The sequence below is a fragment of the Lemur catta genome, chromosome 19, assembly GCF_020740605.2.
Source record: "Lemur catta isolate mLemCat1 chromosome 19, mLemCat1.pri, whole genome shotgun sequence".
Taxonomy (NCBI): domain Eukaryota; kingdom Metazoa; phylum Chordata; class Mammalia; order Primates; family Lemuridae; genus Lemur; species Lemur catta.
In genome coordinates this window covers 20,832,898-20,904,197 of record NC_059146.1, presented here as the reverse complement: position 1 = coordinate 20,904,197, position 71,300 = coordinate 20,832,898, and the positions used below count along the sequence as shown (strand labels likewise).

Sequence of the window (71,300 nt, the reverse complement as noted above, 5' to 3'; positions counted from 1 at the left end):
GACAACACATTACATGTCATCATTGTATCTCCTTACTTTCTTCTTGGCTGTGACAGTTTCTTAGTCTTTCCTTGTTTTTAACGATCTTTGACAGTTTTGAGGAGCACTCAGTCAGGCATTTTGCAGAATGTGCCTCATCTGCGATTGTTTTGATGTTCTTCCTTTTTTATTTAATGTAAAATTTTTTTTTTTTTTTATTTTTCCACCCAAAATTCATGTTGACAGATGTTCTTCCCATGACTAGACTGTGGCTATGGGTGTCTGGGAAGAAGAACACAAAGGAAGAGCATTGTTTTCATGGCAAGATTTCGGAAGCCGAGGCGGGATGATTGCTCGAGGTCAAGAGTTCGAGACCAGCCTGAGCAAGACCAGCCAGCCGTCTCTACTGAAAAAAAAAAAAAAAAAAAAGGAAAGAAATTATCTGGACAACTAAAACTATATAGAAAAAATTAGCCGGGCATGGTGGTGCATGCCTGTAGTCCCAGCTGCTTGGGAGGCTGAGGCAGTAGGATCGCTTGAACCCAGGAGTTTGAGGTTGCTGTAAGCTAGGCTGATGGACGGCAATCTAGCCAGGGCAAAAGAGTGAGACTCTGTCTCAAAAAAAAAAAAAAGATTTCAGAATTACAGACTGACAAAGACCAGACTGTGGTCTTTTGACCCACATGACTAGGCTGTGACCTTGACTTTGGCCTTCATCTGGTCTTTGGTCTGCCCAGCCCAGTCTGCACAAAGAGTCCTACTAAATCCTTCCCACCCTGGATATCTGATCAAGTTCTCCCCACCCTTTTTTTTTTTTTTTTACCTACTATATGATTTTATTTCAATGATGTTCAAGAACAGGTAAAACTAGTAGAGGAGATAGAAACCAAAACATGGTTACCTAGGGGGGCAGGCAGGTGAGGGGCTGAGACAATGAGATGCGTGGGATGGATCCACTGGGAAGGGCATGGAGGCTTCCAGCAGAAGGAACAGGGTCTATATCTTGACCTTAAGCTGGCTGGTCATTACACGGGTTTATACACTTGTAAAAATTCATTAAGCTGTATACTGAAGAACTGTACATGTTAGGAAAGTCAAACCCCAACTAAAAATTTTTTTCAAAAAGGAATCCAAGGCCGGGCGCGGTGGCTCACGCTTGTAATCCTAGCACTCTGGGAGGCCGAGGCCGGTGGATTGCTCGAGGCCAGGAGTTCGAGACCAGCCTCAGCAAGAGCGAGACCCCGTCTCTACTAAAAATAGAAAGAAATTATCTAGACAACTAAAATATATATATATAGAAAAAAATTAGCCGGGCATGGTGGCGCATGCCTGTAGTCTTAGCTACCCGGGAGGCTGAGGCAGAAGGATCGCTTAAGCCCAGGAGTTTGAGGTTGCTGTGAGCTAGGCGGATGCCACGGCACTCACTCTAGCCCGGGCAACACAGCGAGACTCTGTCTCAAAAAAGAAAAAAAAAAAAGGAATCCATGAATCCATAGTAATACTGAAAAACCTGCCAGGAGGTGGAGTGGGGAAGCTATTTTCAAAAGAATGCCAGCTACTAAATGTAGAAAGAATAACAGAATTTTAAAGACACCATTTTTGGTTTTGTTTTATTATGGATAGCATCTTTATTATGTTGCTGGGTTTTGCCTCGCTGTTCCAATACTGCTTTAACCACCTCTTGTTGTCTCAGCTAAGAACACCTGTCTCAGTTCAGCCTGGAATCTGCCACAGGGGCTTGCTGCTGCTGAGAACGCCTCGGGTACGACTGACACTAGCTTGCTCCTGCGTTTGACTGGGACTTCCACCTCTGGCACGCTGTTCTGTAGTCGTCTCTGGTGTCAGGGATCCCTGGCTGGCTCCGAGGCGTCACTGATTGCTCCTCAGGCAGAAGCGTCTCGCATCTCTGACTGCCACCCTGGTCTGCCCAGGCTGCCCCCCCTCCGCCCGCCCTTGATGTCTCTCTTGTAGTTTTCCACCCACTGACCCCCTCACTCTGACTGTTGGCTACAAATCCCCTGGCTGGCTTTGCTGTACTCAGCGTTGAGCGTGATTTCTGCCCTGTATTGCAATAATTGTGAAGATTTTCCTTGCTGTTTTAACAAGTGGTTGCAATACTTTTCTTTCATGGTATACTGTCTTACGTCATACAGAAAAGGAGATCATGTTCCACCCTTTTCCCCTTAGGGTTTCCACTTAGGAGATTTCATCATTGTTAACTGTCCTTTTTCATTAAAAATCTTTGTACCAAAGTCACCAGAGCTTATTCATTGAAATGAATGGACAACTGAAATGTATGTATCCATCTGTATATTTGTATATGTAGATATAGATATATAGCATTTTGGTATGAAATTTGTCTATATCTATACTATACATATCTTTAACACACACACACACACACACACTTTTATTTAACAAATATTTATTGAGCTGGGTATGCACCTGTAGTCTCAGCTACTCTGGAGGCTGGAGGATCACTTGAGTCTAGGAGTCTGAGTCCAGCCTAGACAACATAGTGAGACTCCATCTCTAAAAACAACAACAACAAAAAATATATGTATATAGGCCGGGCGCGGTGGCTCACACCTGTAATCCTAGCCCTCTGGGAGGCCGAGGCAGGTGGATTGCTCGAGGTCAGGAGTTCGAGACCAGCCTGAGCGAGACCCCGTCTCTACTAAAAATAGAAATAAAAAATTATCTGGACAACTAAAAATATATATAGAAAAAACTAGCCGGGCATGGTGGTGCATGCCTGTAGTCCCAGCTACTCGGGAGGCTGAGGCAGTAGGATCGTTTAAGCCCAGGAGTTTGAGGTTGCTGTGAGCTAGGCTGATGCCACGGCACTCACTCTAGCCCGGGCAACAGAGCAAGACTCTGTCTCAAAAAAAAAAAAAAAAATATATATATATATATATGTATGTAAAGAAAGAGACAGAGAATATACTAGATGCCAGGTCCTTCAAGGGCACTGGAGATAGTAAGAGAAGCACTCTTACTGCCTTCCGCAGCCTTTAAGAGAAAGCTTCTTAAAATATCAAAAAATATGTTCTGATGCTGTGAACAAAAAAAATAAATAAAAAGAAAAAAGAAAGAAAAAAGAAAAAGAGAAAAAAAATCAAAAAAAAGCAATAAAGAAAAAAATAGTACTAAATTTGACTTAAACTTTATAACTTAAATGCTTACCAAGAGATACTATCAAAAGCATCAAAAGACAAGTCACTGACCAGAAGATGACATTTGCAACATGTAGAACTGGCAAAGGACTTGTGTCCAACCCGTATGAAGAATGCCTACAGAGCTCTGCATGGGAGCGCAGGGAGGGAAGGCAGGGAAGGAAGCCCGCAGGCTCGCTGAGTGCTGCTGGCCGCCGGCCAAGCCCTGTGCTCTCCGTTCACCAGCTAGCGTACTTCTGACAGCAGTTCTGGGCGACAGGGACAGGTATTGTACCCCTCTTCACAGACGAAGAAATTTGTTTCAAAAAGTTATTACCTGTTCACAGAAACAGTGCTGATAAATGGCTGCACTGGAGTTCTAACCAGACCTCCTAGACTGTTAGCATGATCTCCAACTGTCTTCTAACCAAGAGGGGAACTGAAGGGAACAGTAAAGAGAAATCATTTTCCAGGAATAGTGGGTAACCTAAGAGGTAAAGATGGTTTTTCAGGGGAGGTGGTGGGGGAGAGGGGGGAGGGGATGGAGGTATGACTACAAGGTGAATGCCAGGCGCACTGTATGGAGAGTGGACACGCTTGAGGCTCTGACTCAGGGGGATGGGCGGGACACGGACAATGTATATAACCTGAGCTTTTGTACCCCCATGAAGAGCTGAAATAAAAAAATAAAAAATAATAAAAATAAAATAAAATAAAATAAAATAAAATTAAGCAAAAAAAAAAAATAAAGATGGTTTTTCAGAAGTAGTCTTTTGGTCAGGGTCCCCAACTATAACTCAACTGGACAATGCTTGTTTACAGAAGCTTCCTCATCTCAGGACCTTTTCTGTAATCCTATTAAAACTTACATGACCTCTGGCACGCTTTATAGACCACTACCTTGCCACTAAATTATCAAAAAATAAATTTGATGGGAAAATTGCTAGGAAAGAACAGTTGACACAAGTGGAATATGGACTGTAGATTTAAAGTATTATCACAATGTTAAATCTTGATTTTGATAACTTGTGTTGTATAACAGAATATCCTTTTTCTTAAGGAATAAACACTTAAGCCTTAAGTGAAGGGTATAATACGTGCTAACTACCTTTAATTGGTTAGCAAATCACATGTTTTTGTGCCAGGCCAGAAAAATAGATTTTGATGTGCTTGGTGCAAGAAAGATTTTTTTATTTTTTATTTTCCAGAGTCCTCTTTTACTGATATTCCAAAAGTTACCTTTGTGAAGAACTTCGTTGTTCAGCAAGTGTTTGTTAAAATCTACTTTTTTCCAGGCCAGGCCCAGTGGCTCACGCCTGTAATCCTAGCACTCTGGGAGGCCAAGCTGGGAGGATCCCTTGAGCTCAGGAGTTCTAGACCAGCTGAGCAAGAGCGAGATCCTGTTTCTACTAAAAACAGAAAAAATTAGCCGGGCATGGTGGCACATGCCTGTAGTCCCAGCTACTTGGGAGGTTGAGGCAGGAGGCTTGCTTGAGCCCAGGAGTTTGAGGTTGCAGTGAACTAGGCTGATGCCACGGCACTGTAGACCAGGCAACAGAGCGAGACTCTGTCTCAAAAAAAATATATATTCTTTTCCAGATCCTAATTAAACAATAAGAAAGGGCGACATAATTCCTTTGTACTTACTTGTACTGGAAACAAGTAGGAACTATGGCAGGGTGGTGGAGGGGCCTTACATGGGGTAACTCGCCAGGATTTGGGACATGATGGAAGGCATTCTGAACAAAGTATTAGGAAGAGAAGCTTTTCCTCTTTTTGCTCGGGTCCTATAGGTGGGGACCTGAGAATTAACTGATAATAGACTGATCTATAGTAGAAAAAGGCAGGTTTACTCACTGGTGCCAGACGGAGCCCCCAGGAAGTGAAAACTTCAGGCATATCCTGAAGTAAAGGTTTACATACATCAGTTTAACAAAAGGGAGGGTTTGGGGCTCCAATGGGAAAATATGGAAGGTCCTATTGGGCTTTTGTTGCTACCGGTAGGTGGTCTGTCTTCTAGGCAGCTGAATTGGGAGGAAACCCAGAGGGGGGCTAATGGCAGCTCTATTCTTGAGAGGCTCAGGTTTATTCAAATAAGAGAAATTCATATAAGATTTCTTCTTGCATTTTCTGTCACCCAGGCTGGAGTGCAGTGGTGTCATCATTGCTCACTGCAGCCTCGAACTCCTGGGCTCAAGCAATCCTCCTGCCTCAGACACCGAGTAGCTGGGACTACAGGCTTGTGCCGCTGCGCCCCTGCTCAAATGTTTTCACTTTAAAATTATTTTATACCAACTCCGGGGGTCCCCACAAAAGTCATGTCTGTCACGAGGCCCAAGGAGGCTGGGCGTGGTGGCTCACGCCTGTAATCCTAGCACTCTGGGAGGCTGAGGCAGAAGGGTTGCTTGAGCTCAGGAGTTTGAGGTTGCAATGATGAGGCCACTGCAGTCTAGCCTAGGTGACAGAGGGAGTCTCTGTCTTTAAAAAAAAAGGCCCAAAGGGTGGTAAGCAGACAGCCAGGTGTTGTGGGGGTGGGGGAGTGTGCAGGAAGGTGCTGGAAGCGATTCAATTAACAGGACAAAGGACTTCAACTGAAAGGCTCTGGAATGCTTTTTTTTTTTTTTTTTTTTTTTTTTTTTTTAGACAGTCTCGCTCTGTTGCCCGGGCTAGAGTGCCCTGGTATCAACCTAGCTCACAGTGACCTCAAACTCCTGGGCTCAAGCGATCCTCCTGCCTCAACCTCCCAAGTAGCTGGGACTACAGGCATGCACTCCCATGCCCGGCTAACTTTTTCTATATATTTTTAGTTGTCCAGCTAATTTCCTTCTATTTTTAGTAGAGACAGGGTCTCGCTCTTGCTCAGGCTGGTCTCAAACTCCTGAGCTCAAATGAACCGCCCGCCTCTGCCTCCCAAGTGCTAGGTCTGGAATGCTTTTGAGAGACCTTAATGAAGCTGAAGGATGGAATAACTGGGCCCAAGTGGAGGATTTCAGCTTCATAGCCCAGAACTTGGTCACTGATGCAGAAGCTACGTGAGTGACAGAAGCTCCATCGCTCCATCAGAGTAGAGAACGTGATCACTGCTTTCTCGAACGATCGTACAGCATGGGGTGGGGGTGTCTGTCTGTGCTCAATATTTTACGAATCACTAAATGAATAGTGTCTTGTTAAGAGACTTGATTTTTTTTTTATCTTGGCTAAATTAGGAGTCAATAAAATATTTTAGGTTGGAGAGTGAGCACAAAGTCTCTGTCACCGCCCCATTTCACAGATGGGCACACTGAGATCCAGAGAGGGGATGTGATCTTCCCGACAGAGCCGGAAGCCCCAGCTCCCAGCTTGGCTAGCAGGACTGAGGGACAATTTTGCCTGAATGTGAAGAAGAAAAGGGACCAAGTAGACTAGGGTTAAACTGACTGTGAGAAAGAGGTGTAAATCCCAGACAAATGTCACCACCACAGCCGTGGCTGCCTTCCTCTTCAGACTGGGAGCTCCTCGAGGGCAGGGGCAGAACATGAGTCAGGCACGTCTCTGGTATCCTTTGGCTGAGTCGCTGGCAGCAGAAAGCTTGTGGAATGGGTGGACAAGCTAATGACCTCTGGTATGACAGACCTGGGGCAGGAACCACAAGCCGTAAGGAGAAGCCCAGGTAGCTTGGGGAATCACAGCTCACATTTACTGGACGTGGACTATTGGCTAAGCAGCACACCAAGCACTTGATGAACATCCTTTCATTTATTCATCTCAGCAATAGGAAGCGTCACAGCCACTGCTGTTCTCCTTATTGTGCATTTGAAAGCCCAGAGATGCCAAGCCATTTGCTCAAGGTCACACAGCTGGCACAAGCTGGGACTCACATGCAGGCAATCTGAGTTAGAGTCCTTTTCTCAGTTATTCTGAAACCCGCCCTTTGAAGCCTTCTGTAATTCATGGTCAAGAGTGTGGCTTGTAGCCGGGCGCGTTGGCTCACGCCTGTAATCCTAGCGCTCTGGGAGGTGGAGGTGGGACAATCGCTTGAGCTCAGGAGTTCGAGACCAGCCTGAGCAAGAGCGAGACCCCATCTCTACTAAAAATAGAAAGAAATTAGCCAAACAACTAAAAATAGAAAAAATTAGCCGGGCATGGTGGCACATGCCTGTAGTCCCAGCTACTCAGGAGGCTGAGGCAGGAGGATCACTTGAGCCCAGGAGTTTGAGGTTGCTGTGAGCTAGGCTGATGCCATGGCACTCTAGCCCGGGCGACAGAGTGAGACTCTATCTCAAAAGAAAAAAAAAAAAGAGTGTGGCTTGTATCTCAAAGGATGTAGTCAAGGAAAATCCAGGCAAAGCTCCATTCCTGCCAAGATCAGAACCAAGGGCTGCGGAGTTTTTGCCTACGTACTGTCCTCCCCGAGAGAAGATAGGCAGGGTAGGGGACCAGGTACAGCAGCGGCTCTGAAGCCTGGAGTTCAGAGAATAGTAGTGATATATATTGTAAATAATAACAGAATTAATAGTGATAATAATAGTACTTTTTACAAGTAATAGTAGTTGTATAGTACTTATAATAACAATGATAATAGTGATGCTAGTAATATTTATTACTAGGAAAAATAGTAATAGTGTTATCTCCCAATAAGCACTTATCACAGGTGAGACACCACAGGTCATACTTTGCATGGATGATTTTCCCCCAAGCCCAGCCTTATTTTGCTCATCTCTTAGATGCGGATAACTAAAAATCCCTACTTATGGTGTCATCGTAGGGGTGAATGAGAGTGACATAAGTTAAGTCAGGTCTCAAATCATTCTAGCACTCTGAATTCTAATAATAATAATAAAAAAGTTCTCAAATCAGTGTCCTGGGAACAGAGATGAATGGGGTGCACCTCAAAGCAGGTTGTCAAAGATCTTTGGGCATTTATGTCTCCAAATGGGCAAAAGATATGAACAAATGTTTTATAGGAATAAAATCACAAACGGCCTTTCAAAGTATGAAAAGATGCTGAGACCAATGCAAAATCAAACTTCCTTGAGATATAATTTTTACCTACCAAGATGAAAATTTCCAAGAGGGTGAAAAACTCACCCTGTTGAAAACTGGTAGAGACACAGGTGTGCTTAGACAGGATGTTGGGAGTCCAAGTTGGTAAGACCATGAATTGGCAATTAAAATCACAAAAGCGATTGCCCTTTTACCATGTCTGGTTATTTATCCTACACGTATAACTGCATGTGGGCAGGATTAAATAAAATATTATTTGTAGCACTGTCTGTAGTAGCAACATACAGGAAAAAAAATCAATAAGGGACTAAATAAATAACTGGGCTATATACACACACATTGGAATTTTGTGCAACTGTACAAAAGAAAAATGAGGGAATTCTGTGTCCTGACTTGGGAAGGTCTCCAGGATACACTGTTTTTGTTTTTTTTTTTTCTTCCGAGACAGAGTCTCACTCTGTTGCCCAAGCTAGAGTGCCGAGACGTCAGCCTCGCTCCCAGCAAACTCAAACTCTTGGGCTCAAGCAATCCTCCTGCCTCAGCCTCCTGAGTAGCTGGGACTACAGGCATGCGCCACCATGCCTGGCTAATTTTATATATATATATTTTTTAGTTGTCCATATAATTTCTTTCTATTTTTAGTAGACACGAGGTCTCACTCTTGCTCAGGCTGGTCTCAAACTCCTGAGCTCAAACGATCCACCTGCCTTGGCCTCCCAAGACTGCTAGGATTACTGGCGTGAGCCACCGTGCCCAGCCTAAGGATACACTGTTGAATGAAAACAAAAAAGAAATGAAGATGCAAGACAGTGCATATAGTAGGGAGAAAATAATTTTTAAAATCAAAGCAGCACAAGACACTAAGTGGTTACCCACAGGGCCTGTTTGTATGGGTCCTGGGGAAAACATAATTTGAGATAAGAGAGACAGGGGTGGCAGTAAACCTTTTGAATCTTTTTCTTTTTTAATAAATTGCTCACAAACTTGTTGATATTTTATTTAATTTTTTATTTAATTTTTTTTAGAGACAGGGTCTTACTCCATTGCCTGGGCAGGATGATCGCTTGAACCCCGGAGTTCGAGGCTACAGTGAGCTGTCATGATGCCACTGCACTGCAGCCCAGGCAACAGAGTGACAGGGTGAGATGAGACTGTCGCAAAAAAAAAAAAAAAAAAAAGCGGAAGATATAAGAAAACAAACTTGGGAAATGCTGGATCCTGCATTCTCCCTCTTGGAAATCCACAATGCTGCATTTTAGTGTCCTAGAGTCTGAGAAGAGAAAAAAAAAAAAAAGAAAGAAAGAAATCTGTGACTGCATTTTCCAAATTCTTTTTAGGAACACTTTTGTTTTTGTGTTTCTCGAAGGTCATCCTGCAGATATTGTTTGGGGACAGTAGTTTCATGGACAATAGTTTGCTTAGCACAGGCCATCTGGTCACCTTGGAGCCAGGACATGGGGCTAATTTTAAGCTCGATGGCGTTTAGTGTCAAAATGCCAGTATTTACCCAGCAGTGACCAGTGTTTTATTGGCCCTATTTTATAAAATGAGAAAATGAAGCATAGAGATAGATATTAAGGCATCCTGTAGCTGGCACGTGGTGGAGCCCGGTTTTGAACCCCTAACTCTGGCACTAAAAACTTTCTCATCTGTTCCATGACAGAGCCCTCGCCACCTGTTTTCAGCCCTGTCCCTCTACTGGCCAGAAAGGGAAGTGTTTGTCGAGGCGGACTCCCCGCTTGGTCTGAGAGGGCCTCGCCCGGCGCGCCCCCCGGCGGCCGGGTTTGAAAAGGGCATCTCTGGCTAATGCCATTTATTGAGTTTGGGAAGCTGCTTGCAGCGCTTGGGAGGGAAGTCCCGTTTGGATTTAGGTCAAATTTGGTTTCCTGATCTGCGTCTATTATATATTTTGCATATACACCCGCTACTACCCAACTCATCTCCCCTACCATCCCAAGTCTGTTTCAACTCAAAGTCCTTAGAAAAAATTAGCGGGTCTCCCTTACACATTCAGTGGGGGAAAAAAGAGAGAGAGAGAGAAAGAAAAAATTAGCTGGGTATGGCAGCACATATCTATAGTCCCAGCTACTGAGGAGGCTGAGGCAAGAGGATCGCTAGAGCCCAGGAGTTTGAGGTTGCTGTGAGCTAGGCTGATGCCACTGCACTCTAGCCCAGGCAATAGAGTGAGACTGTCTGAAAAAACAAACTAACAAAAAAACACTCAGAGTCCTTCCTCATATACTGGTTAAGAGTGTTTAATTTTTTTATGTATTTAAACTTTTATATATATGTAATTTTTATTTATTTATTTATTTATTTTTTGAGACAGTCTCACTTTGTTGCCCAGGCTAGAGTGCCATGGCGTCAGCCTAGCTCACAGCAACCTCAAACTCCTGAGCTTAAGCGATCCTCCTGCCTCAGTCTCCCGAGTAGCTGGGACTACAGGCATGCACCACCATGCCCGGCTAATTTTTTCTATATATATTTTTAGTTGTCCAGATAATTTTTATTTCTATTTTTAGTAGAGACGGGGTCTCTCTCAGGCTGGTCTCAAACTCCTGACCTCGAGCGATCCACCCGCCTCGGCCTCCCAGAGGGCTAGGATTACAGGCGTGAGCCACCGCGCCCGGCCTATATATGTAATTTTTAATAATCAGATAGAATGTCCACAGTGCAAACATTTTGCTACACCCCACTGCTTCTACCTTGGTGGCCACCATGTCTCCCCTGAATGATTGACTCATTAGCATTTTATCCGCTCACCCTGTGTACCCTCTGACCTCTTTGGGCACATCCTGGAGTGTTCTTTTCAAAACACCGTTGATTCTCCTGATATATATGCAGTTAAGAACCTAGTCATCTCCAGTGTCCTTGGAAAACCAAATTCTTACCGGGCTTGCAGGTACCTCCATGTGATAGAGAAAAGGAAAATTCCACTAAGCACAACTCCTCCCTGTGAAACTCCTAAACTGCTGCCTATCTTGCTTCTGTAAACTGCTTGCAGCAACTTCTGCCGTGGTAAGGTAAGACAGGAAGAAATTCCATAGAAACTCTATACCAGGAACTGGGGTCGCTGGAGACCCTGCCCCACTACAGATAACCACCTTGTAACTGTGCCCTACACCCTCCCTAAAACGAAATGTATGAGCGAGTGCCACACTCTGCTACGTTCCGGGCTCAGAATTCGGTGGCAAGCCCCCTCTGAGCTCACCAGCGTAAATAAACCTGGTTCTCTCCACCCTTTTCGTGCCGTTTGGTTTGCTCTCGGTCAGCTCCGCTGTAAAATTTCCTTCCCTGGCCGGGAAGCCGGATTGCGCTGGCCCTTGGGCGCCACCGGCTCGGGACGCGACGCCGGCAGCCCCCAACGACCGAGGGAGCCAGGCGCGCCAAATCCCCTTTGCGGATATTTCTCCTCTTCGCTCGGAGGGGCTACGCCGCCGGCTGCCGAGCCCCGAACCCGCCCGGACGCCGTGAGGGTGTAGACGATCGGCCAGAAGCCAACCGACAAGGTAAGGTCCCGGGACCCCACCCCCAGCCCAGGCACGTCCCGGCCACAGAAGAGGAGCCTGATCACATCCTACAGGTAGAGGTTTCCCGGGAGGGACTGTAATAAACTCTTTCGTGCGACTGCTTGCGTGCATGTGAAAGCTTCCACAGCCTGTGGCTACAGAACTTGAACGGATCCTCACCTGCGTGGCTGGGGCAGTGTCGCAAGGCGTAACGGTGACTCACTCCCCAGCAGGGGAGTGACCTGGCCCGGGACTTACACGGGGAGCGCCTTAGCCAAGACGTGCCTAAATCCCCGGAGGGGGGCAGCCAGTGGGACACCTGAAAGCCCCCCACCCTCGCGCGACACCGCTCACGAGCTCACGGGAGGGAAAGAGGCCAAACCCACAGTCCTGAGGTGCATGCTAAAGAATTTTAAGAAAGGCTTCTTGGGCGATTATGGAGTTAAAATGACTCCTAATCGCCTCCGTATACTCTGTGAAGTTGAATGGCTCTCCTTTGGAGTCAGGTGGCCTGACCCTGGTATACTTGACGTCCCGACAGTTCAGGCAGTTTGGAAAATGGTCACAGGTACTCCAGAGCACCCAGACCAGTTCCCATATATGGATTCTTGGCTGGAAACAGCCTGGACTCTGCCTCTTTGGGTTCGGTTCTGCGGAGAGAAGGGTCAGAGTAAGGTTCTCTTCGCTCAGGCGCCCAGGGAAGCTAAATGTGAAACAAGTCCCAAGAGCTCAGGTGTTAAGACTATCCACTAGGGACCCCCCCCCCAGAAGACGACCTAGTCCTGCCTCTACCATACAATCCCACTAACCCAACCCCAAGGCCACCACCACCCACAGCCCCGGACACACCACTGCCATGAGTCTCACCACCCCAAATGCCAGAAACACCCGCTGAAGGGATCCTGGTAGCCGCCCCCCCCCTCCCCCCAGCCCAGAATCGGATTTGGGCCCTCCAGCTGCCAGTCTGCAAGGTTTGAGGCCAGCCCCACATTGCAGATGACAGAACCGACCAGCCCGGGCAGCCAGTCCTCTACTACCAAACTTTCTCCACCACAAACCTTCTAAATTGGAAACAACATACTCCCTCCTATTCTGAAAAGCTGCAGGCCATGATAGACCTCCTGGAGAGCATTTTCCAGACCCATCAACCAACCTGGGAGGACTGCCCACAGCTACCCCTGACACTTTTCAACACGGAAGAGCGGGCCGGGCGCGGTGGCTCACACCTATAATCCTAGCACTCTGGGAGGCCGAGGTGGGAGGATAGCTCAAGGTCAGGAGTTCGAGACCAGTCTGAGCAAGGGCGAGACCTTTGTCTCTACTAAAAATAGAAAGAAATGATCTGGACAACTAAAAATATATATAGAAAAAAATTAGCCAGGCATAGTGGCACATGCCTGTAGTTCTAAGCTGCTTGGGAGGCTGAGGCAGGAGGATTGCTTGAGCCCAGGAGTTTGAGGTTGCTGTGAGCTAGGCTGACGCCACAACACTCTAGCCTGGGCAGCAGAGTGAGACTCTGTCTCCAAAAAAAAAAAAAAAAAAAGATGTAGAGATTGACTTTACTAAAGTAAAGCTGTGCAGGGGATTCAAGTACCTGCTGGTGATGGTGTACACCTTTTCAGGCTGGGTCGAAGTCATCCCCACACAGACTGAAAAAGCCAGAGAGGTAGTAAAAATCCTCCTAGAAGAAATCATCCCATGGTGTGGACTGCCACTCTCATTCAGTAGTGACAACAGGCCCAGCTTTGTGGCAGAAATTCCACAATCTCTTGCTAAAATGTTAGGAATCAAGTGGAAACTCCATACTGCCTATAGACCACAAAGTTCAGGGAAAGTAGAACGCATGAACCGAACCCTCAAGACTGCCCTCGCAATGTTGTGTCGGGAAACACAACTGCCCTGGACAGATGTACTCAGTTTAGCACTCCTGAAAGTCAGATGTACCCCAGGACCAACAGGGTACTCACCCTTTGAGATTTTTTTTTTTTTTAAATTTGAGACAGAGTCTCATTCTGTTGCCCTGGCTAGAGTGCCATCCATCAGCCTAGCTCACAGCAACCTCACACTCCGGGGCTCAAGCAATTCTTCTGCCTCAGCCTCCCAAGCAGCTGGGACTACAGGCATGTGCCACCATGCCCAGCTAATTTTTTCTATATATATATTTAGTTGTCCAGCTAATTTCTTTCTATTTTTAGTAGACACAGGGTCTCGCTCTTGCTCAGGCTGGTCTGGAACTCCTGACCTCGAGCGATCCTCCCACCTTGGCCCTCCCAGAGTGCTACGATTACAGGCGTGAGCCACTGCGCCCGGCCCTGAAATTCTATATGAAAGACCCCCACCCATAATTAAGAGGATCAAAGGAGATATTAGGCAGATGGGGAAAAAGTCTATGCACACAACTTGTTTCCCTACCCAAAGTCCTAAACCAGATTAATCACACTGTCTTAGAAAGGACTCTCAGCCTCAGGACTCCCAGTCCATCTCCACCAACCTGGAGACTCAGTCTGGGTTAAGGACTGGAAAAGGACACCCTTAGAACCCACTTGGACAGGCCCTCACACTGTTGTTCTAGTCACCCCTACTGCTGTTAAAGTTACAGGTATAATACCTTGGATCCACCATTTAAGAGTAAAGAGGGCTGTGCCTGATGACTGCCTGGACTCCTGGACAGCACAGTGGGACCCAGAAAACCCACTGAAGGTTCACCTACGTGGGAAACCCACCCAGACTACACCACCCTGCTACCGGACTCTTCGTACTTCTGGCCATACTCTTGGGCATCGGACTCTATACAGGGACCCCTAAAGACTGGACAGTGGGGGGAAAATAACCTTTACTATACTGTATTGGGCCACAACAGGATCTTTCTTCTACTTTTGGCACTAGCTCTAACCCCCTTAGCAGAGGGAGGGTCCCCTCCACATGCCCGTGCATATCGGAGGGGAAGACCTGCTTCCGGCTACCATCCGGACTCAGGTGGTGCACAGGAGCCAGATCCCACTTTACCTCTTCAACCTACATGCCAGGTGATTGCTATTCGAAAGCCACCCCCTGTATCTATAAGGGCTCAACCTACTAGACCGGGCAAATCTCTATCCCGGATCCCCATTGTGGGCAATCAGTGGGAAAGATGGTGCGCTGGACCTACTACACACATGCAGGAATGTCAGATGAAGGGGGAGTGCAAGACCAGGAAAAAGAAAAACTTGACCAAAAAGTTAAAACAGAACTCATCCGAATTGGTCAAGCTACCCCACCCTGATACAGACACCCCAACCTCAGTGGAATTCAAAAATTTACATTGAAACATCCCCATTAATTGTAAAATTCTTTTTTTTTTTTTTTTTGAGACAGAGTTTCACTCTGTTGCCCAGGCTAGAGTGTCCTGGCATCAGCCTAGCTCACAGCAATCTCAACCTCCTGGGTTCAAGCAATCCTTCTGCCTCAGCCTCCCGAGTAGCTGGGACTACAGGCATGCGCCACCATGTCTGGCTAATTTTTTTCTATATATATTTTTAGCTGTCCAGATCATTTCTTTCTATTTTCAGTAGAGACGGGGTCTCGCTCTTGCTCAGGCTGGTCTCGAATTCCTGACCTTGAGCGATCCTCCAGCCTCAGCCTCCCAGAGTGCTAGGAATACAGGAGTGAGCCACCGCGCCTGGCCAATTGTCAAATTCTTAAATATTACTTTATGAGCCCTGCCCAACTATACTTCCTGCTGGGTTTGCCTCCCACTACAAAAGCAGCTTTTTTTTTTTTTATTTCTTTTTATTCATCTGGGACTACATAAAGCCAAAAAGCAGGTCTTTATAGGAGTTCCACTGCCCTCTGGGTGGAATGAAACTATCATCCCCACTGCCCAAACTAATTCCACTGCTATTCTGGGGCCAGTAGCCAGCAATGTTAAACAGGCCATCCTCCCAAAGTCAAACATGTCTCCATAAGATGCAAGGGAATCTCTCAGTAGGGTAAGTCCCTCGAAGTATATGTACACAGAATGAAACTGAGTCTGGGAAAGAAATGACCTGCTCCCCAAAAGGTATCTTTTTCCTCTGGGGAACTCAGGCATATTCCTACCTTCCAGCAAACTGGTCTGGTAGCTGTGTACAAATATTCCTCACACCTGATATCTCTATTTTTAAAGACAATGGGCTGGTTGTGGTGGCTCATGCCTGTAATCCTAGCACTCTGGGAGGCCAAGGCCGGAGGATCGCTCAAGGTCAGGAGTTCGAGACCAGCCTGAGCAAGAGTGAGACCCCCGTCTGTACCAAAAATAGAAAGAAATGATTTGGACAGCTAAAAATCTATATAGAAAAAATTAGTCGGCATGATGGCGCATGCCTGTAGTCCCAGCTACTCGGAAGGCTGAGGCAGTAGGATTGCTTGAGCCCAGGGGTTGAGGTTGCTGTGAGCTGGGCTGACGCCACGGCACTCACTCTAGCCTGGGCAACAGAGCGAGACTCTGTCTCAAAAAAATAAAATGAAATAAAATAAAATAAAGACAATGAATTAGAAGCAGCTCTGAGCCCACACATAAACATTCGGCAGAAGCAGGCTCTCTTGGCTAGTCTCCTAATAGGAGAAGGAATTGCCACCGGAATAGGAACCGGATTAGATGGCCTAGGAACTTCATTAAACACATACTATAAATTATCTCAAGAATTAAATGAAGACATGGGAAGAGTAGCAGACTCTCTCCCATCTCTACAAGCCCAAATAAATTCACTAGCTGCAGTGGCCTTATGAAACCGCCGGGCCCTAGACGTCCTTACTGCAGAAAAGGGGGGAACTTTCGTCTTTCTGGGGGGAAGAATGTTGTTATTATGTGAATCAATCAGGGAGAGTAACCACAAAAGTTAAAGAATTAAAAGAAAGAATAAAAAGGAGAAATCAAGATTTAGAACAGTCATGGGGCTCCAACCTCGGGCCATGGGCTACATGGTTACTGCCACTAGCAGGAACCATCATAACTATACTTCTCCTAATAACCTTGGGCCCCCTCGTCTTTAACTCAATCACCAGGTTCATAGAAAACACCATTTCACAGAAAATGGTCCGACTCATGGTTTTACAGGGATATCATCCCTTACATGATGCATTATAGAAAGAATTTTGTAATAAGCATCAAAGGGGGGAAATGATAGAGAAAAGGAAAATTCCACTAAGCAAAACCCCTCCCCATGAAACTGCTAAACTGCTGCCGATCTTGCTTCCATAAACTGCTTGCAGCAACTTCTTCCATAGACAGGAAGAAATTGCACAGAAACTCTATACCAGGAACTGGGGTCGCTCGAGACCCTGCCCCACTACAGATAACCACTGTGCCCTACAGCCTCCCTAAAACGAAATACATAAAAGACTGCTGCCCCCTCTGTTCCAGGGCTCGGAATTTGGTGGCTAGCCCCCTCTGAGCCCGCCGGTGTAAATAACCGTTCGGTTTGTTCTTGGTCAGCTCCGCTGTAACACATGAACTTAATCTGTTATTTTCTGCATCATAATTAACGAATCTATTCCTTCCTTCCTTCTTTTCTCCCTCCCTCAATCACATTTCAGCCACTGTGGCTGGTTTCTGTTCTTCATTTTTGTCTTCGGACCCGCTTAGGTTCTGTGGCTGGGCCCAAGAATTAAATTGACATAAGGCAGGGTAACAAGAGACAACTATACATGTTTTTGCATGTACATGACAGTCTTCGGAGGAAAACGAAGACCAGAGGAAGCCCGTAAGCCTAACAGCTTTTACATGTTTTACCCCAAGAATGGTAAATTGTGAGGATGTGACAAGACAAGGGGGCTTGGGCAGGAAACTGTGGGATAGTGACTGGGAAATATACGGAGGGAACTAAGGGAGGATCGGGGTTAGGTAGGGTTGTTTGGGCAGGTCCCTTTGACATCAACTTCCAGTCTCTGGTGACAGGAATATTTTTCTTTCTGGCACAGGGAGGGCATCTTTCCCAAGAGAAATTTTATGACTGACTTATAGTTAGAAAATCAGGTGGGAGTGGGTAGAAGGGGATGGGTAAAATCACACCTAACAGGTAACAATTCATATTATCTGGGGGATGGGCACAGTACAAAAGCAATTTTTGCAACCAAACAATTTGTACCCCTGTAATATTCTGAAATAAATAAAAAAAAAAGGTCACATGCATCTGCCATTTTTTCAACTGCCTTCAGCTCAAAATAATATGCCAAAGCTGTGTATTTTGGGATGGCATGTCCACAACCCCTCCAATATACATTAATTGCTTTCTGAGTCAGAGTTGAAAACATACCATTCTCTGCCTGGAATGCTTTCTTGCTGACTAATCCATCTGGCCAACTGCTGTGCATCCTTGCAAATGTAAATGCTATTTTCTTAGAGGAATCATTCCTGACAAGACCAAATTCCCCCATTCTCTTTTGCACATCAGATCACAGAGTGTATTTTCACACTTAGAACCTGCCCTTACAGCAGTGCTTTTTTAACAGGGAATCAAATGTCACTAAGTGAACAAGAACGTATGTACAGGGTACACTGAGTCTGGCCCAGTCCCAGAATACTGCGGTCAAACAGCAAGAAATTTCAGGGGACAGGAGGAACAAAGCAGTGAGATACACCAAGAATGTGCAGCCAGCAAAACCCAAAGAGGAGGGCACTGAACCAGTCTATGGGCCCAGGTTCAACATAGATCAGCGAAAAGAAGACATTTAGAGGATGGTAAGGGAGATAGAGTGGCATCAGATATTTCTACATTTCTGTATTGGATGTTCATCGGTCTCTATTTTAATGATCCTTTGCTTTTTTTTTTTTTTTTTTTGGGACATGGTCTTGCTCTGCCCTCTGGGCTGAAATGCAATGGTGCACAGGCACGGCTAATATAAAAAAATTTGCGGGGGGGGCGTAGAAGCGGAGTCTCACTATGTTGCCCAGGCTGGTCTCGAACTTCTGTCCTCAAAGGATCCACCTGCCTTGGCCTCTCAGAGTGCTGAGAGGATAGGCATCAACCACCGCACCCAGCCTGCAACCCTTTTGTTTTTGTTTTTTTTTTGAGACAGAGTCTCACTCTGTCACCTGGGCTAGAGTGCTGTGGGGGTGTGGGGTCAGCCTACCTCACTGCAACCTCAAATTTCTGGGCTCAAGCAATTCTCCTGCCCCAGTCTCCCAAGTAACTGGGACTATGAGCATAGGCCACCAGGCCCGGCTAACTTTTTCTGTGTTTAGTAGACAAGGGGGGGTCTCGCTCTAGTTGAGGCTGGTCTGGAACTCCCAAGTTCAAGGGAGCCTCCCACTTTGGCCTCCCAGAGTGCTGGGAGTACAGGCGTGAGCCACCCCATCAGGCCTCTACAACCCCTTTCTGTATCTTACTAGGATAAAGTCCTTGGATTTGGGGGGGTGAGTGTTGTATTGCTCAAAAATGTCTTAGTCATGTCACTCCAGAATGAACAAGTCTGCCCATGGAAAACTTAGTACCATCTGCCCACTCAGTGTCAGCTGGCTGTGCCTAACAAGGGCACTCAAGGCTGGGCGCGGTGGCTCACGCTTGTAATCCTAGCACTCTGGGAGGCCGAGGCGGGTGGATCGCTCGAGGTCAAGAGTTCGAGACCAGCCTGAGCAAGAGCGACTCCCGTCTCTAATAAAAAAAAAAATTATATGGACAGCTAAAATTATATGTATAGAAAAAAATTAGCCAGGCATGGTGGTGCATGCCTGTAGTCCCAGCTCCTTGGGAGGCTGAGGCAGGATTGCTTGAGCCTAGGAATTTGAAGTTGCTGTGAGCTAGGCTGACGCCATGGCACTCTAGCCCGGGCAACAGAGGCTCTGTCTCAAAAAAAGGGGGGGGCACTGAAGACCACTCTGCCTCCAGAATAGCATTGCCATGGAAAATACTGGACACCAGTTAGGTTTGAAATTCAGATGAACAATGTTTTAGTATAAATAAGAATGTCCCATACATTGTATACGTGTCATGTTTTGAGTTCGTCCCAAGCACATTACTTATCTGAAATTCAAATGTAACCGGGCATCCTGTAATTGGTTTGCCACATGTGGAGGCACTTCACTGGGAAACTCCCGTTAGCAATTCAGCCAAGGTTGGCACTTTTGGAACTAGGTAGGGAGGTGGAAATCTCAGCAAAGGGAATGCACTGCCTAGGTGTTCTATGGACTTTTAGACCACCTGCTAGATCCAAAAACTCTCCACCAGACCGAGTCAGGTCGGGAAGTGCAGCTGGGTTGGGAAGCAAGCAGCATGACGCTGGGCAGGTGTCAGGTGTCACTGCTGTCAGATCCTGCAGCAGAGAGGAAGTGAGGGTAGGGAAGACACTCGGTTCACATCAAACCCAAACTGACGCAGCGCCCTACCCAGTGTGCACTGCCCTGGGCGACCGTCAGGATGCCAACACTCAGGGGCATCACCTCACTGTTCAGTGAGAAAAATGGGGCTCCCCACCATCCTAAGCACCTGGGCCCACCCACAGCTGTGCAGGGCCTCACATGGCACACAAACAGACCCATCATACTGAATTAGCCAGTGAAAAAAGACCTCGCATAAGATCTCACATGAAATGTCCAAAAGAGGCAAATTCATAGAAAGTAGACAAGTGGCTGCAGGGGTCTAGGTGGAAGGGGTAGTGACCACAAATGGACAGCCCTCTGGTTCCTGTTTTGCCTCTTCATGTGTTTGGAGACAGGGTCCTACTGTCACCCAGGCTGGAGTGCAGTGATCATAGGCCACTGTAATCTCCCACCTCCTGAGCTCAAGCAATCCCCCTGCCTCACATGAACCACCACGCCTGGCCCCCATTTGTCTAGAATGTGAGCCTGTAGGCAGCCCCACCAAAACCTCTCCTGGTTGGCGGGGGGGCTGCCCAACTCACCAACTGGCTCTAAACATTTTTAAATAAAAATGTGCACCTGAAGTCCCAGGTATAGGTGGGGGAAGGTGCCAGCGATGGTTGAATCACTTCAGCTCAGGAGTTAAAATCTAGCCTGTTCAAAAGAACAAGATCCCGGATGGGCGCGGTGGCTCATACCTGTAATCCTAGCACTCTGGGAGGTCGAGGCGGGTGGATTGTTTGAGCTCAGGAGTTCGAGAGCAGCCTGAGAAGAGCGAGGCCCCATCTCTACTAAAAATAGAAATGATTTGGACAGCTAAAAATCTATATAGAAAAATTTAGCGAGGCATGGTGGCACAAGCCTGTAGTCCCAGCTATTCGGGAGGCTGAGGCAGAAGGATTGCTTGAGCCCAGGAGTTTGAGGTTGCTGTGAGCTAGGCTGATGCCATGGCACTCACTCTAGCCCAGGCAACAGAGTGAGATTGTCTTAAAAAAACAAAAAACAAGATCCCTACCTAAAATATTTTATAATGTGCATCTTTAAGAGACAGACTCACTCTGTCACCCAGGCTGGAGTGCAGTGATCATAGGTCACTGCAACCTCAACCTCTGGGGCCCAAGGGATCCTCTTTTATCACCCTAAGGGCTGGGATCACAGGGGGACTTGCCATCTTTACAATAAGAGCCGCTTTCCAACAAGATACAATGAATCTTAAAGAGCCAACAATTTTATTAATAGCACACAAGTTCACTCATATACTCTGGAAATTGCAAACATCAGCATAAAGGTTGCTTTCCTCAAACGGTGAGGCTCAAATGGGAAGCACTTTCCCCCTTTTAAAAAGAAAAATTGCTTCCTACTTGAGGGTCACAGCTTGAGCAGGTCTTCTAGCTGCTTCAGTCTTAGGTTTTTCCATCTTGGAGATTTTCTTGGGTTCTAAAACCTTAAGTCGACTCTTCACTAGGTTAAAAAGTGATGAAGACAAAAACCAAGTCAAGCATTCATTTGCCCTGTTTTTGTTTTCTCCAGAATCCAGAAAATAAACCCATAAAAGGATCATCTAAGGTTCCTTGGTTCACGAGCTCAGCAAGTCCTGCGAAGAATCCCGTGGCCCTGCTGAGCGAGGGGCAACCCTACTGGCTTTTGCCCCCCAAAACAAAGATTGACGCCTATCAGACATATCTTGTTTTAAATCCATCTTTGGATGGATTTCCAAAGAGCAGCAATAAATATTGGGCCAAGTGCTCACTTGAGTTTCGTCGGTACATGATTTACAGGCCTGGTGTGAGCATCCCAAATGGAATCTACAACATTTAATATATTCTAGGCTGAGGTGGGAGGAAATTTCCCAAGTACACTATCTTAGAACAACTGATAGAGTCAAGCTATAAACACAGGAGCCAGTTTTCATGCCTGTTAAAAATAACATTGCCATCAATTTTGCTAGACGGTTTGCCTCAGATTGTGATGTTCAAGGCTCGGAGGTGCTTTTTCATAATTACAGAAAGCACCTCCTAGCTTGAAATCACAGCCTGAGCTGCACTCCCAAAGAGGGCTTGAGGCAGCCACGTGCCTGTCTCAGACGCCCAGAATAGACATGCGCATTGAGGTAGCATAACCATCCACATGGATTTGTAGTACATAGAAAAGGCATACAATACTCCACATTCAATAATGGACAAAATTAGACAGTAGAAGCTTGGACTATATATAAAACCAGCTAGACTTAATGGGCATGAATTGAACTCTGCCCAACATTCTTCAAGTGCACATGAAGCATACTACAGACAGACAGACCATAAGCCATACAACAAAGCTTAAATTTAACAGGACTTTAACATAAATCACGTTTAATGACCACTATGGTACCCAACCCAAGTCCCCCTAACCCAACCCCACCTGCATAGAGAAACCAGTGAATTGGCCCAACAGGCTGCTTTTGCAGGACTTCTGGATTTTTGTTGTCTCAAATAAGAGCCCCTAGTTTCCCTGGTGGTCTAGTGGTTAGGATTTGGTGCTCTCACCTCAAATAAGAACGCCTGGTCCAAGATATCCTGGAGGAACATCTGGAAAAACTTGGGCATCTGCAAAATAGATGGACTAGTACGGAAGGGTAAGAAAGGAGACACAAGATGCACCAAAGTACCTGGAATTCCCAGTGGCTCAGAACGATGATGAAGCAGGTGTTTTTGCTTTACATGGTGGAGGCTTTATCTAGCAAAGAAAGAGCCCAGAGAATAAAAGGCAGAGGCCAACTGAGTTATCTCAATTATCTCCATCCATGTGATTCTATGGGAGATGGGGAAGGCCGAGTAGAGTTTGCAGATCATTCCCAGGTCAGCTTTTCCTCAAAACTAAGATACTCAAAAGTGGGTGCACTTTCCTATCAGATCATGGAGAATGCCCCCATTTTGAGAAGCCCAGTCTGAGCATTCTCTTCCAACATCAAGACTCTTCCTGTGTAGAGTAATGTATACCAGGATTTGCTATTTCTCACATACCAGATGGAGTGTGTTCACCATAGCAATATTCAAACCAGACCATGAAAACAAACCTAAAAATGTCACTACTCAGGTACGTCACTAGGCGAAGCAGGTGCTTACACAAATTCAATGTGCATAAACTGCAGAGGTTAAAAGAACTTAGTAATATCACTAAGCACACAATTCATATAAATGAACTTCTTACATGAAGGACCGACCATGTGTAAGTTGCTACACATTTGACCAGAACCAAAAATGTACTATAATTCTATATTTTCATAGTCCTGTCTGTTGTGTAAAAAAAAAAATCACTTAAGGATGTGTGTAAGCGTGGAAATTTATGATTAAATTTACAGCAGCAGAGCAATGGCTCGAAATACGGTGATGGGGGTATGATTGGGGGGTCCTCGGAGAGGGTGGTTACTGGAGCCCAGGAGTTTGAGGCTGCAGTGAGCTATCACCACTGCACTCCAGCAGCCTAGGCGGCAGAGACTTTGTCTCAAAAAAGAAAAAAAGGAAACTGAAGCCCCACCTCCTCAATCCCCCTTTCATATTTAAAAAACAAAAATAGGCCGGGCGCGGTGGCTCACACCTGTAATCCTAGTACTCTGGGAGGCTGAGCCAAAAGGATAGCCCGAGATCAGGAGTTCAAGACCAGCCTGAGCAAGAGCGAGACCCGTCTCTACTAAAAAATAGAAATGATCTGGACAGCTAAAATTATATATATAGAAAAAATTAGGCGGGCATGGTGAAACATGCCTGTAGTCCCAGCTACTCAGGAGGCTGAGGCAGAAGGATTGCTTAAGCCCAGGAGTTTGATGCCGTGGCACTCTAGCCCGGGCAACAGACCAAGATTCTGTCTCAAAAAAAAAAAGTAAAATAAAAAAATAAAAATAAAAAATCAAGTACTTCTTGGGCCCGAGGGACCAGATCCCTAGTTTTAATGACCTTTAATCCAGATTTATGCATGTTCAGAACATGCTTGTGCTGCCTGGGATACATTACATTTGTTTTTTGGTAAGTGTCCTGTCACCAGGCTGGATGGAGTGCAATGGCACGGATCATAGCGCTCTGCAGCCCTTCTGGGCTCAATTGATCCTCCTGCCTTGGCCTCCCAAAGTGCTGGGATATACAGGCTTTGGGCTTACAGGCTCGAGCCAATGCACCTGGCCCTGTTTACTTTACTAGGGCTGCTAACAAAGGTTAAATTCTTATTTCCATTAGACAGCCTGTAGCCGTCGGAAAGCATACTATGTGATGGGCCAGTTGCTTTTTGGTCAACAAGGTCATAACTTGTCAATGACGCAGGACAGCTTGGGGAAAACATGTTAAATGGCTCTTACTAAGAGCAGTGTGGCCTGGTCTGTTGCAGAGTCCTGGGACTACAGCCTCTATGGGACCCCGGCTCACTACGCAGAGACCTTAATGCTGGCTGGCACTGAAGCAGCTCAGTTATTACCTGCGCAGCTGCTGGAGCGCTCCTTGCCGCAGTTTCTCCCATGTCTTGCCTCAGTCAATGGAACTCAACTATGACAGCACTTCCGTTTTGACACCAGAAAGTGCCCCCAGGGCTGAGTCTCACAGACTGAGATGAGATAATTTCCTTCCCTTCCTTTGATGCCTCCAGCCCCCAGCAACTGCAAGCGTCCTTCTGATATCACTGCGTGCAGAGGACAAATCGTTAAAACTGCCTTCTAAACATTGCCCAACACAGAAAGGTAGGATGAGGCCACTGAAAGTATTCTTCCTCTGCACTCCTCCCCCAAACATGCAAATCCTATGAAACTAGGAAGCCGCACTGTGGTCCTGCCAGGCTGCCAGGTCTTCACCCCTAAACCACGCAGACATTCCTCTCCACAACCTAGGAGGTTCCCTTAAACCTTTACCTGGGCTTGGTGGGGCGCAGTGGTTCACGCCTGTAATCCTAGCACTGTGGGAGGCCGAAGTGGGTGGATCATCTAAGCTCAGGAGTTCGAGACCAGCCTGAGCAAGAGTAAGACCCTGTCTCTACTAAAAAACAGAAAAAAATTAGCTGGACAACTAAAAAGATATAGAAAAAATTAGCCGGGCATGGTGGCACATGCCTGTAGTCCCAGCTACTCGAGAGGCTGAGGCAGAAGGATTGCTCGAGCCCCGGTGTTTGAGGTTGCTGTGAGCTAGGCAGATGTCTTGGCACTCAAGCCAGGACAACAGAGAGAGAAAAGAAAAAAAGAAAAGCAAAGAAAAGAAAAACCAAATATAAGACAAGGTCCAAGGTAAAGTGGTAAATATTGGAGAAGGGGAAGAGTCCCAAACCCAAACTCCCAAATAACAAAGGTAGCCGTGGGGAAAGACCAAAGGAAGCAAATACTTACTCAGAGAACTGCTGTGAGGACTTCCCATCCTCAGGCAAAGAGAAAGATCGCAGGAAGTCGAGCTCTTTTATACACCCAGGGACCATGCGGATTTGTGAATGGATTGAAGCCTGGCCACGCCCACTCTGTGCTCTTCAGGCCTTTGCCTCTCCTTGAATTTGATTTTCCTATGCTTCCGTGAAATATATTTTCTAAGTTTTAACTTTCATCTTTAAAAAATTTATTCTTTAATCCTAGCACTTTGGGAGGCCGAGGCGGGCGGATCGTTTGAGCTCAGGAGTTCGAGACGAGCCTGAGCAAGAGCGCGACCCCGTCTCTAGTAAAAAACACAAAAAAATTAGCTGGACAACTAAAAACATATAGAAAAAATGAGCCGGGCATGGTAGCGCATGCCTGTAGTCCCAGCTACTCAGGAGGCTGAGGCAGGAGGATCGCTTGAGCCCAGGAGTTTGAGGTTGCTGTGAGCTAGGCTGACGCCATGACGCTCTCGCCAGGGTGTCAGAGCGGGACTCTACGTCAAAAAAAAAAAACAGAAAGAAAGAAAGTCTTTCTATGTTATCTAGGATGGCCTCGAACTCCTGGGCTTGAGCAGTCTTCCTACCTGAGCCTCCTTGAGTAGCTGGGATTACAGGTGTGTGTGCCCGACTTCTTAAATTTTTAGTTTCTAAATTGCCATAAGGAGGGGGGAGGGGGAGGGGGAGTAAAAAAAAAAAAAAAAAAAGGAAAAGTAAATTGCCATAACCGCAGTTCAGGAGTGATGTAGACAACTTGGAAAATACAGGAAAATATAAGGAAGGCTGGGCACGGTGGCTCACACCTGTAAATCCTAGCACTCTGGGGGGCCGAGGAGGGAGGATTGAAGTCTGGAGTGTGAGACCAACCTGAGCTAGAGTGAGACCCCAAGACCCCATCTCTGCCAAAAATAGAAAAAATAAGCAGGGTGTGGTGGCTCTTGCCTATAGTCCCAGCTGCTTGGGAGGCTGAGGCAGGAGGATCCCTTTGAGCCCAGGAGTTTGAGGTTGCTGTGAGCTAGGCTGACGCCACGGCACTCACTCTAGCCTGGGCAACAGAGTGAGACTCTGTCTCAAAAAAAAAAAAAAAAAAGTCAAGCAGAATGGGTATATTTTCAAATAATATTTAATTTTTTAAAAAGGGTTATTGACCATCTAAAGCTTTGCTTTTCAATAATAATTTTTAAAAAGCTCCCAGGTAGTGCCATTCGTTAGCATCCTTGATGATTGTGGGTGATGAGTTTTGGCTCTTACGATTACGTAAATATATCAGGTTTATCTAACTCTTACCCTAAACGAAAAGGAAGGTGTACACCTAAGGGATGTAATTACTCATCAACAATAGCTTTGCTTTTTGCTTCAAAGTTAAAATAAATAAAATAAAATGCTGGCGTGATTTCCTAAATTGATTCTCTGATCCGCTAATAGGTCAAATGACACTTTAAAAAAAATAACTATGTCATGTGGGAGAGGAAATTGAACTAGAGCACAGCGGAAATGAAAGGGATGGGATGGAGGAGACTGGACTGGACTAGAATAGGATTTCTCACTGGCAATGATAATTATTGTTACAGGAAATGAAGTTTCAGGTATCTTCATTTTTTTTTTTAAATTCTCTGAATTCACACCAGTATAGAGGTATATTCATTTTTGAGAATTCGAGGTCTGGGTGTAAAATATCTTACCCTGGGTTGCATAAAATGTTTGGGAAACACTAAATTCTTGATCCTGTCTTCTGTTGAATGCTTATCTCCTACCTCACTCTTCCTCATTCAGCTCAGCTCTGGGCACAATGGCCCTTTTTCTGTGCCAAAAAACTCAAACTCCCAGGTTCAAGCCATTCTCCAGCCTCAGCCTCCCAGGTAGCTAGTCGTGTGCCACCGTGCCAAGCTAATTTTTTCAATTTTTGTGGAGATGGGTCTCAAACTCCTGGCCTCAAGCAATCCTCCCACCTCTGCTTCCCAAAGTGCTGGGGTTATGGATTGAGCCACCGCTAATGGGCCTGAGCACATCTTTGTCGAGTATTCACATCTCTTGGAAACGTAATACACCTGAAGGCATCTGGAGGACAATGATATTTTGTGAGTCTGGCGCCAGTCTGGAACCTTGGGGTGGCAGGAGCTGGGTGCCCCAAGTTAGCATTAATTGGAACCCAGAAAGACAAAAGAATCAGAAAACCAAAGCTTTCCAGTGGAGATTTTTTTTTTTTTTTTTTTTTGAGACAGAGTCTCACTTTGTTGCCCGGGCTAGAGTGCCGTGGCATCAGCCTAGCTCACAGCAACCTCAAACTCCTGGGCTCAAGCGATCCTACTGCCTCAGCCTCCCGAGTAGCTGGGACTACAGGTATGTGCCACTATGCCCGGCTAATTTTTCTATATATATTTTTAGTTGTCCAGCTAATTTCTTTCTATTTTTTTAGTAGAGATGGGGTCTCACTCTTGCTCAGGCTGGTCTCAAACTTCTGACCTTGAGCGATCTTCCCCCACCCCCAGCCTCCCAGAGTGCTAGGACTATAGGCGTGAGCCACCGCGCCCAGCCTCCAATGGAGATTTGAGTGCGGGTGGAGGGTGTGGGAAGCCCGAGGGGCCTTGGGATATCTGGGCTATTTCCTGAGACAGAAAGACCCTAATTTGCAAGTCACTGCACTTTACTTTAATTCCATGGTTACCCCACCCAAAGCTGGCCCTGTTCCCTCCAAATATTCCTGAATACTCATGCCTGCTCTCTGAAGCGATTTCTTTGTGAGATCCTACTTCGTATTTTAAAACTTTTCATACACCTTATCCACACCCTAATCTCATCATTCTTCCCGCAAATCTTTTATGGCTCGTTTTGGAGCTGTGATTCCATTATAAAGTGCAGGTAATTAAAAAAAAATAAAAAATCCCAAATCACCATTTAGCCAGGGGGCTAAGGAAGTTGAGAGGGAGAGTTTTTTGTTTTTTTTTTTTTTTGAGACAGAGTCTCACTCTGTTGCGTGGGCTAAAGTGCCGTGGTGTCAGCCTAACTCACAGCAACCTCAAACCTCAAACTCCTGGGCTCAAGCAATCCTGCCTCAGACTCCCCAGTACCTGGGACTACAGGCATATGCCACCATGCCCAGCTAATTTTTTCTATATATATTTTTAGTTGTCCATATAATTTCTTTCTATTTTTTAGTAGAGACAGGGGTCTCGCTCTTGCTCAGGCTGGTCTTGAACTTCTGACCTTAAGCAATCCTCCCTCCTCAGCCTCCCAGAGTGCTAGGATTACAGATATGAGCCACCGTGTCAGGCCTTTTTTTTTTTTTAATACCAAATATCAAGTTCCTTGAGGGGTTGGAAGTATCAATTTCATGCATGAATGTATCCTGATACTTTCAAAGATTCGGTGTATTTTCAGTTCCAGGCTTCAAATGTCTTCATTTACTTGTTGAAAGTTGCTTTCACTTACTGTACAAGCTCTTTTTTTTCCTTTTTTTTTGGGACAGAGTCTCCCTCTGTTGCCCAGACTAGAGTGCCTTGGCGTCAGCCTCGCTCACAGCAACCTCAAACTCCTAGGCTCAAGTGACCCTCCTGCCTCAAGTATGGCCCCAAGTAGCTGGGACCATAGAAGCACATCACCATACCTGGCTAATTTTTTTTGTTTTTTGTAGAGATGGAGGTCTTGCTATGTTGCCCAGGCTGGTCTCAAACTCCTGGCGTCAAGTGATCCCCACACTTTGGCCTCCCAAAGTGTTGGGATTATAGGCATGAGCCACCCACCATGGACAACCTAAACATTTATCAATTCTGTGTGTTGGAAACATTTCAAGCCCAACATTTCATAATCTCATCATTCTTCCTGCAAGTCTTTCATAGCTCATTTTGGAGCTGTAATTCCATCACAGAGTGCAGGTAATTAAAAAAAATAAAAAATCTCAAATCACCGTTTAGCCAGGGGGCTAGGCAAAACCAAGGGAAGTTGAGAGAGAGAGTTGTTTTTTTTTTTTTTTTTGAGACAGAGTCTCACTCTGTTGCGTGGGCTACAGTGCCATGGCGTCAGCCTAGCTCACAGCAACCTCCAACTCCTGGGCTCAGGGGATCCTCCTGCCTCGGCCTCCCGAGTAGCTGGGACTACAGGTGTGTACCACCACATATGGCCAATTTTTTCTGTTTTTAGTGGAGACGTGGGTCTCACTCTTGCTCAGGCTGCTCTTGAACTCCTGCCATCAAGTGACTTCCCATTCGGCCTCCCAGAGTGCAAGGATTACAGGTGTGATTCACTGCATGCGGCCCATACATGTTGAAAGTCTTCTTCACTTGCTGTATTTGTCTCGAAAGTCACCTGGTAATTCGTGGTTCCTCAAAAAGTTGAACACAGAGAAGACGGGCACAGTGGTGAGTACCTGCAGTCCCAGCTCCTGGTGAGACTGAGCAGAAGGATCACTGGAGCCCAGGAGTTGGAATCCAGCCTGGGCAACCTGGCAAGACCTGTCTCTTTTTATTATTATTATTACTATTTTGTACAGACAGGGTCATGTGCTATATTGCCCAAGCTGGTCTCAAATTCCAGGCCTTGAGTGATCTCTCTCACCTCAGCCTCCCAATATGCTGAGATCCCAGGTGTGAGCCACCGGGGGCGGCCAAGACCTGTCTCTTAAAAAATAAACAAATAAACAAACATAGACTTACTGAATGATCCAGCAATTCCACTTTGGGGTATACATCCAAAATAATTGAAAGCAGGGTCTCACAGAGATATTTTACAGCTGTGTTCATAGAAGCATTGTAACAATACCCAACTGAGGAAGCAACCCAAGTGTGCACCATGGATGAACAGATAAGCAAAATGTATGTATATAGAATGAATCTCATGGCCTCAAACACCATCCAAGGAAGAAATCATCATGCACCTCTCCCACCCCCAGTGCTGTTCCATTTCCATTAGAACCAGGAGGTCTCTCCCAAACTCAGCTCCTTCTCCATTTTTAGCAACTTCCTCCTGCTCTGCCCCAGCCTCCCAGAGAGTGGCCTGAAAGGCATCTACAGAAGAGACTTTACTGGAACTTATAGGCTCATGTATCACAAAGGGTCAAAGTTCTGATTCTGGAATGTTCCCAGAGGTATGTGCCTGACACAGAGACAAAAGGAAAAGGTGATCAACCAACCAGCTCAAGTGACAGACACAAGGAGAGCCACCAGAGAGGACTAGAGACAGAGACACAAGGACAGACAAAGGGACAGGAAACAAAGCAGCAGGGAAGACAAAGGTGTAGATTGGGAGAATGGGGGAGGGAGGCATAGGAGAGACAGACAGCAAGGAAGAGCCAGAGACCTAGAGACAAAGGGATAGAAAGACAGAGATAGAGGCCAGGTGCGGTGGCTTATGCCTATAATCCTAGCACTCTAGGAGGCCGAAGCAGGAGGATCACTTGAGGTCAGGAGTTTGAGACCAGCCTGAGCAAGAGCGAGATCCCATCTCTACTAAAAATAGAAAGAAATTAGTTGGACAACTAAAAATATATACAGAAAAAATCAGCCGGGTGTGATGACACATGCCTGTAGTCCCAGCTACTTGGCAGGCTGAGGCAGTAGGATCGCTTGAGCCCAGGAGTTTGAGGTTGCTGTGAGCTAGGTTGACGCCACTGCACTGTAGCCCGGGCAACAGAGTGAGACTCTATCTCAAAAAAGTAAATAAATAAATAAAAAAGAATGGAGTGTTCTTGGTCTGTAGAGGCCACACCCCAGGTAGACAGATGGAGAGGGTCAGCATCTTCTCCCTCTCTCAGCACTCCCCACCCAGTGCCTTTCACCCTCAGGGAGTCCCGAGTGAGAGATGGGTCAGACCTAAGGGACTCAGAAAACTTCAAAAACTTCTAATCATTCTTAGGGGAGCGATGGACTCAACTTCCTTCAAACTTTTCTCAAGGGAACTTGTTTGGGGGTCAAGTTTTTGTAGAGGTTCCTTTTTCTTTCCTTGTTTCTCCCCAAGAATGCGATGTGATGAGATGGGATTCAGTTCATTTGCTATTCTTCCTCCTCCTGCTTTTCAGTAGAGTTGACATTGGTGGACTAATGCGTTTGACGATTCTCAATTCCTCTGTGTCTCCAAGGTTCAGCCCTGGAATAATCACCATAATGATTGTGATTTATTAAATATCTGCTGCACTGGGTACATGTAAATTATTTTATTGTCATAATCCACCTCTTTTTCTTTTTTCTTTTCTTCTTCTTCTACTTATTATTATTATTTTTTTATTTATTTATTTTTTTTTTTTTTTGAGAAGGGTCTCACCATGTTACCCAGGCTGGTCTAGAACTAAGCTCAAGCCATCCTTCCACCCCAGCCTGCCACGTAGCTGGGACTACAGCCATGCACCAGGGTGCCCAGCTCCACCTCCTTTTCCTAACAACATTCTATTTATTTATTTATTCTTTTTGATTTCTTCCTTTTTTTTTTTTTTTTTTTGCTTAAAATCCTTCTGAGTGTACCTAACAACATTTTAATCACCATTTTAAGGAACTGACTCTTGCCAATATGTGAAAGGGACTGTTGGCTTTTCTTGCCTACCTATTCTCTTCTCCCAGAACACTGGGGCTGTGGCTACCCAGACCACAGACCACATTTCTCAGTCCCTTTTGTAGGTGCATTGGGCCACGTGACCAAGTTCTAGACATCTGTGGTGGGCAATCATGGCATGTACAACTTCCGGGTCAAGCCCTGGAAGGGAAATGAGGAACTACCCTCTTCCTTCTTTTCCTTCTTTCTCCATCTTGCTGACTGGAGCATGGTCATAATGGTGAATCATAGATCACACCGGCCCATCCTCCTTTTTGTTTTATTTTCCTCCTTTATTTATTAATTAATTAATTTATTTTGGAGACAGGGTCTTGCTCTGTTGCCCAGGCTAGAGTGCAGTGGCATCATCATAACTCACTGCAACCTCCAACTCCTGGGCTCAAGTGATCCTCCTGCCTCAGCTCCCCAGGTAGCTGGGACTACAGGCATGTGCCACCATGCCCGGCTAATTTTTTCTATATACTTTTAGTTGTCCAGCTAATTTTCTTTCTATTTTTAGTAGAGACAGGGTCTCACTCTTGCTCAGGCTGGTCTCGAGTGCTAGGATTATAGGCGTGAGCCACTGCGACCGGCTGAGGTATTCTTGACATACCAAAAAATTCACCTGTCATATGTGCACAATTGAAAGATTTTTAGTAAATTTATAGAGTTTTGCAACTATCACCATGATAATCCAGTTTTTGTTGTTTGCTTTTTAAGAGATGGGGTCTCAAACTCCTGGCATCAAGCTATCTTCCTGCCTCAGCCTCCCAAGTAGCTGGGTCTACAGGCCTGTGCCACCACACCTGGCCCCATGATCTACTTTAAACTTTTTCATCACCTAGAAAGTTCTTTTGAACTTTATGGTCAGTCCTCATTGACGTTCTCAGCCCCTGGCAGCCAGTCAACTACTTTTTGTAACTACGGATTTGCCTTTTCTGGACATTTCACATAAATAGAATCCTTCAATATGTAGTCTACAAAAGTCTGGCTTTTTTCAGTTAGCACACTGTTGCTTTTGTTTTCGTTTCCAGACAAGGTCTCACTCTGTTGCCCAGGCTGGAATGCAGTGGTGAGATCTTAGCTCAGTGCAGCCTTGAACTCCTAGGTTCCAGGCATCCTCCTGCCTCAGCCTCCCATGTAGGTGAACCCACAGGTGCCCGACCAGCCCAGGCTAGTCTCGAACTCTTGGCCTCAAGCAATCCTCCTGCCTTGGCCTCGCAAAGTGCTGGGATTACAGGCCTTAGCCACCGCCTGTAATACTGCTGGTGTACTGTTCTGGGGTTCATCCCTGTTGTAGCAGGTACCAGTTGCACTTAACAGCACATTTCTGTTTGGATTAGCTTCATCTCGAGTGCTCCGGCAGCACACAGGGCCAGCAGCTGCTCTGCTGGACGGCGCCATTTTATAACCCACCACGCTTGCTCCCACTGCCAGGTTTCTGTCATGCCAGCTCCCCTGGTTGGAAACTTCTGCCCCCTGACTTACCCATTCTGACTCCTCATCCTTATGGCCATGGCTTAAATGCCTGAGGTCCTTGAACCTATGGGAAGTAGCCAGGTTACTCCTCATCTCTGCGTTTAGTTTATACTCTTCAGAAAGTTTATAATTGATTCATTTTTTTACAATAAGAAAAATTATTGGAGGGAGGTTTAGAGATCTGGTTGGGAGAGAGAGGAGGAGGAGAAAGGGAGGGGTCATATTCCATCAATGATGCCAAAATAGCACCTAGGGCAGGCACCTTGGAGAGGAGACGCAGTGCAGGATCCAGAAGTACAAGAATTCTTTGAGGGAAAGGTGAGTCGGGACTAGGGAGGGTTGTGGGTATAAGAGTGAAATTGTGCCTTAGCCTGCAAGATTGCTGGTTCTTCCTGGGGCTATGCCATCTTGCACCACCCAGACCTTAATGGTTACCACTGGCACTCATTGCATGCTTATATTGGGACTGAAAAATTTCTAAGCATTAAATGTGGATTAACTTTTTAAAAATAGTTCAATGTATTTTAATAACAAACTTATACAGGAATAGCTCAGAAGACAGGAGACATTAAAAATATGTACTTGGGCCGGGAGCGGTGACTCACACCTGTAATCCTAGCACTCTGGGAGGCCGAGGCAGGAGGATTGCTCGAGCACAGGAGTTTGAGGTTGCTGTGAGCTAGGCTGACGCCATGGCACTCTGGCCGAGGCAACAGAGTGAGACTCTGTCTCAAAAAAAAATAAAAAAGTACTTGAAGCCAGGCATGGTGGCTCAAATGCCTGTAATTCCAATACTTTGGGAGGCTGAGGAGGGAGGATCACTTGAGGCCAGGAGTTGGAGACCAGTCTGGGCAACATAACAGGACGCCATCTCAAAGAGAAAAACAAAACAGAAAAATACATACTTGCGTGTAGGACAACTCAGAAAAATATAGTGAATAGATGGCATCTACTGGATGATTAAAAATGGTATAAATACCATTTAGTTGCCATAAAATATACTTGTTTTTAAAAAAATCCAAATGCTGGGCCAGGTGTGGTGGCTCACACCTGTAATCCTAGCACTCTGGGAGGCCAAGGCGGGACAATCGCTTGAGGTCAGGAGTTCGAGACCAGCCTGAGCAAGAGTGAGACTCCGCCTCTACTAAAAATAGAAAGAAATGATCTGGACAGCTAAAAATATACATAGAAAAAAATTAGCCAGGCAAGGTGGCACATGCCTGTAGTCCCAGATACTTGGGAGGCTGAGGCAGTAGGATTGCTTGAACCCAGGAGTTTGAGGTTGCTGTGAGCTAGGCTGATGCCACAGCACTCTAGCCCAGGCAACAGAGCTAGACTCTATCTCAAAAAAAAAAAAATTAAAAAAAAAAAAAGAAAGAAAATGGAAAGGTGGTGTCCATGGCTTGAGGGGGAGAGGGAAATGGGGAGTTGTTTAATGGATATAGAATTTCAGTTTTGCAAGAAGAAAACATTCTAGGGGTTGGCTGCAAGTTTTAGGAATTCTTTTCTGGCTGCAAGTCCTTTATCAGAAATGTGATTTGCCCATATTTTCTCCTACTCTGTGGCTCACCTTTTCTTTTTGTCAATGGTGAATTTTGAAGAGTTGTAGCTCTGAATTTTGATGAATTCCAATTTATCAATATTTTTTCTCTTATGGATAGTGCTTTATGATGTTATATCTAAGAAATCTTTGCCTAAGGCAAGGCCACAAGGACTTTCTCTTATGTTTTATTTATTATTTATATATATGAACAAACAGACTGGTCTCAAACTCCTAGCCTCAAGTGATCCTCCTGCCTTGGCCTCCCAAAGTGCTGGGATTACAGATGTGAGCTACTGTGCCCGGCTAGTATATATAATTTGAGTTTAGACATACCTAACACCTGTGATACTATCACCACAATCAAAGTAATATACCCATCACTTCCAAGAGTTTCCTGGTGTCCCCCCAATCGCCAATTTTCTTTTCTTTTCTTTTTTGTGGTAAGAACACTTAACATGAGATCTACCCTCTCAACACATTTTAAGTGCACAATACCATGCCGTTAACTAGGCACTATGTTGGACAACAGACCTCTAGAACTAATTCATCTTGCATAACTGAAACTTTACACCCATTGCACAACTATTTTTCCCTTTCATATTAAAAACATTTGTTGGAGGATATGCTTTTAGGCTACGCAAATACTCTGTTTCTCCTCAGTCATTTGCCTACTGATTTTTGTATTTATCAATGTGCTTTGCCTGCAACAATTATTTTATGTCTAATCATGATTTTGTATTCCCTCATTCCCTTTATATTTATAGTTCTTTGTGTATACATATAGGAAGAAAGAGCAAGAGCAGTATCTTTTGTTTTTTCATGTAAGTAGAATGATAATTTTAGTTGATTTGAGTTTCTTCGTCTTTTTTTTTTTTTTTCCAGATTATCCTGTCTTCGAACTGTCCACAGTATTCAAGACATCTTTATTCTTGAAGTGCTTGGAACACTATATTTTCAAAATGTCAGAGGTAAGCATTTGATTGTTTTCAGCTTTTTACCCCCTTCTATCATGTGGTTTTTCCAACTTTTTGCTATTATAAGCAGAAGTGCAGTAAGGTTTTCGCATGTGTTTGCATACATGTGTGTGTATATGTTTATTCCCCATTTCTAAATAAGGTGTTTCTATTTCTCGACTTTTCAATTTTGGGCATATTCTTTTTTTTTTTTTTTTTTTTTGAGACAGAGTCTCACTCTGTTGCCCGGGCTAGAGTGCCATGGCGTCAGCATAGCTCACAGCAACCTCAAACTCCTGGGCTCCAGTGATCCCCCTGCCTCAGCCTCCTGAGTAGCTGGGACTACAGGCATGTGCCACCATGCCCGGCTAGTTTTTTCTATATATATATTTTAGTTGGCCAGATAATTTCTTTCTATTTTTTAGTAGAGACGGGGTCTCGCTCTTGCTCAGGCTGGTCTGGAACTCCTGACCTCAAGCGATCCACCCGCCTCGGCCTCTCAGAGTGCTAGGATTACAGGCGTGAGCCACCGCACCTGGCCCAAATTGGTCTTTGATTTATTTTCTATGTGGGTTCACTGCTCCCCCTCTGTCCTGGGGGCGCTACTGATTCAGCCATTGGCTGTGGTTTGGTCTCCACTGCACTCCTAGGAGATGCTGTCTGGAAGCTCTTAATGAGTGGACTGAGGGTGGATGTCAGGGATGGGTCTGGGGGAAATGCAGAGAAAGGACCGAATTTACGTGCAATGTGTGTTTTTACCCAGGGAACACAGGAGGAAAGCGGCATGCCCTCAGAGAGCCTCCTGACTGACGAAGAAGAAGTGGCAGAGGTACAACCAGGTAAGCTGGACGTGGCCACAAGGGGACCTGTAAACACTCCCAACTGTGGCCAATGTCACACTACCAGTGCCGTGGCTTACGCCTGTAATCCTAGCACATGGGGAGGCCAAGGTGGGAGGATCCCTTGAGGCTAAGAGTTCAAGAGCAGGCTGAGGAACAGAGCAAAACTCCATCTCTACAAAAAATAGTACAGTTAGCCGGGTGTGGTGGCCTGTGCCTGTAGTCCCAGCTACTCGGGAGTCTGAGGCTGGAGGATCACTTGAGCCCAGGAGTTGGAGAACAGCCTGGGCAACATAGTAAGACCTCATCTCTTTAAAAAAAAAAAAAGAAAGAAAGAAAAAAGAGAAAAGGAAGCCATTTTCTAGCAGTGAGAAAGAGGCAAAGTAGATAGAGTACTCAAGAAAGCAGTGTTTCTTTTTTCTTTTTAAAAAATATTATTTTTGGGCCAGGCGCGGTGGCTCACGCCTGTAATCCTAGCACTCTGGGAGGCCGAGGCGGGTGGATTGCTCGAAGTCAGGAGTTCGAGACCAGCCTGAGCGAGACCCTGTCTCTACTAAAAATAGAAATAAATTATCTGGACAACTACAAATATATATAGAAAAAATTAGCCGGGCATGGTGGCACATGCCTGTAGTCCCAGCTACTCGGGAGGCTGAGGCAGTAGGATTGCTCAAGCCCGGGAGTTTGAGGTTGCTGTGAGCTAGGCTGATGCCACGGCACTCACTCTAGCCTGGGCAACAGAGCAAGACTCTGTCTCCAAAAAAAAAACATATATATATTATTTTCGTATGATCTTTCAGTTAAAAGAAAATTAAAATTAAATAAACATATTTTCTCAGCCAGGTGCAGTGGCACATGCCTTTAGCCCCAACTACTCAGGAGGCTGAGGCCAGAGCATCCCTTGAGTCTAGGAGTTGGAGGCTTCAGTAAGCTACCAACATGCCTGTGAACAGCCACTGCACTCCAGCCCGGGCAACAGAGCAAGACCCTGTCTTTAAAATATTTTTTAGGGTGGGGCGGGGCAGTAAAAAAAATAAATAAATAAATTTTTTTTTTTAAGTAAAAAAAATATATTTTCTCAAGGTAGTACAAATCAAAGCTCAGTGGAAGACAAAGTGCCAGGGCGAACAGTTGGGGTGATAGAAGAAGGGGTTGAACATTGCAGTGGGAACAGACTGAATTCCAGAGTCATGAAGGAGCAAGGGCAACACCCACCTTGCCAAGACAGGCCCATCCCGTCTGACCCCAGCTGCAGGGGGAGCTTCCAGTCTGCATGAGATGAACGCTAACCAAGTGTTCTCCTCTCCTCAGCCGGGTCCTCTAAGAGACCCCGACAACGACGACGCACCGTCTTCACAGCTGAGCAGAAGGCAGAGCTGGAAGATCTGTTTACATCGACTCAGTTTCCAGATTATGACACCCTAGAGCTCGTGGCGTCAAGAATCCATTTAGATGTCTCAATAGTGCAGGTCAGAGCCACTGGCATTTGCCAGGCATGTCCTATGCTGCCCAGACCCTTCTCCCGCATGATTTTACCCCCTCTCCCCTCGGCCCCATGATCAAATAATCATCTGTGCTAGACACATTTTGTATTTTCATTCTTGGAAACACAGACCAGTGGGCTGGGTGTGGTGGCTCGCACCTGTAGTCCCAGTTACTGGAGAGGCTGATGCAGGAGGGTGATCGCTTGAGTCCAGGAGGTCGAGGTTACAGGGCGCTAAGATATGATCGCCTGCATTCCAGTCTGGGCGACAGAGCAAGGCTATGTCTCAAAAAAAAAAAAAGAAAGAAAGAAAAGAAAAGAAAAGAAATACAGGCCTGTTTTACACTTGAGGTAAACCAAGGCACAGGAGGGCAAGGTGACTGAGTACAGGGTTCCAAGGCTGCTAAGGTGTGACAATGGAATTCTAACCCAGCCTTCTCCTAACTGCGCCCCCTACGAACCCTCAAAGTGAATGGTCATCCTCTCAAGTCAGAGACGCCGCCATTTGCTCGAGCTTCGCTCTGGTCCTCATGTACTGAGGACATACATAGTCCGTCCCTTCTGGAATACTCCTTACTCCTTTAGTGGGCCCATCAGAGAGGCTTCCAAAGATAATTCTCAAGGACCCTAGGCTAAACTCTGATACTCTACTGCACAGAGCCCTGCCCTCTTCCTTGCTCCTGCAGAGAGTGTGTGGGATGTAGTCCATCCCCTGCTCCTGCTCAGGTCTCAAAGGCCTGTCCTGTTGCCTTTCTTCTTTTTTTGCAACCTTGGCCTCCTGGAATCCCTGGGCCACGGACATGTGGGAATGGCTCCTGGCCTGCCCTGGGTGCAGGAGGAACAGGTGTGAAGCCACCTCCTGCCACCAGAAGCAGCCTCATTCCTGGGGAAGATGAGTAAATATCATCTCATCCCAGGTTCGTTTCCTACTCACACTCTCCCTCCCCCCATCTCCCCTCTTTACTCCCCAGATTTGGTTTAAGAACCGAAGAGTTAAATGGAGAAAGGATCAGCTGAAGGATCAACAAGTGGTGTTTTCATTGCGAGGCAGACCACCCAAGAGGTACCAAGAAGCAGAACCCAATTTCTCTGCCGAGGGAGGCGCTGTTCTCCCAGGGGTTGTGGGTCCCTGCTGCGTAGCCCTGCCAGGCCCCTCAGAAGCCGAAGCCTGCACTGGTGACCCCTCAGAAGCCGAAGCCTGCACTGGTGACCCCTCAGAAGCCGAAGCCTGCACTGGTGACTCACACTCGGCTTCTCAGTCGGGTGACTCTGAGCTGGATGGGCTGGAGGCCACCATCCCTGCCTTGTTTTCAGGTCCATATGACATAAGCCATGTGATAGAAATGTATGAATGTTTCGAAATGGAGGAGAGTCCTGAAGACTTCAGTTGTCTTTCTCAGTATCTCTCCCTGTCCGACAACTAACCAGCTGCAGAGAGAGTTCTGTTGCTCATCCCGCTCCCAATCTCTGTTTGATGAAGGATATTACAACATAGGAGCAAGCAGAAAATTCCACAAAGCCTGCAGGTCGTTAGTCCCAGAGATTTCAAAATGTATGGCTTAGGCCAGGTGCAGTGACTCAGGCCTATAATCCCAGCACTCTGGGAGGCTGAGGTGGGAGGATCGCTTGAGCCCAGGAGTTTGAGGTTGCTGTGAGCTAGGCTGACACCATGGCACTCTAGCCCGGGTGACAGCAATACTCTGTCTCAAAAAAAAAAAAAAAAAAAACAAAGTCTTCGGCCATACCACCCTAAAAAAACAAAACTCTTGTTTCCATTTACTCTAAATGTAAATCTAAACGAGTCTTTCCCCCTTAAAGACTTAAGTTTTTTTTCATTATTTATTATATAACTTAATTATATTTTATTTATTTATTTGTTTGTTTGTTTATTTATTTATTTTATGCACCACAACCCACTCATTTTTTGTTTCTATTTTTAGTTGGCCAGCTAATGTTTCCTATTTTTAGTAGAGATGGGGTCTCAGCTCTTGCTCAGGCTGGTCTCAAACTCCTGCCCTCAAGGGATCCTCCTGCCTCAGCCTCCCAGAGTGCTAGGATTATAGGCGTGAGCCACCCCGCCCAGCCTTAATTATATTTTAGATGAGATGGAGTCTCACTATGATGGCCAGGCTGGTCTTGAACTCCTGGGCTCAAGTGATCTTCCTGCCTCAGCTTCCCAAGTAGCTGAGGATACGGGCAAGAGCCACCTTGTCCAGCTTTATGACTTTTTTTCTTTTTAACGTACAATGTATTGCCTCATTCATAGGAAATGAAACTCAAATTGAAACTACAACATTCAACAATCTGATGAATCAAATTGGCAAATGCACAAAAGTTGTGATAATTAATGCATGATACTATGGGGCATCCCAACAGTCTCCATACAAAGAAAAACTTTACAAAATTTTATAATGAATATTTTGTAAGCAAAGGTACTTTTAGCTACAATTTCCCATTTTCCCTAGGTATGGCAACAGACATTTATTTGGGACACCGTGTAGAACATAAATACTGCCAATAGGTTGGTTGGAGTGGGGACTAATGTAATTTAATTAATGTTGGATTTTTAAGATGTGACATTAAAATATTATTTATCTTTTTTTTTTTTTAATTGTCTTCTTTACTCATGCTTTGGACTGGAACGAAATATTTATCTTGATTGCAGCTTTCTTTTCCCCCCTGCTGTACGGAGGTTTAAAATTTTTATACATTCAAGGTGATATTTGATATATATATACAAATGATTATCATAATTAAGCTTCTTAACAGATTCATCATCTCACACGGTTATTTATTTGTGTGTGTGTGGTCAGAATACTTAAGATCTGTCTACGGCCATACCACCCTGAACGCTTCCGATCTCATCTGATCCCGGAAGCTAAGCAAGGTTGGGCCTGGTTAGTACTTGGATGGGAGAATACTTAAGATCTGCTCACTTAGAATGCTGAGGTTTTAGGTGCCCCCCTAAATTTTACACCTGAGGTAAATACCTCCTTTGCCTTACCCTAGTCCCAGCCCTGTGACTCTGCAAATATCTCTTTGTCCTGGTGTCTCGCTTACCCACCACACCAAGTTCACTTAGCCACTGTAATTCTCCTGGGGAAAGAGAAGGTACCCCTGCCCCATCTCTCTCTGCCTCGATTTGCCCTCAATGACATTTGGCCAATAATGGTAATAAGTAACATCTACCAAGTGTTTCCATTTCAGTCGGCTTCCTAAGCACTGGACATATCTCCTTTAATCTACTCAATGCACTCATGAGTTAGATGACACTGGTCCCTGTGTGCAGATGGGGAAACCAAGGCAGAAAGCCCATGTAACAAAGATCCTTCCTTGCCAGCTCTCCAGAAAATGAGTTATTGAACTCTCTCCTGGGATTAAAAGGTATATAGATATTGAACTCTCAACACTGATAATGTCAACAATGCTTTTTCTTGGGGAGAGAACAGCAGGCTCCCCAAGATAAGGGAAGCAGGGTAAAGGGAGTGAGTGGGGACACAAGAGGGTGATACTTACACACAGGAATCCAGGGCTTCTGGTGTTGGGTCTACCATGAAGGTGTTAGTGCAGTCACCATGGTGACGGTCCATGAACAGGGCAGGTGCCCTTAAGAAGTTTGGGTAGCCGGGCAACGTGCCTCACGCTTGTGATCGTAGCACTCTGGGAGGCTGGGGCGTGAGGATTGCTGGGACTACAGGGATGATATTATTTTTGTAACATTACATACTTACCATTTACGTATGGTAAGAAAACTTAAAAAAAATCTATTCTCTTAGCAATTTCAAGTATACATTGGTACAAACTAAAGTCACCATGATGTACACTAGATCTCTTGAACTTATTCCTCCTGTGGCACTGAAACTTATACCTGTGACCAATGTCTCTCATCCCCGTCCCCAGCCCCCATGACCACCTTTCTGCTCTCTGCTTCCACAAGCACGGCTTTTTTTTAGATTCCACAGGTAAGTTGAGATTGTGCTTATTTTTTTACATTGTAACATAAAATTAACATAAATTACCATCTTAATCATTTTTAAGTGGACAGTTCAGTGGCATTAAGTACATTCACACTGTTGTGCCACCATCACCACCAAAAGTTCCCTTTTGGGCCGGGCGTGGTGGCTCACGCCTGTAATCCTAGCACTCTGGGAGGCCGAGGCGGGTGGATCGCTCTAGGTCAGGAGTTGGAGACCAGCAAGAGCGAGACTCCGTCTCTACTAAAAATAGAAAGAAATTATCTGGCCAACTAAAATACATATAGAAAAAAAAAATTAGCCGGGCATGGTGGCGCATGCCTGTAGTCCCAGCTACTCCGGGAGGCTGAGGCAGGAGGATCGCTTAAGCCCAGGAGTTTGAGGTTGCTGTGAGCAAGGCTGACGGCACGGCACTCACTCTAGCCCGGGCAACAAAGTGAGACTCTGTCTCAAAAAACAAAAAAACAAAAAAAGATCCCCTTTGTAAAATGTGAATAATCTTCTCCACTTAAGAGGATAATGCAGGCTGCGTGTGGTGGCTCACGCCTGTAGTACTAGCTCTGGGAGGCAGAGGAGGGAGGCTTACTTGAGCTCAGGAGTTTGAGGCCACCCTGAGCAAGAGTGAGACCCCATCTCTACTAAAAATAGAAAAATTAGCCAGGCATTGGAGGGGAGTGCCTGTAGTTCCAGCTACTTGGGAGGCTGAGGCAGGAGGATCCCTTGAGCCCAGGAGTTTGAGGGCACAAGTGAGCTATGATGACACCACTACACTCTACCAGAGGGGACAGAGCAAGGCTCTGACTCAAAAAAAAAAAAAAAAAAAAGAGGATAATGTTTGTCTTGAGCTGTTTCTGCAATTTGCTCTGACCTCTGATTCAATGCCCCCTTCCAGTAGGGATCATTATACCCATTCATCAGATGAGGAAATCAAGGCCAAAGGGAATTCAGTAAATAGTTCACTAGAAAAGGAGGCAGATGCAAGCCCAGCTTTGGGTCTTCCAAGTGTTCTCAGTGCCCTGGGCTATGAATTGTGTCCAAAGGCGCACCCACCACCACCAACCTCACACCCACCCCTGCGGGATCCAGCCCTCAGCCTCCCCTACACTCCTCATCCTCCTCCCTGCTCTCCACCCTGGGAATCTCCTCTAGGAATTTCTCCTTTTTACATGCTGCAGAGAAAGTGAGTGTCTTTCAGGAAGTTTGGCCTTTCTTTGCACCTCCTGGGCTTTTTTTTTTTTAAAGAGACAGGGTCTCACTCTGTTACTCAGGCTGGAGTACAGTGGTGTGATCATAGCTCACCTTGACCTCAAATTCCTGGGCTTAAAGGATCCTCCCGTCTCAGCCTCCCAATTAGCTGGGACTATGGGTGAGCACCACCAGACGCAGCTAATTTTTAAAAATTTTTGTAGAGACTGGGCCTCACTATGTTGCCCAGGCTGTTCTCAAACTCCTGCCTCCAGCGATCCTCCCACCTTAGCCTCCCAAGGCTCATACCTCACGAAGTGCTGGGATTACAGGTGTGAGCCACTGTGCTCAGCTGTTTTTTTCTTATTGTTTTTTCGTCCTGAAACCACCTATATGAAAATAATGTAAAACTGGAAGGTCAAAATAGTAATAAAAGTGTGATTTCTGTAAAAGTACACATCTAGCTAAACCTTACCCAGCCATTGTTCTCTAACTTCCCTATTTCTGTAAACCGTTTACTGCTTAAATGGCACGTGTCCTCCTAGACGGGGACGGGCAAAGATTAGTGACTTCCCTGACTGATTCTGTCAATAGTGTTGCTGTCATAAAACCTAAGGCTGCTTTTTGAGATATTGTTCAGACTCTACATTTAACGGGACTCACTGATGGACGCCAACCGGACCCGTGGACATGGGTGGGAACGGATTCAACAAGCCTTCAGAGCCCCCTGCCCAGGAAATGCCCCAGCTGAGAAGATGATTTCTGCTTCCAAACCCCGAGTTCATCCCCAGCCAATTAGCAGGTCCAATTCCTTAGCCCTTTGTTCACCACACCTTAGCCCCCAAATTCTTGAGGAGATGGACTTGAGAAATTACTCTCATCTCCTTGCCTGGAACCTTGGGAAATTAAACTCTTTCTCTGCTGCTCCACTTGCTGTCTCAGTATATATTGGCCTTCACCGGGCAAGGGGACCCGGTTGGGCTGTAATAGTGACAGGTGTCTCAGCCATGAACCTCGACATGGGTGAGGAAAATATCATTTCTTCTCCCCGCACGCCATGTTTGTTCATTCCAGGGCCTTACTTTTGTTTTTCTTTTTAATCTTTTAAGACTTTGGGCTTTGCTCTGGGGATTCCACTAGAATAAGACAGATGAACTCCTTGAGCCTGATAGAACCCATGAACAGTCTATTAAAATAAATATGAGTTCTAGCATGTGCTACCGGTGAAAAGAGCAGAAGGTCCAGGCAGGCTAAAATCAGGGAGTCGATCCGAGAAGGCATCTCTTTCTTAGGAGAGGCTGTTTCAATGAGAAGAACTGAAATGATGGGAAGGGTAGGGTTGAAGGAATTTTAGGCGGTGGGAAGAGCCTGAGCAAAAACCATCCAGGGGCAGCAGAAGTGGATGGACTGTGAGGCCCCATGCAGAGTGCAATAGCTGGGAGAAAAAGGACAAATATTGCAGGATTCCACCTATGTGAGCAGTTAAACTCACAGAGACAGAAAGTAGAATAGTGGTCCCCAGGGGCTGGGAGGAGGGGAAATGAGGAGTTGTTTACCAGGTACAGAGTTTCACCTGGGGAAGATGGAAACAGTTCTGGAGATGGATGGTGGTGATGGCTGGACAACAATGTGAATGCATTTCATAGATTGAGCTGTACACTTAAAATTGGTTATGTTGGTAACAGGTACAGACATACAGTTAGGTAAAGTTCTGTTGTTCAACAGCAGAGTGACTATTGCTTAACAACAATGCGTTATTTCTAGGTAACTAGAAAAGAGGGCTTGAAATGTTTCCAACACATAGAATTGATAAATGCTTAGGTTGCCCATGGTGGGTCGCTCATGCCTGTAATCCCAACACTTTGGGAGGCCAAAGTGTAGGGATCACTTGACGCCAGGAGTTTGAGACCAGCCTGGGCAATATAGCACGACCTCCATCTCTACAAAAAACAAAAAAAATTAGCCACGTATGGTGATGTGCTTCTATGGTCCCAGCTACTTGGGGCCATACTTGATCAAGGCAGGAGGATCGCTTGAGCCCAGGAGTTTGAGGTTGCTGTGAGCTATGATGACACCACTGCACTCTCTAGCCCGGGCAACAGAGCAAGACTCTGTCTCAAAAAAAAAAAAAACACCAAAAAAACAAAAAACCATCATGTTGTACACCACAAATATATATAGTTTTATTTGTCAATTAAGAATTAAGGGGTCGGCGCGGTGGCTCACTCCTGTAATCCTAACAATCTGGGAGGCTGAGGCGGGAGGATCGCTCGAGGTCAGGAGTTTGAGACCAGCCTGAGCAAGAGCGAGACCCCGTCTCTACTAAAAATAGAAAGAAATTAAACGGACAACTAAAAACATATATAGAAAAACTAGGCAGGCATGGTAGCACATGCCTGTAGTCCCAGCTACTCGGCAGGCTGAGGCAGGAGGATCGCTTGAGCCCAGGAGTTTGAGGTTGCTGTGAGCTGGGCTGACACCACGGCACTCTAGCCCGGGCAACAGAGCGAGACTCTCTCTCAAAAAACAAACAAAAAAAAGAATTAAGGGCTGGGTTTGGTGGTTCAGCCCTGTGATCCCAGCACTTTGGGAGGTACAAGCAGGCACTGCTTAACACAAAGTCAAAAGCCCCTAACCACACAGGTCAAAAACAAGATGTGGTGACAGAACAAGACTAGTGAAAACCAACAAGAAATTAGCCCAGCTGCTGGACCTTGCGGCTCATTATGCCCTAGTTATAACATATTAGCATGCTAAAACCAGCCCCCAGGACACCATGACAGTTCTAGGAGGGACTTTATAAAGTAAAAAAAGGGGAGGGTTCCCAGTTTTAAGAAATCACCCCCCCTTTCCAGGAAATAACATGAGTATTCCTTCCCTGATCAGCTTATGATTAAGCCAGTGCTTAAATTAAAAAAAATAAAATGAAAATTAAAAAATAAAACAATCCAAAGGTACTGGGGAGAAGTAGTCTCTACTCCGTGGAGTAGATCTTCTATATCTCCTAAATAAAACTTGCTTTCGCTTTACACTGTTGGCTTGTTCCTGAATTCTTTCTCTCACGAAGCCAAGAAGTGAGTGATTGCCAGTACTGGGAAGACTGATGCAGAGCGGGAGAAGCTCTGAATCCTGGGGTCAGAATGGAGGAGGAAGAATTTAAAACGGTGCCATACTCTAGTTAAACAAGTACCATGGCTCAAAAGGAAACCAAGGTCTCTGTTCCAAGGGTCAAGACCAGGTTCCCCTGGGGTAGGCAGGTGTGGTGGGAGATGCCCGCTAGTACACACCTGATCATGTAGGTGGACCCAGAGCAGACATTGATCCCACTCAAATAACCTTTCCTGGATGCATTTGTGTCCAAACTTCCTGCCTCCCTGGCACTTGCTCCCATCTCCACTATGAGGAAAATTATGATGATAATTCATGCCTTAGAGATATAGGATCGGAAGCAAAGTATGCCAAGTCTGCTTCTGAATGCAATGTGCTGTGCCAGTGTTGTGACCACTGCAGAAACAGTGGTCCAAAGGAGTCTGCAGTTCCACCTCCAGGTGTTCAAGATGGATAAAAAGGGTTGGGGACTTCGTACCTTGGAATTTATACCAAAAGGAAGATTTGTCTGTGAATATGCTAGCGAGGTTTTAGGATTCTCTGAAGTACAGAGAAGAATTCACTTACAAACAATATATGACTCAAATTACATAATAGCCATCAGGGAACATGTTTATAGTGGGCAGATAATGGAAACATTCGTTGACCCTACGTATTTAGGAAATATTGGAAGATTCCTTGATCATTCTTGTTAGCCAAACCTATTGATGATTCCTGTCCGAACTGACTCAATGGTACCTAGGTTGGCACTCTTTGCAGCCAAAGACATTTTGCCAGAAGAGGAACTCTCTTACGACTATTCAGGAAGATTTCTTAATCTAATGGACAGTGAAGACAAAGGCTGGGTAATGGAAAACTAAGAAAACCTTGTTACTGTGGTGCCAAATCGTGTACTGCTTTCCTACCTTAAGACAGTTCGCTGTACTGCCCCTTAGAAAAGCCAAACATCAATTAGGAGGGAAACTGCTCAACCAGTAAGAGAGGCCAGTGGGTGGGAATCAGAGAACCAAGCATGTGTGGCTCAGCATCTTATGCATTCCCGTCTTCCAAGCAACTTACTCTTGAGGTCAGTCTCCTCTGTGGCAAGCAGCTTGCCCCTCTGTATAAGGAACGCTGGTGGTTGTCTGGCTTTGCCTCTGTCTGGTTGCGTACGTTTAAGTCAGGAGTGTGGCAGAGACTACAAGTTGTCCATCAATATTCTTTCCTTCTGTAATAAAATTCTCAATGTTACCTGGGTACTTTGCTACCCAGAATACTTACTTCTCTAGTTATATATGGCTGAGTGACTTTGTTCCAGCTAATGGAATATAAGCAAAAATGACGTGTCCTTAAATGGAGAGTTCCGCCCTTCTCTTCCTCTTTCTTTACGTTGGCTGGAATGTGTGCATTAGGAGTAGAGCTGGAATAGCCATCCCAGACCCCCAGATGACTCTTAAGAAAGAAAGCCATGCATAACAAATCAACAAGACAGAAAGGAGTTTAGGTGTCTGGTACTATAGAACATTCTGCTGGTTCTGATCTGACACATTTGAACTTTTCAATGAGAAAGTCCCTTGTTTAAGCCACCGTTATGAGTTTTCTAGCACTCAAACTGAACCTAATTAGGATCCAAGAAAACTCTTGTGTCTACCTACCTAAGCCATGCTTTCCAACCAATTTCATTAGTAATAAAGCTGATATTTTAATTTCAAAAAAAAAAAAAAAAAAGAAAGAAAAGGAAACCAAGATCTTTGTTCCAAGGGTCAAGACCACATTCCCCTGGGGTAGGCGTGTGTGGTGGGAGATGCGTGCGCATGCGCGGTACGCCCAGGGCGCAAAGACCCTGGCGGGACGCCTGGGGCACAAACAGGGACTGGCATCGGACCGTGGCGGCACCAGGGGTGTGGAGACTGGGAGGAGATGGGGTCGTGGGGGGTGGATGGGTGTGGAAACTGTTGTCGTCAGAAGGGCAGAGACGCATGAGCACACGAGGCTGCGCTGGGGGGTTAGCAGGCAAGAAGTTACTGTCACCGGGAGGACCCAAGCCCGGCGGCGCAGGCTCTGCAGTTCCGGACCCGGTGGACCCTAGCAGGTGAGGGAGATCCGCGTAAGGTGAGTGAGAAGGTGGGTGAACCTCCCTTTCTCTCGGACTCGCGAAGACAAGGCAGGGGACACAGGAGGAGGGGACCAGTGTCTGCGTTTCAGGCTTGGAGACAGGACAAGAGACGGCTTCCTGCTCTGGCTCTCCTGTTCTTGAACCAAATCTGGGAGGACAGACAATGTGAAAAGGCCCTTAGGACAAGCCACGTTTGTTCCCAGGACCTCACGAAGAACACAGGCGATCCTAACGCTTTTGCTCCTAACCCCTGCCTTCACTTAAGTTCCAGGAGGGCGGAATGGAAAACGGAAGGATGGATGGGTTAGTAAAAATGCCACCAGGGCTCAGGGACATCCTAGCTTGGTTGGGGAGAGCATAGGAAGTCTGGAATGAGAGACCTCTCTTTTCCGTATGGTGCGGAAAATTGCTTGGGTCTGGGCAGAAAGAGAGTGACTTACTGACTACTGGGAAGTGACTGATTTAGGGACTCTTTTGGTTGTTGAGATTTGTGGGAATAATAAAGAATAAAAATCTGAGCCGGGGCCAGGTGCGGTGGCTAACGCCTGTAAGCCCAGCACTTTCGGAGGCCGGGGCAGGAGAATCGCTCAAGACTAGGAGTTGGAGATGCCATCCCTACACGAAAAGAATAAAAAAGCTAGGTGCTTAGGCGGAGGACCATTGAAGCCCAGAAGTTCAAGACTGCAGTGAGTGAGCTGTGATGTATGCTTCCACTGCACTCCAGCCAGAGTGACTGAATGAGAATATTGTCTCAAAAAAAATTAGAACAGGCCAGTGCAGTGGCTCATGCCTGTAATCCTAGCACTCTGGGAGGCCGAGGCGGACAGATCGTTTGAACTCAGGAGTTCAAGACCAGCCTGAGCAAGAGTGAGACCCCCATCTCTACTAAAAATAGAAAGAAATTATGTAGACAACTAAAAATACATATAGAAAAAATTAGCCAGGCGTGGTGGTGCATGCCTGTAGTCCCAGCTACTCGGGAGGCTGAGGCAGGAGGATGGCTTGAGCCCAGGAGTTTGAGGTTGCTGTGAGCTAGGCTGACGCCACGGCACTCTAGCCTGGGCAACAGAATGAGACTCTGTCTCAAAAAAAAAAAAAAATTAAAGCAAAATTTAAAAAGCTGAGTTAGAACCACGAAAAATTTCCTGATCTGCATTTTTTTTTTTTTTTTTTTTTTTTTTTTGAGACAGTCTTGCTCTGTTGCCCGGGCTAGAGTGAGTGCCATGGTGTCAGCCTAGCTCACAGCAACCTCAAACTCCTGGGCTCAAGCCATCCTCCTGCCTCAGCCTCTCGATCAGCTGGGACTACAGGCATGCGCCACCATGCCCGGCTAATTTTTTCTATATATTTTTAGCTGTTTGGCTAATTTCTTTCTATTTTTAGTAGAGACGGGGTGTCGCTCTTGCTCAGGCTTGTCTCGAACTCCTGAGCTCAAACGATATGCCCACCTCGGCCTCTCAGAGTGCTAGGATTACAGGTGTGAGCCACCGTGCCTGGTCTGCCTTTTTTTTTTTTTTTTTGTCAGGGTCTCCCTCTGTGTCCCAGGCTGCAGTGCAGTGCAATGGTGTCATTATAACTCACTGTAACCTCAAACTCCTGGGCTCAAGCAATGCTCCCTCCTCAGCTGCCTGAGTAGCTGGCCAGCTAGCATTTTTTAGCCCTTACCACTTGAAAGTGCAATCCTACACACTTCCCATACATTGCCTCACTTAAAAACTATTGCAACAAACTCAGAGACTAGACACCATTATTACTCCCAATTCCAGATTAAGAAATTGAGGCAGAGAAGTCACAAAACAAGGATTCATCCTTTCCAGCCTCTTTCGTACTTTGTTAGGTGCCCACGTGGAAGATAAATTTTCTCATCTCCTTTAGATAGGGTGACAAACTCCTTGGTTTGTCTGAAGCTTTCCCGGTTTTAGCACAGAAAATCCTGCATCCTGGCCCAGGTGAGGTGGCTCGTGCCTATAATCCTAGCACTCTGGGAGGCTGAGGCAGGAGGATGGCTTGAGGTCAGGAGTTTGAGGTTGCTGTGAGCTAGGCTGACACCACAGCACTCTAGCCCGGGCAAAAAGCGAGACTCTGTCTCAACCAAACCCAACCCAACCAAACCCATGGACTCTAGAGCAGTCATGCTAAGTGTCCAGTCTCTGGGGAGTTTGAGGTGGCCCTCAGCACTGGGTTCCTGACAAAGAAGAGGGCAGAACCCGCCAGGGTGGTTCATACTCACTGAGAGACTTGAGGACTCTGATGCTGGGTTCCCCTGGGGTCCACAGTGCTGAAGGTGTTATTGGGCTCTTGGCGACAGGTGTCCTCAGCGCCTGTGGATGGCATGGGAGTGGCCTGTGGGACAGAGGGGCTTTGCGACTCATTAAGTGGCAACACGGAGAAAGCCTTAGGGAATCGTACCTTACCTGTTCTTTTGCCTTGGATAAATGTCACTTTCTTGACCCCAGGCTCCCTCTTAATTTAGTGTGGGGAAAACCATCTCACTTCTCCTTGAGTATCTGCCTCACAGTGGCTGGTGTTTGCCCAGAGCAAGCTGCTCTGTTCTGATTCAACCTTCCCAGTGGGGATCATTATTCCCACTTATCAGGAGAGGAAGGTCAAGGGAAAGAGGGCTCAAACCACATGTGCAGGAGGCGGGGCACACGCAGGTATTGCTCCCTGCGCGATCACCCACGCACCTTTCTGCACTGGGAATCTCTGGTGCCCAGGACACCTGCCCTGGCTGGTCTAGCCCTGAGATCTTGCCACATCCTTGATCCTCCCTGCCTTCCTCTGAGAATCACTCCTTTTCCTCTGTTCCAAGGAGAATCGGGCTATTGAGGCTTCATGTGGGGCTTGTTCTTTGGCCCCAGTTTAAATACAGGTGTCGCTGGGCCCCTCCTCCCTGCCCAGCACTCCCCCAGGGCTCTAGTGCTCCAGCAAGGACAGCCTTGTGCTGTATCCTGGAGATTCTACCACCACAAGACACTCTCTGAGCTCAGTCTGATGTGAAAGACAGAACACGGAGCAGTGAGCACCCTGAGAGAATGATGTCTGTGCTGCGAGGTCACTGTGGAGTGGCCGACAGCCTGGGCATGGGGAGACAAGAGTCTGCGCAGGCTGGCAAGGAACGTCCTGTCTGAGGAGCCACTTTTCTAGTGAAAGGATAGAAAGGAGGAGGGGAGCAATGCGCAGAGAATTGTGGACAACAGGGAAAGAATGGACATTTGTGAGACTAAATGAAAGTTTGTGTGCCTGTATTTTCCCAAATGCATCTGATCCTTCTGTCACCTGTTTAATGTATATGTCTAGGTATGTACACGGTGTATCTCTGTGTGTCGGTCACACACTGACTCCCACTGCAGGTAACAGATCCTAGAGTCTGAAGCTCCCAAGTGCTTGTCACCATCTCGCAGTCTTAGGACACTGATGGAAGTCATGGGAGGGGACGAGGCAGGATTTGTTGCTGGAAAGGGCTCTTCCTCTGAGGACACTAGAAACCTATTCCTTCCTTCTTTTAAGAATACTTTGGGCCGGGCGAGGTGGCTCACGCCTGTAATCCTAGCACTCCGGGAGGCCGAGGCGGGTGGATCGCTCGAGGTCAGAAGTTCGAGACCAGCCTGAGCAACAGCGAGACCCCCGTCTCTACTAAAAATAGAAACAAATTATCTGGACAACTAAAAATATATATAGAAAATTAGCCAGACATGGTGGCACATGCCTGTAGTCCCAGCTACTCGGGAGGCTGAGGCAGGAGGATCGCTTAAGCCCAGGAGTCTGAGGTTGCTGTGAGCTAGGCTGACGCCACGGCACTCACTCTAGCCTGGGCAACAAAGTGAGACTCTGTCTCAAAAAAAAAAAAAAAAAAGAATACTTTGTGTGCTCGCTTTGGCAATACACATACGAAAATTGGAATAACAGAGATTAGCATAGCCCCCACACAAGGATGACACGCAAATTTATAAAGCATTCCATATTAAAAAAATACTCTGTGAGTCCGGGCGTGTTGGTTCATGCCTGTAATCCTAGCACTTTGGGAGGCCAAGAAGGGAGGATGGCTTGAGCTCAGGAATTCCAGGCCAGCCTGGGCAACATGGTGAGATCCCATCTCTACAAAACATTTTTAAAAAGTAGCCAGGCATAGTGATGCATGCCTGTAGTCCCAGCTACTCGGGAGGGAGGCTGAGGCAGGAGGATCTCTTGAGCCTAGAGGAGTTGGAGGTTACAGTGAGCTGTGATGACACCTGCACTCCAGCCTGGGTGACAGAGACCCTGTGTCAAGAAAAAAATACTTTTTGAAAACCTTTGTAATCCATGCTGGTCCAGGGAACTGGAGATAAAGTGGGGAAGAAACACAAGGACCCTGCCCACATGCGGCCTGTGTTCCACAGTGAGATCTCAGGCAATCAGGATTCTATACTCTTTAAGAAATAAAAGTCCTAGTATCCCAAATACTTTAAAAAGGTAAATGAACTCCTCAGTCACCATTGCAATAAACAAGGATGCAAAGAGAAGAATTAAGTTTTTATCTTATTTCTTCTATGAATTCTATTTCCTCTTCAATTCTCACCATTCTGTTAGTGATAGTTGATGAGGAAAAGTTCTTACAAGCAAAGATATTTAACAGTTGTGGAAGGAATGATCGAATTAGCCAACTCACCTTTGCAAGCCCTGATGAGATGATCTTACTCAGATGTTGGTTTAAGCAACCGTCTTTAAAGAAGGGGAGGCTAAGGCAGCAGGATCGCTTGAGCCCAGGAGTTTGAGGGTGCTGTGAGCTAGACTGACACAGCACTCTAGCCAGGGCAACAGAGCGAGACTCTGTCGCAAAAAAAAGAAGGTACCTTGGGATCATCATAGAAATTTGAATACCACCTTCTATTAGGTTTACTCCAAGGGCTTTAAAAAAGGCCTTCATATTGTACTCACTTTAACATGCATGAATTTCACCAATGAAGTGGTCAATGAAAGAAGCCAACGAAAAGAGTTCACATGCCATGATTCAATTTCTCTGAAGTTCAACAAGCAAAACTAATCAATGGTGACAAGACAAAATGATTCGTTCCGGGGAGATGTAGATGCCCTAAGACAGGGCTCATTGTATAAGAATACACAGGGCAGAGCATTGTGCCCACCCACAAGGTGAGGAAATCAAGGCCCAGGGTGGGAGAAGAGAATGGGGGGTGGGCTTAAGTCACCAGCTCACTGGGGGAGGAGGCACAGTGCAAGCCCAGTTTTGGGTTCTCCCAGTGTTCCCACCCTCCGGGCTGGAAGCCACACCCAGCACTAAGCCCCCCCAGACTCTGGGTCACAAGGACTCACACCCAGCCTGGCTGGATCTAGCCCTCAGCCTCCTCCACACCCTTAACCTCCTCCCTCCGGCTCACCCTGAGAACTTCCTCTGGGAGTGTCTCCTTTTTATCTTCTCTGAGACGTGTGAGGGGAATCCAGGTTTTGGTTGTTCCTCCTGGGCATTGACCTTTGTTAAATACAACCCCAGGGTAAAATGGTGCCCCCTCCTGGGAACCACGCCTCCAGTCTGAGAATCAGGATTTAACAGCTGCCCAGGTGATCCGATCTTCCTTGTCAAGTTTGGGAACTGCTGGGCTGGGAGGTGTTGAGAGGGAGGAGATTGGATTGGCTGTAACTAAAGCCCTTCTCCTAAGGCCTTGGGAAGCCATTCTTTGAGTCTATCTCTGCCTCTGTCTGTCTCCTCCCCTCTCCTCTCCCTTTCTTTTTCTTTGAAAAATGTATTTTGAGCTCAGTGTGGTGTTGTGCGCCTGTAGTCCCAGCTACTCAGGAGGCTGAAGTGGGAGGATCACTTGAGTCCAGGAGTTCAAGATTGCAGTGAGCTATGATTGCACTCCAGCCTGGGCAACAGAGCAAGACCTTGTGTCTCAAAACAAAACAAAATTATTCATATTTTGAAAACTTATCTTGTGACAGGCACTGTCCTGGGAACTGGGACCCAGTGGGGATCAAAAGAAGTCCATGTACACATTAAGGATTGAGGTTCTAGGCAATCAATAAACACTCTGCACTCAAAAACTATATAAAAATCCTTCAATCCCAAATGAAACTGAAAAAAAAATACCCTCCTAAAGAACTCATTTTCCATCATTGGAATAAACAAGAACATAAGTTCACTCTGATCAAGGAAGGCGTAAGTTTTTAGCTTATGTTTCTTGTATGGATTCTATATTTTTGTCAACTACCACTATTTCCTTTATGATTTGGAATTGATGAAGAAATATTCTTACAAGCAGAAGCGTTTATCTGATACCTGTGGAAGGAATGGCTGAATTAGGTAACATCTCCATTTCTAACTCCTTGTGTGTGGAAATTGCTTGGCTGCTGTTTCAAACAACCAAAGTGGAGAAGGTATTTTGAGACAACCGGAGACATTTAAATATGGCCTATGAGTTAGGTTTGTGGAAATTAATGAATATCATCCAAATGAAGGCAAATATTTTTTAAAATTTATTTTTATTTTATTTATTTTTTTTTTTTTACTTTTTTTTTTTTTTTTTTGAGACAGAGTCTCACTTTGTTGCCCGGGCTAGAGTGAGTGCCATGGCATCAGCCTAGCTCACAGCAACCTCAAACTCCTGGGCTTCAGCGATCCTACTGCCTCAGCCTCCCGAGTAGCTGGGACTACAGGCATGCGCCACCATGCCCGGCTAATTTTTTCTATATATATATTTTTAGTTGGCCAGCTAATTTCTTTCTATTTTTAGTAGAGACGGGATCTCACTCTTGCTCAGGCTGGTTCATTTTTCATATATTTTGTAGAGATGGGGTCTCAGTATGTTGCCCAAGCTGGCCTCAAACTCCTGACCTAGAGCGATCCACCCGCCTCGGCCTCCCAGAGTGCTAGGATTACAGGCGTGAGCCACCGCGCCCGGCCGGGAGTGGATATTGTATATGACCGAGGGATGTTCCTTCTACCTAGTACTGTGAAACAGAAGGCGGGTAAGTCTGCTCTTCAAGCGATATTAACTGGATGTGCTAACCGGGAAGCAGTAAGTCTGCAGGAGCCCACGTGTTGTGGCACAGAAGCTGGAGTGCTGGTAGGGACAGCAGAATCTCTACTTGATAGTTCTTTGGGGAGTGTTTACTGGGGCTTGTGGCAGAAACCTGTAAGCACCTCCCAGTGGTGACTGTGGGAACTTTGAACCAGAGAATTTCCACTTGCGGGGCATTTGCTGCCTTGCTATGGGATGTGAACTGAAGCTCCCCCTACGGCTGCAGGACGTAAAATGATCTTGACACCTGAAATTCCCTTGATGTCTTGGGTGATGTCAGAGAAACACTAATGGGAACACCACTGCCCAGATTGAGTCCATGGCTGTCCATGGCTGTCATTTCATGAGGCCAGGTGGCCACCTTAAGCGAGCGCACAGGGATGTCCGCACATCTGTTTGAGTCATCTTCCGGTCCTGGAAGGGATTTTTTCTGATGGGCACCACGACCTCATCTCTCTCTTTTTTTTTTTTTTTTGAGACAGAGTCTCGCTGTGTTGCCTGGGCTAGAGTGCCATGGCGTCAGCCTAGCTCACAGCAACCTCAAATTCCTGGGCTTAAGGAATCCTCCTGCCTCAGCCTCCTGAGTAGCTGGGACTACAGGCATGTGCCACCATGCCTGGCTAATTTTTTTCTATATATATTTTTAGCTGTCCAAATCATTTCTTTCTATTTTTGGTGGAGATGGGGTCTCGCTCTTGCTCAGCTGGTCTCGAACTCCTGACCTTGAGCGATCCTCCTGCCTCAGCCTCCCAGAGTGCTAGGATTACAGGCGTGAGCCACAAGACCTCATCTCTTAAAAAAAAAGAAAATGAAATTGGGGGAAAAAACCTGCTAAGATTTAGTAAGCTTTCACCCTGTGCCAGTCAACATCCTAAGCACTCGGCCCATCTTACTTCCTTTAATTCTGAGTAAACCTGCAGGGCAAGGACTATTCTTATTCCTAGTTTCAGATAAGAACATTGGGGCAGATAGTTCATAACAATGTTTCTTCCTACATTTTCCACCCTTTGTCAGACCCCAGAAGAGGGATTTCCTTTTGCATTTTCTTCTAAGGATTAAAAAAAACCCAGTACTTCCCTTTTCTAGATAGTCTTTGTAGGTAGCTTTCAAGACATTGCAATGGGAATAGTCCCTGTGTGGGGGATGGTGGGGCACTCCAGGTATCAGGCTGCGCCCATGGGTAGAATCCAAAGATGTGTGGGCTACTCAGGGTGTCAGCAGCGCCAGGTGAGGACAGTAGGCAGGATGGGGTGCATGTCTTCAGGAAAGGCGGATGGTGCGAGAAGCGCCCTGTAGGACCGATCGGCTTTCACGGAACAGGCAAGGTGGAGAGAGTTGGTGAAGTCAGACTCCCTTGCTCTCTTCCCATGTCAGCCAATCGACTGAGGGTCTTTGCACAAGTGATTTCATTCTTCTTTTTATTTATTTATTTAAATTTTGTAAAGACTAGCCAAGTGCAGTGGTGAGAAGGGGGGGAGAGTGGAACAAGGAGTTCCATCTGTAACTGACTGTGAACAGTCAAGTGAGATAACTCACTACCTTCACAGGACCCTGACTTCATTCCTCTGCACCTCACTTTCCCTCTTCTGGGAAAAGGAGATGGTAATCTCTATTTGATGGGGTGATGCACTTAAACCATTTCTTTGCTAAGAGTGTGCTGCTTTGTTTTACAATGCAGTTCCTCCCACAAGGATTCACTATCCCTCTTCCTTAGGTGAGGAAATCTAGGTCAAAGCAACTGCTCAAGTCAATAGTTTACCAAAGGAGGAAGCTGGATGCAAACTGGGTTTAGTGTTCTCCAAGTGTTCCCACCTCTCTGGACCAGGAATGGCGCCCAGCACCGAGCCCCAGCCATAGGCTCAAACTTTCACATCTGCCCTCTCTGTCTCCTGCCTTGGTCTCCTCCATCCTTCCTTTTCTTCCTACTCACTTGACTTACTCTGGGATTTTTTTTTTTTTTTTAAGCTGCTGCAGAGAGGGAGAGCATCTTTCTGAATGCTTTAACCATTCTTGTCCTTGTCCTTGGTTTTTTTGTTTTTTTTTTAAAGAGACAGAGTCTCAGCTGTAAGTGGAGGCTCATGCGTATAATCCCAGCACTTTGGAAGGCCAAGCCTGGAGGATTGTTTGAGGCCAGGAGTTTGAGACCAACCTGAGCAACATAGTAAGACCCTGTCTCTACCAAAAATTAAAAAATTAGGCAGGCATGGTGGCACGTACCTGTAATCCTAGCTGTTGGGGAGGCTGAGACAGGAGGATTGCTTGAGCCCAGGAGTTTGAGGTTATGTGAGCTGTGATCATGACATTACACTCCAGCCTGGGTGACAGAGTGAGATCCTGTCTCTAGAAAACCAAAATAAAAATGCAGAGATGAGGTCTCAATGTGTTGCCTAGGCTAGATTTGAACTCCTGGGCTCAAGGTATCCTCACACCTCAGCCTCCCAAGTAGCTGGTATTACAGAAACGTGCCACTGTGCCCAGATCAGATAAAAAAATTTTTAAAAGGAGGAAAGAGAAACTCACTTGTCAGTAGTGGAATGAACAAGGCCACTAACTGCTTTCTGTGATTAAGTGCAAAAGTCATCAACGGATACAAATACTTGGTGACCATTTCACCAGAAATTTACAACAAAAGAATCACAGGGTCCCTGCTTGCACCCACTGTTCAATCTCTGCTTCGCTAAATGTTGGAAAGAGAGACAGCATGTGCCTCTTGGTGTTATGCAATGTAAAAGAGACAGCATTGTCTATGAGGTAGTCATGCCAGAAAAGTTGACTTAGAATCTGATCAAGGGGCTTCCTGGGGACAAAAGTGGCCATGGCGAGTGATTTCTACCTGCCCTACTATGTAGGGCACAAGGGCAAGGTTGGACACAAGTTTCCAGAGTTTGACTTTCGGCCGGACAAAAAGCTTAGATATGCCAACAACAGCAATTACAAAAATGAGGTCATGATCAGAAAAGAGGCTTATGTACACAAGAGTGTAAGGGAAAAACTAAAGAGAATTATTGATGACAGTGAAATTACAAAAGAAGATGAGGCTTTGTGGCCTCCCCCTGACAGGGTTGGCTGACAGGAGGTGGACATTGTAATTGGAGAGAGCACATTTCTTTTACTACATCAAAAATAGGTTCTCTTATTGGTGGAAACCAGTCAAATGATCCTGAAGGCCTTCGAGTATTTTACTAATTGGTACAAGACCTGAAATGTTTAGTTTTCAGTCTCATTGGATTACACTTCAAGATTAAACCAATTTAAATTTTATGTTTCTGAAGCTGTTTGTATATTTCATTAAGGGATGGATAAGGGAGGGTTTATTTGTTAATTACAATATTGGGATTTTTTATGAATGTGAAGCAAATAAAGTTTTTTATATGTAAACTGAAAATAAGAAAAATACATAAACAAGCTTAGTGGTTATCATCACTTGGGTCCAGCTGGGTTGGACAGTCCCCACACGCATTCAATTCTGTAGATAAAAGCCACCTTTTGTTGGAGATTTGTTCCAATAAAACATCAAAGCCTGAAAAAAAAAAAAAGAATCTGATCGAGCCTCAACCCAACAGAATTTTCTGAGATGATGGAAATGTTCAATATCTGTGTGGTAGTTGCAAGCCTCATATGACTGTTGAGCATTTGTGATGTGGTGATTGTGTCTCAGGACCTGAATTGTTAAATTAATTACTTTTAATTAATTTAACACTTATTTTTAGTTAAATAGTCGTATGTGGTTAGTAGCTACTACGTTGGGGTGCTCCACAATTGTTATTAAGCCAACTGTGTTTGCACTTTATAATCACCTGGTGATACTTAAAATATATCAATGCCCAGGATTCAGTCGCAACCAATTAAATCAGAGTTTCTAGGCCGGGCGCAGTGGTTCATGCCTGTAATCCTAGCACTCTGGGAGGCCGAGGAGGGAGGATCGCTCGAGGTCAGGAGTTCGATACCAACCTGAACAAGAGCGAGAGCCGGTCTCTACCGAAAAATAGAAAGAAATTAACCAGACAACTAAAAATATATAGAAAAAATTAGCCGGGCATGGTGGTGCATGCCTGTAGTCCCGGCTACTCAGGAGGCTGAGGCAGGAGAATTGCTTGAGCCCAGGAGTTTGAGGTTGCTGTGAGCTAGGCTGACGCCACAGCACTCTGGCACAGGCAACAGAATGAGACTGTCTCAAAAAAAAAAAAGAAGAGGAGAATTTCTAGGGGTATATCCCAGATTAGAGCTCCCCAAGTGATTCCAGGGTACAGCCAAGGTTGAGAACTACTATTTTAGTACCAACTCAGCTTTGCAGGAAAAATTTAAATGACGTGTCTGCAAAACAATGAAAGTATTTGGAATGTGGGCTCTTATAGGTATAGAATAGGATTATGAGATGGGGTCTCACTGTATTGGCTCAAACTCTTAGGCTCCAACAGTCCTGCCTCAGCCTCCCAAAGTTCTGGGATTTCAGGCATGAGCTGCTACCCCTAGCCATATGGAATTTCATTACATTGTTTTTATTTATTTTTAAAAGCAGTTTTGAAAAACACTGTTCAAAGAGTCTGTATACATTATATATATATATATATATATATATATATATGTATATATATATAGTAAATGCCACAAGGTAATGGGTGGCTTTTTTATACATGGGAAGGTCACAGAAGTCTTTGAAGAAGGAAAACCTGAATGATGAAAGGATTATTTAATTGTATAAGTGTATGGGACACATGTCTTGATGTATGCATACCTTGTGGGACCACACCAATTAACATAGCCATCACCTCACATATTTATTTTTGTGTGTGAGAGAACAATTAATATCTATTCTTAGCAGGGTTTTTTTTTTTTGCAAAGTAAGCACAAAAATGAAGTTTATTGAGGAGAGGAAGATAGGATTATAGAGTGAGGAAAAACAGATCCCTTGTCTTGACAAAAAAGGCCTTGGTTATGGTCTGGGTCTTGTTTTATAGTATATGAAGAACAGACCCCTTGTCAAGACAAAAAAGGCCCCAGGTTGGTCTTAAACTCCCAGACTCAAGGAATCCTCCCCAGTGGGGCGTGGTGGCTCATGCCTATAATCCTAGCACTCTGGGAGGCTGACTGAGGTGGGAGGATGGCTAGAGCTCACGAGTTCGAGACTAGCCTGAGTAAGAGCGAGACCCCCCATCTCTACTAAAAATAGAAAATTTAGCCGGGCATGGTGGCACACCCCTATAGTCCCAGCTACTCGGGAGGCTGAGGCAGGAGGATCCCTCGAGCCCAGGAGTTTGAGGTTGCTATGAGCTAGGCTGAGGCCACAGCCCTCTAGCCTGGGCAACAGAGCAAGACTCTGTCTGCAAAAAAGAAAAAAAAAGGGACCCTCCCAACTCAACCTCCCAAGGAACTGGGGCTACAGGTATGAACCCCTGTACCTGGCCGTGGAAGGATTTTAAGAAGAGGAATGATGCAAAATTTCTAAAGTAATAATGGAGTTATCCTGGTTACTATTTGAAGAACATATTAAGCAGAAGCCGAAATGAAGGTAGCTTGGTGAGGTCATTCAGGTAACCCAGGGCATATAAAATGATGGCCAAGGAGCTGACAAGGAAGAAAAATAAGCCCATTTGTTGATACTGATGAAATCTCATTAGCTGAGCAAACTAAAAATCAAAACAAAAGAAGCAGGAAAAAAAAAACAAACCTGTTCTTACTATTCTCATTATATAGTTTTTATTGAGATTTAATTAGGTAAAATAAAGTGCACAGATTTTAGACGTACAATTCTCAGTGTTAAATTTACGTCCCCAGGTAACTCCCACCCTAATTAAGACATGAAAGATTTCCATCACCCCAAAAAATGATTTGCGCCTCTAATTCTTTCCACATGGGCAGCCACTAATCTTTTCCCTGCTCTAGGAATTCATATAAATGGAACTATACAGTATGTAGCCTTTGTGTCTTTTTTGGGCCACATAGCGTTTCTGAAATCCACGCACGCTGGCTGTGTCTGTCTGCCTCTTGTGTTCTCCTGAATGGGAATCATTACATGTGACCTTTTACGTGGGGTGTCTCTCCCTACTTTGTAGAACTGAACAGCCCAAAACATGAGGACTGAAGTGTGGAAAACCAACCGAGGATTCCACAATGGGATAGAGGCAGTAAATGTTAGGATCTTGGCAGCAGCCAAAGTGGACTATTCTGTGGCCAAGGAAGACATCTGTAGGGACCTTAATGTTGGGGTACAGGCTGAGATGGTAAGAGGGTGCCTGGTGACCCGTGTAAATGAGGGCTGCAGGATAGGCAGCGTTCGGGGATCTGGCTTGTATGTCCATATTTCTCTGGCTGGGACTGGTCTTGATTCCACCTTCAGGTGTCTGCGGCTGTTGAGGTGCTTGTTTTTGCTGAACGTTCTTGCATTTTGCTTTCTTGAGTTTTGCTCTACGGTTCTTGAACCAAACCTACAGAGAGAAGAGGGGAAAGATATGGGTAAGATACGGGTTGATGAGCAGAGTGAGATTCCAGGATAGTTTTCATTCTACTCAAGAAGATGGGTACTTCCAGGTGGGAAGAGCCAGCTCCACACCTTGGCCATTTATCTCCAATTTGTGGGACTCTCTCCCAACCTATGTCTCAGGAAGGAGCAGAAGTGATAGATTGTGGGGACAGAAACTGAGGTAGGGACAAGAAACCCCAGAGCAGGGGACTGGAGAGCAAAGGGGTCAGTCCCCGGGCATGCTCTAGGGCTGAGGTCAGGAAATGAAGGTTCCTGGGCTCCATCTGATCCACCTGTTTTTGTACGGCCTGTGAGATAAGAATAGAGTTTATATTTTTAAATGGTTGCAAAAAAAAAAAAACCAATAAGAATACTATTTTGTGACTTGAAAACTTTATGAACTTCAAATCTGTGTCCATAAAATTTTATGGGAGCAAAGATAGACCCCCGTTTATTTAAATATCATCTGTGGCTGCTTTTGCACTATGATGGCAGAGTGGAATGGTTGTCAGAGAGATAGCTTGACCCACAGAGCCTAGGATATTTACTCTGTGGTCCTTTACTGAAAAAATTTGCTCATCTTTGCTCTAGGGGTTGGTAGAAGAGATTATGGGGGCATGGATAGGAGAGTCTGGATCTTTGGAGTATGGGGGATTGGGGTGGTATCAAATCTCAGGAATTATGCTAGGGGGTCCGCGAGGTGGCTTAGCAAGAGGGGGCATGATTTTCCTACCTGCAGCACTGTTGGATGTACGTCAATTTTTGACGCCATCTCTTTCTGAACGCTGGGGTTTGGGTATGGGTTCTCGCTGAAGAAGATGTTCAAAGCTTTCAGTTGCTTCTCAGTGAACATGGTTCGTTTTCTGTGTGGATGCATCTGGCGCATGCCTGGACAAAACGAGAAAAAGACACAAGTGGAAAATGGTTAACAGTTCTGTTCTCAAAACCCTGAACTTGCCCTCCCTCTGCACAGAGGTAAAGCCTGGCAGTCAAGTGACTGAGCGGCTCAGGCATTTCTTTTATTTTTATTTATTTATTTATTTTTTGAGACAGAGTCTCAGTCTGTTGCCCAGGCTAGAGTGCCGTGGCATCAGCCTAGCTCACAGCAACCTAAAACTCCTGGGCTTAAGCAATCCTTCTGCCTCAGCCACCCAAGTAGCTGGGACTACAGGCATGCGCCTCCATGCCCGGCTAATTTTTTCTAAATATTTTTAGTTGGTCTGCTAATTTCTTTCTATTTTTAGTAGAGATGGGGTCTCGCTCTTGCTCAGGCTGGTCTCGAACTCCTGACCTCGAGCGATCCTCCCGCCTGGGCCTCCCAGAGTGCTAGGATTACAGGCGTGAGCCACTGCGCTCGGCCTCTTTTATTTTTTAATTTTTATTTTCTTCCCTTCTCCCTTCTCCCTTTCCCATAGCTTTATCCACCCATCCGCCTGTCTTCTGGCACCACCCCACTCCCTTCAGCCCACTTGGTCCGTGTCATTTTGGGGGGAGTAGGTGGGTGGGTGATACTTAATTTGGGGAGGCTCAGGGGACCCAAGAGAGATGTACAAGAACGTTCAGATCAGTGGGGTTTAAACTGCAGAATTACTGATGACAGCCCAAAGGCCCATCAACAGTAGAAGGGATGACCTCATGTTGGTATATCCACCCACCCAGAGACTTTTGGAGTGGCTGCTTTGTAAATGGATTTTGCTGTTCCAAGCAGAGGTGGTGGAAGAGAAAGAGAAACGCCAGGTCTCACCTCCTGCGTGTTTGTCAAGCAGGCTATTTAAGCTCCAGGGGAGCAGACAGAGTTGGAAATTCCATACTTGCACTGGACTGTCCACATTCCCCAGTGAGCGACTGATTTAGCTACTCAGTCACGTGGCCTTGAGCAAGTTACTTAATTCTTGCCTCAGTTTTCCCCATTTGTAAAATGGTGCACATTTTACAAATGGGGAAAAGCACTGAGGTAGAGTGCTTATGAGGACTGAATGACTTAACATTGGCCATGCACTTAGAAAGATGCCCAGTATCGGCCGGGCGCGGTGGCTCATGCCTGTAATCCTAGCACTCTGGGAGGCCAAGGCGGGTGGATCGCTCGAGGTCAGGAGTTCGAGACCAGCCTGAGCAACAGCGAGACCCCCGTCTCTACTAAAAATAGAAACAAATTAGCTGGCCAACTAAAATATATATAGAAAAAATTAGCCGGGCATGGTGGCACATGCCTGTAGTCCCAGCTACTCGGGAGGCTGAGGCAGGAGGATCGCTTGAGCCCAGGAGTTTGAGGTTGCTGTGAGCTAGGCTGACGCCATGGCACTCACTCTAGCCGGGCAACAGAGCGAGACTCTGTCTCAAAAAAAAAAAAAAAAAAAAGAAAGATGCCCAGTATCTACTAAGACCTGTATAAGTAATTGTGAAATAGAACAAAAACCAGCACGACAGACCTAGAGGGATCAACATTAAATCCTTTCCAAGACCTGCACATGTGACACCCCCCCCAACCGGAGATCTAGACAGTCTACTCTGAGTAGGATGCTTTCAGTTCCTTGAACAAGCTATATGCACCTATGTCACAGGCATGTAGCATTTGCTGAGTGTACTGTGTGGATTGGCTCTTAGATCCCATTTGCAAATATATACATTTTTAATATATTCTTAAATAAAATATTTTTGTAAAATATATTTTGTTTTTATATTTCATATATATCACGTTATGATATAGATATATATCAGTTTTATAGAGTTCTTGGTACTTTTCACTACATTTGTTGTTGAATGTATATTCCTCCCCCTAAACTAAAAGTCTTAGAGCAGGGATGAGGTCTAACACGTTTTATTTCACAGAAGCCCAACTCCGTACCAGGCACCGTTCTAAGTGTTTTGCAAATATTAGCCCATGCATTTCTCATTATTCCCCACGGGGTAGGTACAGAGGGGGAAGCCACGGCACAGGAAGCTTAGGTGATGCAGGGCTTTCCGTCTCCTCTAGAGAACCACTGAGGAACACGCACCTAACAGTATAGGAGTTTACTGAACTGGGCTCCGTCATTAACAACAGAAAGTCCTGGGACTCTGGCTTACTTGCTGCATGACCTCTTGGACCGAGCATTTCATCTCATCTCAACAACTATATAAAACAGACTTCTAACTCATCATTGAATCAGATCATGGCTGAAAATGGTTTGACATAAACCTTAGAGTCTGGTAGATGCTCAGTGGCGTGACAGATTTCCAGCTCTGTTAAACCTATAATCTATGACCATATCATCCTAATAGGAATCAGAGTCCCTTTTGCTCCAGAGCAAGCATCAAGGATCAGAGGAATTATGACATGGTAAAAAGAGGAAAGACCAGGAACTGGAAGACAGAAATGGATTTCCCCGTTCAGGTTTGCTGTTACATAGCAATGGCCATGCAAAGTCTCCATCGCACGTGTGGATGAAGCGTGGGCTTCATCGACCTGGTCCCTCTGCCTGAATCCCACATGGGCAGCGTCTTCACCCACCCTTGCTTCAGTTCTAATCCCTCCGGCTTACCTTGCGGAAGCTCCTCCGAGCCTGACATCTTCTGCTCCAGATGTGCGTCTCTGCCCAAAAGGAGAGAGGCACCAGGACTTAAATAGATCCTACAACAACCACACCCAAACTCCACCTTCTCCACCTTTCTTCCCAGTCTTCCAATCTGATTCCAGAATCTTCTGGAATCTCTGGATTTTTCCTGATTCTGTTAATTATCCAATATTGATTGAGCCTAGAATCACCTTATGACTCAAACCAGCCCCATTGGCATCTTCTGGGATTTTGTTAAAATGCAGAATCTTGGCCGGGCGTGGTGGCTCATGCCTGTAATCCTAGCACTCTGGGAGGCTGAGGTGGGAGGATCACTTGAGGTCAGGAGTTCGAGACCACCCTGAGCAAGAGCGAGACCCCCGTCTCTACTTAAAATAGAAAGAAATTAAATGGACAACTAAAAATATATATAGAAAAACTAGCCAGGCATGGTGGCGCATGCCTGTAGTCCCAGCTATTCAGGAGACTGAGGCAGAAAGATTGTTTGAGCCCAGGTATTTGAGGTTGCTGTGAGCTAGGCTGACGCTACGGCACTCTAGTCCGTGCAACAGAGTGAGACTCTATCTCAAAAAACCCCAATAAGCCTGTTAGTCTAGTCTTCCTCGTGGCCAGCATATCCCCCCTTCTAGAAAATGGGTTGTGCTTTTCTTCATTCTGTTCCATGGAAGAGCCACAGGAAGTTGTTTGCTTCTTTGGAGCGTTTTCCAACAGTATAGATCTCATGAACCAGATGCTCCATGCAGATGATGCCACGTTTGCCTAGAGATTGAGCAGTAAAGGTGTCACCTATCAGAGCAATTCACTCCTTACTGATCTTGCCATAAGCAAGCCTATAGATCAGCTCATTTAGGGACTCAAGTTCAGGTGTCCACCTGTAGTGCTGTGTATTGTTTCACAGTCTTCAGCATGTCCACCAAAGCCTTAATGGCTTACCAAAGGTGCCCTTGAAGATATGGCCAAGCTGAGGAAGCTGTAACACCTTTTGGACTCTGAAGCTGCCAGCTTTTCTTGCCATCTTGTCCCTTTAAACCTCGGTTTAGCACATTTGCCTACATTCCTGTGACAGTGGTTAGCTTTTGCACAGGCAGACTTCTTCCTTGCCTTTTTTTTTATTTTTAAATTTTTTGCTGGTTTTTTTTTTTTTTTTTTTTTTTTTTTTTTTTTTTTTGAGACAGAGTCTTACTCTGTTGCCAGGCTAGAGTGCCGTGGTGTCAGCCTTGCTCACAGCAACCTCAGACTCCTGGGCTCAGGCAATCCTCCTGCCTCAGCCTCCCGAGTAGCGGGACTACAGGCATGGGCCACCATGCCCGGCTAATTTTTCTATATATATTTTTAGCTGTCTGTATAATTTCTTTCTATGTTTAGTAGAGACAGGGTCTCGCTCTTGCTCAGGCTGGTCTCGAACTCCTGAGCTCAAACGATTCGCCTGCCTCGGCCTCCCAGAGTGCTAGGATTACAGGCGTGAGCCATCGCGCCTGGCCTGTATTTTTTTTTTTTTTAATACATTGACTACTACACTAGAAAAATTTTTTTTCTTGGGGCCACAGTGTTTTATTATGAAAATAGAATAAAAGCTTCGAAAACAAGATGATCCTTTCTAATTTGATGAAAATGTTGTTATTTGCAACTTGAAAAATAGTTCATGCGGTTTCCAAGGTGAGCAGACATGTGAGATACATATGCTTCACAAGGCCTGAGGCTCAAAAGTAGTGTGAGTTAAATACAACTCACATGGCAGTTAATGTGTTAAAAGAGGGTCTCAATATGTTGCCCAGACTGGAGTGCAGCGCTATAGGCACAACTGCTGATCAGCACAAAATTTTTGACTTTCTCCATTTGCAACCTGGGCCAGTTCACCCTTCCTTAGGCAACCTAGTTGTCCCCATCCCAGGAGGTCACCAAGTTGATGCCAAACTTATTGGGGCACCTGATCGACAGAGCATGCTATAGGGGAGAATGCCTGGGCTCCAGGTATCTTCCTGCCTTAGTCTCCCCGGTAGCTGGTAGCTGGTAGCTGGGACTGCAGGCATATGCCACCATCCCTAGCCCTCCTTGCCTTGCTTTTCCAAACATATCTTGGGCACACTACTTTTTTCTCAGATGCCTGATTTTTTTTTTTTTTTTTTTTGAGATAGTCTCACTCTGTCACCCTGGCTAGAGTGCAATGGTGTCATGGTAGCTCACTGCAGCCTCAAACTCCTGGGCTCAAGTGATCCTCCTGCCTCAGCCTCTCGAGTAGCTGGGACCACAGGCACCCGGCAAATTTTTTTTTCTATTAATATTTTCAGTAGAGACAGGGGTCTCGCTCTTGCTCAGGCTGGTCTCGAACTCCTGAGCTCAAGCAATCCTCCTGCCTTGGTCTCCCAGAGTGCTAGGATTACAGGCATGAGCCACCACGCCTGGCCCAAGATGCCTGATCTTAAGCTCAGCAAAATTCCTTTTCTTCTTCTTAAGGGTTTCTGGCACAGAGGAGCTATCTTTTTCTTCTCATCGGCACCCTCCAGGGTTCCAGCTAGAACAGAGTAAAGGTGCTTTAGAAATGGTACTTCTAGTAAGCCCACTCCTTCTGCCCAGATTTTGGTCTCCTTTTTTCTTGGATTCTGTCTCTTGGACCAGAGCGTATCCCACCAATTCACCTAATGTCTCAGGCTGAGAAAAAATGGTGACACAATGAAGCACCATTGTCCCAGAGTGGACCATCAATCCCCACAACAAATGATGTATCTGAGAGGACACAGTGAACAATACCTCCTTAGAGGTGAATCACACACACCAAAGAACAATTTATAAGCCATACCTTTGTCTCCTAATAGTGTCAGAAACCAATTTAAAAAGAGCTACTCATCTGCTTTCTGTTTCTCTGGATTTACCTCTTCTGGAAATTTCACACAAATGGAATCATACAACATGTGAATTTGTGTCTGGGCTTCTTTCACTGAGCGTACTGTTCAAGGTTCATCCACACTGTGCTTTGTGTCAGTGCTTCATTTCTTATGTACCATATCTGTTTGTCCATCTGTTGATTGGCAGGCTAGGGGCAGGAGCAATGGGGAGTACCAGCTTAAGGGGCTTCATTTTGGATTGATGAAAATATTTTGGAACTATTGGAACTATTGTGGTGGTTGCACAACACTGTGAATATACTAAATACCATTGGGCTGCTCATTTTAAAATGGTTAATTTTATGTTATGTGTAAAAAAAAACCATGTAAACACTAAGAAGTGTCAAAGTTCAGTTATTAGAGGCACAAAGACCTGCTTTTCCTCAAACTGCTACCATCAGCCCAGTCCAAGGTGTTAAAACCACATTTCTGTCTTTGGGCACATTTTTTTTCCTGTTTTATCAGGGAGAAGATATGACCAGCTTCTGTAGGTTGACCTCGGAACAGCCTAAGTGCTATAGAAAACTTTTTCTGTTAAGAAAAATAAAATCTCTGCATTCCAACTTTTTTCCAGGTAGCTGACGCCTTTTTGCTTTTGAGAGTCCTTGTTAGTTTAATTAAATGTTCTCAGAAGTGCTTACCTGTGTCAGAGAAAGCATACCTCAAGGATAAGGCATCATTGAAAGGAAGAAAAGAAAACCTGACTGAGTAAAGTTTACAAGTCTTACAGGCGGTATTCAACCTTGGCAGTGTATTATCATTCTCAGGGGCGTCAGCCCTTGGCTAACACTGCCAATCTAGACCAGTCCCAGTGAGGAGCTGGCCACCACTCCCAAAATGTCACAAGGCTTAAGCTGATTAGTGCCTCAGTCATAATCTGCAATCTTATATCTCTAAAAGCTTTCAGTCTTCTCCCCATCTTTACCTGTAAGCCACTTCCCCACGCCTGCGGGAATCCATGGCTCCGTTATCCCACAGGTACTCTCAGGTCTTTGAGTAATCTTTAGCCTTTCGCCACAGACTGCCTGGGGACACGACATTCCTTTCAAGGAGAAGGAGGAGTGTGTGCTATCTACATCCCGCTGCTGGGTTGGGTGTGGAGCCACTTTACTGCCCTTCAGTGCCAAACCCTGGCCGTTGTTCACCCCTTATCCCTAAATCCAGATCCTCTGAAACACACACGGTTGGGTGGTACCCTCTGCTGACTCTGACCAGTGGCTCTTAACCAGGGGAAATGTTGCCCCTCAATAGACATTTGGCAGTGTCTGGAGACGTGTTTGGTTGTCACAACCGGGGAGGCAGCTGATGCTACTGGCATCTAGTGAACAGAAGCCGGGGATGCAGCTAAACATCCGACTGTCTCAAAAAAAAAAAAAACCCAAAACCCCCAAAAACAAAAAGTACAAAAGCACACTAAAACAACAACAACAAAAAACCCAAAACCAAAAACAACCGAGATAAAGTCACAGCCTTCACAGAGGGTTTTTCCCCCCTAGTGGGGGACTCTAATGATAAGTTAGTAAACAGACAGACATTCATATTTTTAGACAGTGATGAGTGATGAAGAGAATTAAGCAGGATAAAGTGATGTAGAGTACCTGATAGGCAGAGGAGTCCCTGATGTATATATACTATGTGCTAATCTGTCCCAAGTCATTAGTACCCAAAAGGCCACTTAAGACAGGTAGATTTGGAAAGTCTCCAGCTCATTTACTGGGGACACAAAGACTGCTCATATTGAGGGGGACCCAGAGCAGGACTGAGCCCCACAGCATAGCCAGGCTGCTGGTATAAGCGCTTTGCCACTTTGGACATAGATTCCAGCAGTTTCAATGGTGTGTAGTGGTATCTGTGGTTATGGAAAATGCTCTGAAGAGTCTGTGTCAAGCCTCTTTTATAGAGCCACATTGCAAATTCTGGAGTTCTGGAGCAAGGCCATGCCTTCTGCAACAGAGAACCAGTCCCTGTTGTAAAGCAGTTCCTGGCATGCTACAGAGCCCTCACAGATAGTGAGCATCTAAACACGGGACCACCAGGCGCAGTAGCGCATGCTGTGTAGTCCTGGTTACTCGGGAGGCTGACGCAGGAGGATCACGTGAGCCCAGGAGTTCCACGCCAGCCCGGGAAACATAGCATGACCCTGTTTCAATTTTTTAAAAATAATAAACAAACATGGGACCCTGCAGTCACAAATGCCCATAATGATCTGGGTGCAGTTGGATCCCCCAAGGATGACATTGGATGGGCACAGCAGCGATCCGTTGCACGGTGGAAGAGCTGTGCAGTTACACAGTGGCCGGATTCAGGATGGAGCTGAGCAGGTCCTGAAGGCACCAATGACTTACATGAACAATTGCCATCAGATCTGTGTCACCTATTACAGTCGATTTTGTGCCTCTTCTTAAAACTCACATTACAGTCTTACAGGGTTTCCTATGGCCAGCTAATAGGGAAGGATAAAACTCCAGTCTGGTTCATAGGTGGGTCAAGTCAACATGCTGGTGCTACCTAAAAGTGAACTGTAGGCTGGGCCTGCAGGCTCATGCCTATCATTCCAGTGCTTTGGGAGGCAGCGGGAGGATCGCGTGAGGCCAGGAGTTTGAGGTGGCAGTGAGCTATGGTGGTGCCACTGCATTCCAGCCTGGGTCACAGAGCAAGATCCTGTCTCTTAAAAAAAAAGAAAGAGGCCGGGTGTGGTGGCTCACGCCTGTAATCCTAGCACTCTGGGAGGCCCAGGCGAGTGGATTGCTCAAGGTCAGGTGTTCGAGACCAGTCTGAGCAAGAGTGAGACCCTGTCTCTACTAAAAATAGAAAGAAATTATCTGGCTGCACCAGGAGGGGTCTCCTCTTCCTTCCAAAGGCAGCTGCTTCTGGGTGATATTCCGTTCACACCTGTTCTCCTTAGATAACATTGATAGTGCCCC

General features: G+C 45.8%; 1 protein-coding gene, 1 non-coding gene and 2 pseudogenes across 2 annotated transcripts; 3 read left to right on the top strand and 1 right to left on the bottom strand.

Moving 5' to 3' along the window:
* The first annotated feature begins 41,680 nt into the window (after positions 1-41,680).
* LOC123624183 lies at positions 41,681-50,700 on the top strand (annotated as a pseudogene).
* A 1,634-nt stretch (positions 50,701-52,334) lies between these two features.
* Positions 52,335-52,436, top strand: LOC123624884. The gene has a single exon (XR_006730249.1). It is a non-coding gene; the product is annotated as a U6 spliceosomal RNA (small nuclear RNA).
* Positions 52,437-58,295: 5,859 nt separating this feature from the next.
* On the top strand, positions 58,296-58,749 carry LOC123624653 (annotated as a pseudogene).
* A 2,739-nt stretch (positions 58,750-61,488) lies between these two features.
* Positions 61,489-65,515, bottom strand: DPRX (divergent-paired related homeobox). The gene is made up of 3 exons (XM_045532696.1): positions 65,462-65,515; positions 62,674-62,828; positions 61,489-61,905 (listed from the first exon to the last, which is right to left on the bottom strand). The coding sequence occupies exons 1-3, from the start codon at positions 65,487-65,489 to the stop codon at positions 61,504-61,506; spliced, it is 585 nt and encodes a 194-aa protein (XP_045388652.1). The 5' UTR covers positions 65,490-65,515; the 3' UTR covers positions 61,489-61,503.
* Positions 65,516-71,300: the final 5,785 nt, after the last annotated feature.

What these genes read in the sequence shown, in the direction of transcription:
- DPRX (XM_045532696.1), bottom strand. Translation starts at nt 65,489, where the DNA reads ATGTCAGGCTCGGAGGAGCTTCCGCAAG. An exon ending in CTCGGAGGAGCTTCCGCAAG is followed by an intron (nt 62,829 to 65,461) that starts GTAAGCCGGAGG and finishes CGTTTTGTCCAG; the next exon opens with GCATGCGCCAGATGCATCCA. An exon ending in TACATCCAACAGTGCTGCAG is followed by an intron (nt 61,906 to 62,673) that starts GTAGGAAAATCA and finishes TTCTCTCTGTAG; the next exon opens with GTTTGGTTCAAGAACCGTAG.